This window comes from Octopus bimaculoides, chromosome 2 (genome assembly GCF_046866305.1).
Source record: "Octopus bimaculoides isolate indiv1 chromosome 2, ASM4686630v1, whole genome shotgun sequence".
Lineage (NCBI taxonomy): Eukaryota > Metazoa > Mollusca > Cephalopoda > Octopoda > Octopodidae > Octopus > Octopus bimaculoides.
Genome location: NC_142929.1, coordinates 17,508,185 through 17,580,273, shown reverse-complemented (window position 1 = coordinate 17,580,273; position 72,089 = coordinate 17,508,185). Strand labels below are relative to the sequence as shown.

General features: G+C 37.0%; 2 protein-coding genes across 10 annotated transcripts in view; both read right to left on the bottom strand.

The window, feature by feature from the left end:
* LOC106867783 (GPI-anchor transamidase component PIGS) overlaps positions 1-1,950 on the bottom strand; it is a 46,813-nt gene extending 44,863 nt beyond the window's left edge. The window contains exon 1 of the mRNA XM_089341526.1: positions 1,894-1,950. Coding sequence (XP_089197652.1) covers positions 1,894-1,921 — 28 coding nt within the window. The 5' untranslated portion in view covers positions 1,922-1,950. The remainder of the gene's footprint in view (positions 1-1,893) is intronic.
* Positions 1,951-11,518: 9,568 nt separating this feature from the next.
* Positions 11,519-68,003, bottom strand: LOC106867784 (FHF complex subunit HOOK interacting protein 2A). Of its 9 annotated transcripts, XM_052975820.2 has the most exons (20): positions 67,688-67,826; positions 53,659-53,763; positions 47,425-47,503; positions 45,598-45,717; positions 40,329-40,498; positions 38,032-38,136; positions 36,951-37,073; positions 35,505-35,633; positions 33,908-34,101; positions 32,964-33,155; positions 30,977-31,056; positions 29,858-29,967; positions 29,063-29,255; positions 27,522-27,948; positions 26,358-26,448; positions 23,631-23,768; positions 21,775-21,915; positions 20,780-20,883; positions 16,755-16,787; positions 11,519-11,865 (listed from the first exon to the last, which is right to left on the bottom strand). In XM_052975820.2, exons 2-20 carry the CDS (start codon positions 53,716-53,718, stop codon positions 11,745-11,747), a joined length of 2,610 nt encoding a protein of 869 aa, XP_052831780.1. In that variant the 5' UTR covers positions 53,719-53,763; positions 67,688-67,826; the 3' UTR covers positions 11,519-11,744. The 9 variants fall into 9 exon arrangements, with proteins under 9 accessions (XP_052831780.1, XP_052831783.1, XP_052831788.1 ...); XM_052975823.2 differs by lacking the exon at positions 53,659-53,763 and having other exon boundaries at positions 67,688-68,003; XM_052975828.2 differs by lacking the exon at positions 16,755-16,787.
* Between the last annotated feature and the right edge of the window lie 4,086 nt (positions 68,004-72,089).

Sequence of the window (72,089 nt, the reverse complement as noted above, 5' to 3'; positions counted from 1 at the left end):
CTCCATGATAATAGTAACATCGATCATCAAAGCAGTTTATCATGGACCAATAACCAGATTACTACCTCCCACTTTTGAAGGGTATATGTTTGCAATCCAGGAACAGGAAATATCAACCAAGTACCTGATGCACAAAAGGGATAGAGATGCAGGAAAAGCAGTAAAATGTGACAACCGATGCAGACTTTGTGGAGTTCACACTGAAGACATCACCCACATCATAAGCAGTTGTCCGAAAATGTCATCACAGTATTATTTACCAATGAGACATGATGTTGTAGCTAGGACACTCTATAATGAAATCTGTCAGAAGAATAATCTTGAGGACAAAGAAATAAGAACCCACAATACGGTAGAAGCCATAGCCACTCATAATAAAAAGGGATATTGGGGGAATGTCCCAGTGAAGGCCTCAATAAAATGTAAGCACAACAGACCTGATATGATTTGGGATAGAGAAGAGAAACTGTGCACAGAATTGGAAATTACCTGTCCAACAGATGTTAACATAAAGCTGAAGATAAACGAAAAAGAGAACACCTATGCTGAACTATAGAGAAATCTGTAGTTACTCTATTCAGACTACAAGTTCAGGGTTATACCTGTAATTATTGGAGCCCTGGGATATGTAACACACTGCCTAAATACCAATCTTGAGAAATTAGGATTCTCAAAATCAGACAGAAGGCTAATTCAAAGACTACAGATCCAATCCATCACTAGAACTGTAAAAATTTGTAAAACTTTCCAGAAGTTTATCATTTAAACATATATATAAGAACGTCTAGATATGCAACTATATGCATAAGAATACATTTATAAAATATACAAATCTGCACATACATACATACATACATAGCCTGTTGTTGATGTTGAAATTCCAACGAAGGAACCTTGGATCTAGGTTAGAAACCGGTTCTTTCTCTATTGGCAAGAAAATCTTGAAATAAAACTGAACAATGACATACATATATACATGAGTACACGTCTTTGATAAGGTCCAACGAGGCCAAAATACATTTGGCGTTCTCGCTAGCCGCGGCGGACGATTTTCCATTTCCCCCTGATATATATTGTGTATTTAAATACAGTACATCCATAACAGATGAACAGATGTCATCTCTGACGAATTCCGCAGTAATTTTCCTAAACGCAACCATTCTGAAAACTATCTCTTAAAGTTACTGTTGTTTAGTCCCCTACTCAGCCCTGATCGAACAGGCAAACGAAGATCAAAGGTCCACCAGCTATAAATTATAGCCATATCCTATTTCAAGTTACACCCGTCCAAATATGTGATATTTGTTGATGTATTATATATATATCTAAAAGCTATTTCGCAACATTTACATATCTTCGAGAAGAGCAAAAGATGCGACAGGCTTTCATTTATATGACGATATCGGGTGTTTTATCTTTGCTATCAGATAACCCGTTAGACTGAGAGGTTTATTTTTATATATTTCCTTTACTCTCTTTTGCAGACGATATATTTGTGTGTGAATGTGTGTGTGTGTGTGAGAGAGAGAGAGAGAGAGAGCAAGAAAGAAAGAGAGAGAAAATTAGGCTCTAAAAAATGTCAAACAAGCATAAACTGCTGAATAATGCGACAGGACAGTTATGGTATCCAGGGTAAATAATAGATTTACAATAAAACGATTTGTATAGCTTTCATAGGAGCGGTAACAATCATTTACTTTAATATGCAGGTTTAACATTTGAAATTACATTATTTTACTTCGCATGATGAAAATATCCGCAAAATATCTCTATTCAAATTTATTTTAACATACTTTATAATTTTCAAAAATATAACGAAGTACAGAAAAATAGAAATAGCACCTTTTTAGAAATTATATGACTTGTAAATAAAAGAAATTAGATTGTTTTTACCTTTCTCGAGACGCTTATTTTTATTCATCGCTGCTTGTCGATACCGGTGAACGAATCAGGCGGTGTAGCATGTAAATAATTACCCACGATTTAAAACTCCAGAATTTATGAAATCATAGGACAGCTTTTCAATTGGTCTTCTGTTCCCGAGTCTTCGCCGAACCGGTCCAAAAATATACTGCTTTCTAGACTGTTGTTGTTGTTGGACTCTTGCGTTTTGACGAATGAAAGTTCGGCAAGACACAGCTACAAAATGTTCTTAGTTCAATGTTTTGTCTTGTCGTCTCATGTGAAAACTCGTCCGAGATTTGTAGATCCGGTTGCAGTCGTTGCGATGGTAGCTTCCGTCATCTGAGCGTCTTTGTACAGTGACTGGTATGGATCTCCAATGCAAATAACAACAATACTGTGGATTTAACGAATATATCGTTGACTTGCGGCGTTGAGTCAAATTCTTCTGGTGGGAAAAGTTATATACGATAGACTAGTGTTCTATCCTGGAGAAGATTTATGAATCCATGAAAAAAAGTCACAGGAAAAAAAAAAAAGACACTCTTTCTGCGTCTTTCTTTAATAGAAATGTTAACTCTCGAATTCTCACTTTTTTAAGGTTAATATGTCAATCAGTCTCTGTAAAGGAATATGCAGAATTGATGGTAAATTAATGAGTTACGAACTCTGCGCAACCTACGGCCTACTCTGCCTGTATCACGTTTGCTAAAAGATCCTAGTAAACTTCCTACTCACTACACTATGACAGTTGGTCTTAATCCCGAAGAGTTTTTACTCTGTGATAACGGACCGAATGCAAACAACCGCATTCTAGTGTTTGGTACTATGATGGCCTCAGACTCCCTGCTGGTGCTGATACTCTATATATGCAGCACTGAATTAACCGTTAAGCAAAATAAGCACGTGCTTAGGGCATCAAAGGAAGGAAGGGGCACCACAGGTATAGTAAATGGTTTACGGCATTAAAAAAATCACTTTAAACTTGTTAAAACAATATTCAGGATGCCTTTATCTCTACTAAGTATAGGTGCAGATGTGTTACCTAAGATTAATTCTGAGGATCTGATTAAAGACTTCGCAATTCAAAAAATGTAGGAGGAAACTTTTCAAATAGAAATAAAGTGGAAGTATACAAAAATAAACATTATTTTCCCTCTTACTGTTTTGTTCTGTTTTGAAAAATAAAAAATTATTTTATGGTTTGTTATTGTTTATATTTTGAATTACATAATCTTGGGGGGGGGGGGGCACCAAAATCATTTATGTGCTTAGGGCCTCGATGGGTCTTAATCCGACCCTGTATATATATGAATGGCAACTTTGCTATGGCTCCAAATATTTTCAAACAGATCTGTTTCATCCGTGTCCCTTTCGGTGATACTGCTGGTACTTCAGTATACAGCTCTTCTTCCAAACTAGACTCGTATCACCAACGAAGATCTCTTTCAGGCTATAGTTGATAAGTGTGCAGACCTAGGCTATTCTATTAATGTACAAACCGAGGTGACTGACTTCGAAGATGGTGTACTGAGAGCTGTTCTTGCAGTGTTTGGCCGCGACGTAGAGAGCAAAGGTTGTTTCTATTATCTTACGCAGTCCACTTGGCGTAAGATCCAGGAACTGGGTTTGGGAATACAGTATAATACCAGTACTGAGTTTCGTTTGTTTTGTGGCATGATTGATGCTCTAGCTCTTTTGCCCCTAGAAAACGTTAATGAAGGTATGAGATACCTCAAAACTGTGAGTTCACAAGATCCACCTGAAGCCGATGATTTGCTCATATACTTCGATTGTACTTATATTATTGACTCCTTTCGAGTGATTCAGAAGCCAGTTGCCATGTCCAGTGATGCCCTGATGCCTCTGAGAATGCGTTACATTCCACCTATGTTTTGCCTCTCACCTTTGGAATATGCATGACGCCACTATGAACAACAACGCCCGTACCAACAACATCTGCGAAGGGTGGAATAATAAATACTTCGACCTCGTTGGTCACTACCATCCTTCACTCTGGCGTGTCATTGAATGGTTTCAACGTGAAGAAACGACAGTAAGCACCATTATTGAGCAGGATGCTGTTGGCAACTCCTCTCAAAGAGTTCGTCGACGCTATGTGCAGCTACAGGGACGCCTTCGCAACTTGTGTGTCGCTCGACGTGAGGACCACAAGACTGTAACAGAGTTTCTTTGTGGCGTCGGATGGAATATTGTTCTTAAGCATCAGCATAAAAAAACATTGAATATACATGTAATGCCACGATATTATGTAAGCTGTTTCCAGTCTGTCTGCCTTAAATATTTTTGTTTGATTACCTTACTGTGCTTAAGAAATGAACAAAACCTGATTTTTATTCACATACATGTAATGCCATCATATATAAATATGATGGCATTATGACTTTTTTCCTGTGACTTTCTTACCGGCCACCACATTTATATATCATCAATTTAATGTTATGTAACTAGAGAGAACTACATGATGCACGAAGGCTTGGGATTTTTAAAGAAATTAATTTAGATATTTATATTGTCATTTCACCCTTTATGAATTAGGATTTTTGCGCATCGTTCCTGTCATTATTTCTAATTTTCCTCGTGTAGTGTCTGTCGACATCAGATTTCAACCTAATTGCAGTTTCCATCAAAAAGGCCGGCCAAAAATTATCTTTAAATGTTCCAAAATATTATAACAAGATTACGATAATAATATCAATATTGCATATGAAGATTATTGAAGATATAATGTAAAGAGCAAAGTCAATATTATACTACCAATCTTCTATAATTTCATTTGAAAAGCAGTAGCATCCTTGGATTTCATGGTTTAGAGGATCTATGAGGCTGAAAAATGTTTTGAGAAAGGCGTAGGTATTATAACATCCCATCCTCTCACTCTTAAAATTCTCAAATTCTATTCCTTGGTAAGAAATAATAATTGATAAATCAACTTTTTCATGTCTTAATTTTAGTAGGAAAGCCATGAACATCACAGAATCTTTTTTCTTCAAAAAATGTAAGATTTTCTATATATCTAAGACAAATATACTCTACACCAGTATTTTTAAAAGATATCTCTGATGAATACCTGCAGAAGATAAGAAGCCTTCTCAATTGTCGAGAAGAATGAGAGACTTAATGATTGATAAACCCACATGAAGCGTGCTCTTCTCGCACCTCCCTTCCAATCTGCAAGCCATTTTAACACCAATAAGAGAGCAGAGCCTGACTACCCAAGTCGGCAGATAGTATTACGGATATTGCCTCTTCAAATACTGGTAATGTAAAAGCTTATTCTCTTGCCTTCGTCTTTTCTATTTCCTCTGAGTTGGCAATATTTCGTACAACAGAAGATAGAATTCAGACTTTAACAGATAAGCTCGAACAGTTGAAATTCTCCAGGTATTCTACACGCTTGAATTCTCGTGGCCGGAGGACTTCTAGAAAACGTTCTTTCGGTCCTCGTTGGCGACCTTACGTTGTTTTGTTGGTATCATAATAGTTTTGGTGTTAATGCACACAAGTATATTCAACCATGTTCTTCCTATTCATCTACTCAACCACGGGAAAACGGCGTAACCAGGAATTAAGTGAGACTAGATCACATGGCGAAATTTCGATACATCACGTTATTTTTTTGTTTTTCTTTTTTGTCTGTGACACGATTTTAAAGTATCGATTCCTTGTAGATACAGGAAAAACTTGCTGCATTTGACCAGTGAAATTCTTATGCGATTCAGGAAAACCATCAACTATCACATTACAAGCTGCTAACCATTCTCTCATTTCCACTTACGGTGAGAAATCTATGACGTTGAATCTTAATCTGAGGCGTCAGTTTAAGCGGATCTTTATATATGCGAATCTTCCATATTCTATTCTTGAAGTCGGCTTTCTGCATCATTTTTGTCTGCTTGTAGACTTGAAACACAGACAACTGATAGAGCTGGAAGCGGATTTGTCTTAGCAGGGTCCGTGCAGTAAACGTGATACTGCCAGTCCTCTTTTCTTTGTACCTTCTACATCTATTTGTTATCATATGATCCTTAAGATATTTCCAGACATCACTCGCCCTTTTTTTTAATAATGAGAGTCCGGTACACTCTGTTACACATCATATCATCACTAAAGGATCTGTTTCATTGCGACATAGGTGTCTCACCGTTGACAAACTAAAAATTGCTAGGGGCGAATTTAGTCACATGTTGGATCTTGGAACAATTCGACCTTCCTATAATAATTGGTCTTCTCCACTTCATATGGTTTCAAACAATCTGAGAGAGCTTAGTGTCTTTGTGGATACTACAGATATTTGAATGCTTTAACTGTTCTGAGAAGTACTCAATTCCACATATTCCTATTTTCTCAGCTTCCTTACACGGTTGTAATGTTGTTGCTTTTAAAATTGATTTAGTACGCACTTATCATCAGATTTTTATAGAATCTGCTGATGTTCCTAAAATAGCATAACTACTCCTTTTGGATTTTTAGAATTTCTTAAAATGCCTTTTGGTCATTTGAACTCGTGGTTTAGACTTAGTTATTGCCTATAGCAACGATTTGTGGATTGCTAACCCTACGGTGGAGCAGCACAAACAGCATTTGAATAACCATTTTACAAGCTTGTCAAAGTTCGGAGTTATAATTAACCCCAGTAAATGTCTTTTTGGTGCTTCTTCTATTACATTTTGGGATATATTATTGATAAAGATGGAATCTGTTCTTTAAATGAAAAAATATATGCCATTAAAAATATTCTTGTTCTTGCATTGCTGAAGAGGTTGCGAGAATTTCTTGGTCTTATTTCTTCAGAAGATTTATTCCGCACTGTACGGAAACTATATTTCCGCTAAGAGTGTTGTTACGTAATCGTAAAAGAAGAAAAAACGAAACCATCTCTCTAAATCCAGCAGAATTGCAATCTTTTAACGATATCAAAGAAGAGTTAACCAAAGTTACACTATTAGCCCATCCGGTACCAGACGTTCCTCTTCCCCCTCTGTGTTCGGCCCTGCGTAGTTTAATAAAGAAATTTATCGTTGATAATAGATGCATCTGACGTATGAATCGGTGCGGTACTGCAACAGTTTGTTCATGATGCTAAGCAACCTCTTTCAAGCGTTTCAAACCAGCAGAAACGAGATACAGTACTTTCGAAAGCGAATTATGACTACGTAATTATCTGTGAAACATTTTTGTCATTTCTTAGAAGGGCGAACCTTCATTCACTATATACTGATCATAAGCCCTTGACGTATGCAGTCTAAGTCTGATAAATACTCTCTTGGGGACATCGAGCACTTTGATTATGTCTCACAGTTTAGTGAGGATATTCGTTATAAGAAGGGTGCTGATAATTCTGCAGCAGACACCTTCTCCTGTGTTTTTGTCAATGCTTTGCATTCTGCCAATACTTTTAACTTGGAAATGATTACTATGAATCAAAAGAACAATGACGAGTTATTACAACTCCCGACATCAGTCATCGTCTATTATAACTGCATTCTAGTGTTTCCCTTATATGGTCTGATGCATCTACTGGATTTCCTAGACCGTGCCTCCAAGAGAATCATAGACGAATCGACTTCTCTGATTTCTATCAGGGTATTTTGGCAACGGCGAAATTAATTTCAAATGGTTTTGTTTGGCTTAAAATGCAGAAGAACATTCGTAATTGGGCGCGCCATTGTATATCCTTCCAAAACACCAGGACTAAGCACCACATCAAAATACCGTTAAGGACTATCGCTACTCCAGACGCTCATTTCAAGCACATCCACGTATATATCGCAGGTCCTCTTCCACAACTTTAGGATAAAATGTATCTTTTGACCTATATAGGCTGTTTTTCCAAATACAAATTAAAAAACATTTCATCTCTTACAGTTGCCTCGGGGATTCTCTAGTCTTGTGAGTTACAAGACAACCCACACGGTGCTGGTGCCATGTAAAACAAACCCACTTTGGACACTCTGTAAAATGGATGGCAACCTACACACTCAACTAATATAGGGATAGAGTACGAAATGAATACTCGACTACAACACAAGTACTCAGAGTACAATTACATGAGGAGTAACCCTAAAGATCGAATGGACTTCACGCTTTGGAGCACCTATGACAAAACGACCTGACGTGGAGTCGTCAGTTCCAGTCCAGTTTTTCTCGCCGACCTGTCTAACCTGCGAGGTACGCGTCGAATTCGTACAACAGCTGACAACCCCATGTCTAACAGAATGATAGAACGTTTACATCGACAACTTTACGCAGCTTTCCGAGCACATTTCGATTTGGATAGATGGTTCGAAGCCCTGCCTATTGCACTGCTAGGTTTACGTACCGCTGTTAACGAAAACCTAGGTTACTCCTCGGCAGAATAACTTTATGGTTCGACACTTACACTGCCTGGTAAAACGATATTGGCTACAGCTACCCAGCATGATCCTTCCAGCTATATTCACCGGCTGTGAAATTACATGGCGGAATTACCTCCATTAATAACGAGACCACAGTCGATTAACACGTTGGTTCCACACGATAGCAATTCCTGGACTCATGTTACGCAAAGATGCAGTTAAGCTTCCTTTCCAGGTAGTTTATTCCGGTCCGCACCGTGTGTTAAAAGCTAAACCAAAGTATACGGTTTTGGACATTTGGAAACTGAAAGAAGCCCGTCATATGTGTGTGTGTCTTTATGTCTGTGTTTGTACTCCCCACTGTTTGACAACCGGTATTGGTGTGTTTACGTCCCTGTAACTTAGAGGTTCAGCAAAAGAAAACCGATAAAATAAATACTAAAAATCAGGCTTTAAAAATAAGTCCTGAGGTTGATTTGTTCAATTAAAACTCTTTAAGGTGGTGCCCCAACATGGCCGCAGTCAAATGACTGAAACAAGTAAAAGACAATCAAAAGAAAATACAAACTGCAATAAATAAATAAAAATAAATAAATGCTCTTTGACTACTGATTGCAGATTTCTTTGTTTGAGCTGCCCAAGTTCATCATCTTTAGTCTCACACCATTCACAATGTCACTCATCTTGCTGTTTCCTGTTTAGTTGAGCAAATCTTTCTCCATTTGTTGTTAAATTTTCATAAACCATATAAACAAACAACCTCATTTAAAACTACTCTACATAGTTTATATTGTACTTAATATGCCATCCAGTGTGGTGCAACTACACAAAAAAGATTTACACTTTTATGTAAACGTGAGTTTAGAACTTTCCTATGTCGTTCTGAAGTCTTTCAATGACTATTTTATAAAGCTGCATAAAAATCTGATTTTTAACAACAGAATTCTATGTTGTTTAGAATTCTTGATATTAAATTTTAACATTAGCATAATTCTTTACTCTCTTTTACTTGTTTCAGTCATTTGACTGAGGCTATGTTGGAGCACCGCCTTTAGTCGAGCAAATCGACCCCCAGGACTTATTCTTTGTAAGCCTAGTACTTAATCTATCGGTCTCTTTTGCCGAACTGCTAAGTTACGGGGATGTAAACACACCAGCATTGGTTGTCAAGCGATGTTGGGGGGTCAAACACAGACACACAAACATACATACATATATACATATATATATATATATACTATGGGCTTCTTTCAGTTTCCGTCCACCAAATCCACTTACAAGGCTTTGGTCGGCCCGAGGCTATAGTAGAAGACATTTGCCCAAGGTGCCACGCAGTGGGACTGAACCCAGAACCATGTGGTTCATAAGCAAGTTACTTACCACACAGCCACTCCATTCAGAGGAAAAGTATAATTAAATTGACCTTGTTACTTCATCATCATTATCATCGTTACTTAACACCCATTTTCCATGCTGGCACAGGTTGGACAGTTTGACAGCACTGACAAGGCCAGAAGCCGCATCAGGTTCCATAGTCTGTTTGACATGGTTTCTACAGCTGCATTTTTATTTTTTTATGCGCCCTTTTAAAGCCTAACCAGGCTCATGGGCCCGGTTTCAAGGGTTTCTATGGTGTTATGTGTTCCCCCCCAGCTGGACGAGACGCCAGTCCATCGCAGCGTTACTCAAGAAACAGGAAGAAAGGATAATCCTAGATTAAAATAATATTATCCTCTTACAGTACAAACAATCTTTGAAAAAATAAAAAAATTTAACTATACCTTAATTCTGTTACTGGAATACACTGAGACAAAAAGTGAATCTTTTTGTTTTTTTAATATTTATTTTATCAACTCTTCACAGGAATATAAGATAAAATTGACTTTAAATCTCAGTAGAATTTGAAGTCACAACAACAAGATAAATTTTTTGATACTATCTCAAACATCTCCACTGCAATGTTGATAGGAAGATATGATTCATAAGATTTTTTTTTAATGCAAAGCAATTGGGAAGATCTTGTATTAATGACATAAGTGAAGAGTTCCATGCTGGATTGAGAACCTAGTTGTTCACTTGCTTCTCGAAGCAATTACCATCACGACAGTCATAAAATAAAAAAAAAAGAATCAAATAATAATAATTATTATAATTATTATTATTATTATTATTATTGCACATAATAAATGTTAAAATAAACAACAGCATAGCACACTGCTAATAACTGATTTTGAAGAATTGATAACAAGGTTATTTCACATGTGTGCACGTGTGTGTGTGTGTGTGTGTTTACTTGATGATGGTGATTCAGTTTGGCATTATTTAGAATTTCCCATCATGAGTAACCTTTCAGGTGTGAAAAAAAAAAAAAAAAAAAAAGGGAAAAGGACATCATCTGAAGAGTCAAACATGAAGAGAGACTCAAGCAATGGACTGAACCATCAGCTTCAAACAAATGAATAGCCCTTACTATATGCATTGAGTTCTTGTTTGTATATATACACAGATGTGTATGTGTATATATATATATATATATATATATATATATATATATATATATATATATACATATACATATATATATATATATATATATATATATATATATATATATATATACACACACTGAATATATCTCTATATGTTTGCTGATGTGAATTTATGACTACAATAGAAAATAAAAATGAAGTATATCATAAATGATAAAAGAGAAACATAAATGAGAATAACTGTCACTGGAAGAAACTGTAATGTTTTATAGAAAGAAATGTAGTCATAGATAGAGACAGGAGTAACGACTTCCTTTCAATAAATGTAGAACACATGTTACATTACAAAGCATATATACATACACACCCATATAACTTATATATATATATATATATATAATATATATATGCGTATGTGTGTGTCTGTGTGGGTATATGTATATATATGTATATATATATATATATATATATATATATATATATTATACATACATGCACACATATTATATGTAAGGCATTGCACAGATAGGGCCTATGTAAAGAAGTGACAAGAAAGGACGGGGAGAAAACTTTGTAATTATAAATAAAATAAAATTACTCTTGAAGGCTTTTAAAAATGTGTGCGTGTTTAAGTGTGTGTGAGTGTGTGTGTGTATGTTTAGCGCAAGGCCAATTTTGATTGGACGACCCGATGACAAAAAGCCTTCCAATCATGACCACTGCTTCTTTATTCCAAGCATAGTGCACCCTGAATCACATTATCCAACATTTTTTTCTTTCTATTTTTTTTTACTAAGATGGTAGGGTGTGATCAAGGGATATTTCACTGCTATTTCTCACACATCAAGCAATCATGGACAGATGTAAATTTGTTCTTGGGTGGTCATGTGTTTCACACAGTTCCATTTTTACTTTAGTTGGATTATTTATTTATTGACTTGTATTTCTTTTACCATTTTCTCTCCATTAATATCACATATAGCTCCAAGGGATTTCACAAAGATAGTCGAGTAATTACAGCATACTGTTTCACAAAGGCAATAGCTGAAAGTTCCTTGCAAAATTCTTCCAGTACAATCACAGCAGACATTTCATTGAAAGTTTCTGTGTCCATGCTGCACAATAAAAGAAAAGAGCAAAATTTAATAAAACATAAATCTATAACAAAGGTATCTAAAGATCTTAACAAACGAGATAAACATGCACGTGTGTGTGTGCTTGAGTTTGGTAAAAGTTCTGTATTCAGGAATCATCATCATCATCATTGTTTAACGTCTGCTTTCCATGCTAGCATGGGTTGGATGATTTGACTGAGGACTGGTGAACCAAATGGCTACACAGGCTCCAATCTGATCTGGCAGAGTTTCTACAGCTGGATGCCCTTCCTAACGCCAACCACTCTGAGAGTGTAGTGGGTGCTTTTACGTGCCACCTGCACTGGCAACGAACTTGCTCGAATGTCTTTTCATGCGCCCTACAAGCAAAAATATATCTGAACGGTGCAAGACCTAATTTTACATCTTTAACTTGTGATAACAAAGTAAGGTAGTGATTTGGCAGAACCATTCAGTGCCTGTGCTGATGCCACCTAAAAACCACTGGTGCTGGCGTTACATAAAAGGCCCCTGTGCCAGCACCACGTAATAAGTACCCAGCCAGTACCACACAAAGAACACTTGTGCTGGTACCACATGAAAAGCACCCAATACACTGTAAAGTGGTTGGCATTAGGAAAGGCATACAGCTGTAGAAACCATGCCAAAACAGACGACTGGAGCCAGGTGCAGCCCTCTAAAACCACCCCAACCCATACCATCATAGAAAACAGACATTAAATGATGATTTAAAGCATTAGATAGAATGCCTTGCTTTAACTGTCTGACCTTCAAGTTAAGATTTCAACTTGCCTTTTATCAATTTGTAGTCAATGGAAAGTAAAAAGTTCAAGGCAATGGTTTAGTGGAATTATTAGAACATCTGAGAAAATGACTTGCAGTATTTGCTATGTCTCTTTATGTTCTAAGTTCAAATTCCACCTTCTATCATCAAGCTTCCTTGCACTGGAGAATAGGACATTCAGGACGTGGCTATCAATGTTGGGCCTCCAATGTCAGCTGGAGTGGTATATCAATTAGAACAATGTTTTTGTCGCATCAGTACAAAAAACAGGGCGGCTCTAAGCCATGCAGGATAAATGGCAGAGTAGAAAAACAATTCAGACAGTTAGGAAGAAAATTTGGCAAAGAGATGCCTATAATAGAGTTTACTCTGTTGTAAACATTCAACCAAATTTTCTGGTTCCATTTTTATTCACATTTTGTTTTTTCAGACACTGACCAAGAGGTCAGTGGTTCTCAACCATTTTTTGTCAATGGACTCCTTTGATTTGTATTTTAATCCAGTGGCCTCTTAAAGCCATTCAATATTTCAAAAATCCTATTATATTTTTATAATTAAATATTATTAGAAATTGTTGCCTCTTAAAATAAAATCATGATGGAAGGTTTTTAATGTAAATGTGAACATTTTAAGGTGGGAGGTTTCCTATCACAGAAGCAGAGATAGTTTGGAAAGAACAGTTATCTAATGGAGTAAAACTGCACCCCCACCCAACACACTGGACATTTGCATAATGCTGTTGTGAATGATTAATTGACAATCTTAGGAAAATATTATCGAATACTGATAATTTCCTTTGACACCTTTGTTACCATATTTCTGTTGAGATGCTCTGTGTTTCTTTCAATTAATTTTAAATATAACAAAGAATTTAGTAAAATAACTTAGTTATCATTATGCTAGTGTTAGGAACATAAATTGTGACTAAGGTTTGATGGAAGATTTTAATTCAAAACTTATGAAAACAAGACATTGGTACTACAGAGCCAGAGGTGGTTTCAGGCAGGTTGGTATCAAAAGGGTTAAGGAAGCTGATATGTCCCACATTATGACAACATAACTTTGTCGTCTGTGTGACTGGCCCGTATGGCGTACCTCGCAGACTGACACCGCTTGCTGTGTGTGTCCACTATATATCAGTAGTGGAAATGCCCACTACTCACTTGGGAGTGTCTGCCACAACAGCTCCCCGCTTTGAGATTTTTCTTTAGTTCAGTTCTGTGTTAGTCTTATCTGCCACTGCTTGTAGTTAAACTCCTTGTCGCCACTGACATGTCCTTGCCGACTGACACCACTTGCTGTGTCTGTCCACTATTTATCAGTAGTGCAACAATTTACTTCTTACTTGGGGAAGTCCGCCACAACAGAAGCATAGCAAATGTTTAACCAAATAAATTATAATTATGATGAAAGAGTCTATGCTTTTCTTTCTATATTTCTATTAGCATTTACATATTGACATACAGTACAAACATATTATAAACAGCATGTACGTGTGTATATATATAAGATGTGGGACAAAGATTTTGTATGTATGCATGAACATATGTGTGTGCCTGCATGTGGATGAGGCTTAAAATGTTTTTGACTCATTACAACGTCTAACACACACACACACACACACAAATAAAACAGGATGTCACCAATTGACTTAATCCCATTATGTTACTGTAATACATTAGTAAAAAAAACATAGTCCATCTTTATAACATGAATATCATTATGTCTGAGATATGTTGACAACCAACATATTTTTAATTATGCATACAAAACCCAGAACAATCTGGGAAGCTAGGATTAGAAGTCCATGTTATCATTAGAGATAAGAACAGAATATGTTTAGTATCAAGTGCAAAGAGAATTTTTCTAATCCACAAAAATTCAAGGTTTTATAAGGGATTAAAAAAAGGTAAGAGAAAATTAAGAGAAAAAAAACAAAACAAAGATTTTTAAGTGGCCAGTAAAATATGTATCTGATGGATAAAAAAAAGGAAAAAAAACTAGGTTTCTAGACTAGTGAATAAATAGACATCTTACGGTAATGAAGAAATAATGCACAGTTGGACAATTTTTCGGCATAATGCTAAATGAAAGCCAAAGGTCTAACATGAAATGTTTATAAATAATGGTTGTGGTAATGTTGACAGTGATTCATTTTTATTAACACCCACCCCCATACAGAATGACAGGAAAACTAACCCTGATTAAATTTGAACACAGAAACATCTTTCCTCTATCATAACGGCAGAAACTGTTTCTAGCATTTTTGCAATTAAACAGTTCAACAAGATGTTGCCACATGGCCACCATTCCACATTTCTGTCAGTGGTTCAGTGGTCCAGTGGCAGTTGGAAGTATTTGTCTCAAGGGAAGATAGTGGTATGTACAGTATTAATTGACTTCAACACTAGGCTACAACACTCCTGGCATGTGACTTCACGTATCAAGATTCAACGAACAATTAGCTTTAACGAGGTTGACATTCTATTGCACATTATTGAGAGTTATTGATGATCTAATTAGAAGACAATAAACGTGTGCGCATGAATGACATTTGTGTAGTCCTGGCAACAGCAGAAATGATCAGGATAGAAATCAAAACATGATTCAACATGACTGAACACCCTGGCAATTGTTGACTCTAGCATCAAATCATGTTTCTAGATATCCTGGATATTCTATAGCATGTACAGAGACAATTTCACATCTGATGCCCACAGACCAAACCTTATAAAAACACCTGCTCACCGCTATGTCTTCTGGCTCTACACGAGTCCTGAAATAGAGTAGCGTTGCATCATGACTGTTTCAAATGCCACCTTATTGCACAAGATGAAATTAAGAGCAAATTCCAATCACAGCTGGTAGCAAACACCTATACCTAAACTAGCAGAATTATTCAACAGTTTCAGGATACTGGAAATATTCCATGGCTGAAGCCATACTCTAAAGGTTACTTTAAAAAGGTAAAAAAGAAAAAGAGAGAGAGAGAGGTGTCATGATGCACCAGACACTACAGACAAATGCCCCCCCCCCCCCCCACATAGATACCAATGCCAATCAATCATCTGACAACAGATTATTCTTAGATCATTGTATCTCATTGATCTCTGATTGGGCAATTTGTAATTCCCTTTATATCTTTATATATGTATTAAGATATTGATATATGTATTAAGAACATTCACTTATTGTTAAAATAAGCAACAATTTTTACAGAAGGAGCATTTACTGTGTACATAATCTGATAAATGTCCAAACTTCAACATTTTCTAATGCAGGGTAAACAAACTGAGGCAGACATAGTCAAATATGAAGGGTGTAATAACCACCAGATATCTCTAACAGTTGATTACACCTATGGTGTTCACTGATTGTCAAAAACTTTCCAACTAGTGAAATAAAACTGCTTCCAAACCATCAAACATATGCTGAATATCTGGGGGATAGAGTGACATAATTAGATAACTTAAAAGAATCATGTCTTAGAAATCAAAATAAGTTAAACAATATGTGGTTGTTTAAACTGCTCTACATCAATTCTCTTTGGTACTCATACAACTGCACTACAAATCTTCTTGCAGACCGCGAACTTGAACTTAACGCTAACCATTTTGTAATCACTAACACAATTAAGCACCCCACAATACCCTGAGACTGCACAAATCTGGTAAGTCAGCTTTCAGAGTTAATACAAAGTCAACCATGTGACCTTGCTTTGAGCTTTGATCTTGATAACTTTATGCTTCAACTTAATTACTTGCTTTAGACTTTAATATAGACTGAATAATTTTTGCAAATGTTTATTAAAAAAAAAAAAAAAAATGCCTTTTCTATCTAAATTTCATCTGGACAAGTAGAAGCAAGCAAAGTAATGCCCTTTATCTAATATCACAATACAATGGCAATAGAGAAGGTTTGGACCCCCTTTGGGAGTAGCAATAAAGAAAAAGACAAACAAAGAAACAAACAGTGAACAAGCAGGAAGATATTTCAAGAGCAACAACAACACTAGCAAGCAGACATGCAGATTAGTATTTGTTGAAGAAGCAGTAAGAATGGCTAAATCCTGAATACATAGTGTAGAAGAGAAAGAAATACTTACCAGAAAATTGGTGGGACACTTTCATGCCGCATGCTGCAGACAAGTCATTTGAAGACAACACACACATGCACAGAAGTAAATATATAATTAGTTAAAACAAAATAGAATTAAATTTTTTTCAAAACAAAAAAGAAGAAATAACGATAAAGTGGTTGTTCATCACATCTTGGATTTCATCAATAGTAAAAGCATGCAGGGGCAAGTTTAAGACAAGACAACCAAAATTTAGAATAAATAACAAGACAACAGGAAAGCAAAGAGAAAAACAATACAGTCTAGTATCACTTTGCTTCACCTACTATTGGCCCTGTTTATTGAATGCAAACCTGACACTTGTCCCATATTATAGATATAACTAACCAAAGTAAACACTTAGAACTTTTTTTTTTTTTTTAGTTACAATAACCCTTTCACTAAAGGTAACTTTGCCCTGAAATTTAGAAATTAAAAGAGACATCCATAATTTATTGAGGAAGCTACATTGAGTGACCACATAATTCATCATATTCATCATTTTATGTCCATTTCCCATGCTGGCATGGGCTCGATGGTTTGGTAGGACCCAACAGGTTGAAGAACCATGTGCTTTGCTCCAATGTCTCATTTTTTTTGCATATTTTCTTATTTCTTTATTGCCCACAAGGGGCTAAACATAGAGGGGACAAACAAGGACAGACAAAGGGATTAAGTTGATTACATTGACCCCAGTGCGTAACTGGTACTTAATTCATCGACCCTGAAAGGATGAAAGGCTAAGTCGACTTTGGCGAAATTTGAACTCAGAACGTAATGGCAGACAAAATACTGCTCAGCATTTCGTCCGGCGTGCTAACGTTTCTGCCAGCTCGTCACCTTCATCACTTTTGCATTGTTTCTATGACTGGGCGCCCTTCCAAGCATTAACCACTTTGCAGAGTGTATTGGGTGCATTTCATCAAGGTACCAGCACAACTTAGGGGTCTTCTTAAGACCTTGTCTTGTTTTTGCCTGATTTGGTTTATCAATCACGTACAGAGTGTACTGGGTACTTTTGACGGACCAGCACTGGTGGGGGTCACCTTGTAGCTAACAAGGCAAAACAAAGCCCATCAACCATCATGGATGGATTAGGTTTATTGTTATGAGAGGATGGTAGTGGGGGGAATAACAGAGGACGTGGTGTTGGATGGGTGGAGGGTAATGGAGGAGGCAGGAAAGAGGAAGAGTAATGTAATTCTAATCTGTTAATTATAAATGGAACCTATTTAGGTTCTAGAAGCTTAATCCCAGGGAGATAATATGGTGAGGCAAGCAGTCCATTGGATTAAAAAAAACATTAATGTAAGTGGCACATAAAAAGCACCATCCGGACGTGGTCGATGCCAGCCCCACTGACTGGCTCCTGTGCCAGTGGCACGTAAAAAGCACCATCGAAACGTAGCCGATGCCAGTGCCCCCTGACTAGCTCCTGCACTGGTGGCACGTAAAAAGGACCCATTACATTCTAGGAGTGGCTGGCGTTAAGAAGGGCATCCAGCTGTAGAAATGTTACCAGATCAGATTGGAGCCTGGTGTGGCCTCCTGGCTTGCCAGTCTCTGGTCAAACCGTTCAACCCATGCCAGCATGGAAAACGGACGTTAAACGATGATGATGATGATGATAATGTCACTGGCATTCAAAGAAACAAAAATATTGATTTTTATGCACCTAAATGAAATAAATAAATAAATTTTTAAACCTTAGTAATTTTTACCTGGATCAAAAGAAGTTAAGATGACATAATTATGAATAATATAAAGACTACGAAGTGACAGAAGCTCATAAAACCCCCTTATAATCCTTATCAGAGGGGGAGGGGAAAACCTGCTTGAACAGATTCTTTTTTACTTTAGGCACAAGGCCTGAATTTTTTTTTTTTTTGTGGGGGGGAACAGTCGATTAGATTGACCTCTGTATGTAACTGGTACTTAATTCATTGACCCTGAAAGGATGAAAGGCAAAGTCGACCTCTGCAGAATTTGAACTCAGAATGTAAAGACAGACAAAATACCACTAAGCATTTTGCCCGGCATGCTAACATTTCTGTCAGATCACCGCCTTCCTTGAATTTAATATTCTTTTCTACTCTAGGCACAAGGTCCAAAATGTATGGGGAGGGTCCAGTCAGTTTGACTGACCTCAGTATGCAACTGGTACTTAAGTTATCAACCTCGAAAGGATGAAAGGCAAAGTCAACCTTGACGGAATTTGAACTCAGAACATAAAGACAGATGAAATACCGCTAAGCATTTTGCCAGGCATGCTAGGGTTTCTGGTCAGCTCTGTTGAACAGATTGAAAGTAAAAAAAAAAGAAAATTTATTCACATATCAACATGACAAAGAAAAAGAAAAAAAAAACTATTTAAACATGCAGAACCAAAAAAGATATGATATGGGCATGCTATTATAACATAGTAAAAAAAAAAATCAACTGAGTCATCATTGGTATTTAGGAAACTAAATGCCAAAATAACTGCTATATTCTTGAGCATTTTTTAATTCTCTTAAGATTTACAAACTTTATTGCTATCAAACTTATAAAATAAAAAAACAAAATGACAAATTTCTCAACTTTAGAATTCCAATGTTTTTCTAGACTAAAACCCAAGAGAGGAAAAACATTTAACTCTAAGATTTTCTTTTAAATATGAAATTGAAATTCAAACTTAAACTAATACAGTACCGGACCTCTTATTTACCTTCAAGAAATCCAGAATTTCCAGAAATCCGGGAATACTGTGTAATCATCATCATCATCATCATTTAACATCCATTGTCTATGTTGGCATGGGTTGGATGGTTTGACCAGGGCTGGTAAGCTGGAAGGCTGCACCAGACTCCAGTCTGATTTGGCATGGTTTTCTAGGGTCGGATGCCTTTGCTAACGCCAACCACTCCAAGAGTGTAATGGGTGCTTTTACATGCCACCAGCACAGGTGCCATTTGCACAACACCTGGGTGCTTTTACATGCCAATGGTATGTGTGCCAATTTGTGTGACACCGGTATCTGCCACAACTGTGATTTTGCTCAGTTTGATGGGTCTTCTTCTTAAGCATGACATAATGCCAAAAGTTTCAGTCATTGCCTCCATGTGGCCCAACACTCAAAAGGAACTCAGCCACTTTGCCTCCACGAGGTCCAACGCTCGAAAGGATCCCCTCCCTTCCCAAGGGATCTTTGTCTTGCAAGTTACTTGGTGACCCTACCAATGCTGGTGCCACTTAAAAAGCATCCGGCCCACACTGTAAAGTGGTTGGTGTTCGGAAGGTCATCCAGTTGTAAAAACCATGCCAAACTGACCTCACCTGCGCTTGTGCCACGTAAAAAGCACTCAGTCCACTCTGCTGGGTGGTTGGTGTTAGGAAGGGTATCCAGCCATAAAAAACCTGCCAAAACAAACACAGAAGTCTGGTGCAGGCTCCTGCCTAGCCTGCCCCTGTCAAATCGTCCAACCCATGCCAGCATGGAAGGTGAACAGTAAACTATGATGATGATAAAGATTGCAAGATAACTGGTCCAGTAGTGTATTCAATAAACAAGACATAAAGGTGGATAGTACGAAAAAGAACCCCACTGTATTGTTGAATTTCAATTCAAGTTCAAGCTTCAATTTCATATTGCCTAAATACTGATTTTTGTTAATGGAGCCCTTAGTTTTATCAATTTGAAACCTCACAACCAAAACATACAGAACATATCTAATAACTATTTAATATATGTTATTAAAATTTCTCACTCTTTGAGTATAAGTATTTCATTTTCCATAAATGTTTTCTTTTCATTCAGAATACTTCAAAAATAAAAGTTTATCAAAACACTAAATAAATTTGGTTTACATTCATCTTTCTTCCCTGACACTTCTAAATCACATTCAGTACCATGTTGCTGACATCAGTTGAATGATGCATGCCAAAAAGTAATTAGTAGCAATAAAGAGAGACATTCTTGTAAGCATGTCAAAGGAACTAACATGCTCAGAAAGGCGACGAAGGTAGTTGCTTACCTGTCTATGGTTTTATGCTCATTAATCAATAGCTTGCGAGTAGTTTGAAGCATCTGAGAGAAGTTTGCCTTTGATTTTTTCCTGGATTTTATATCACTAACAACCTACAAAGAAAACAGAATTAAATAAAGATACCAATTAGAAATGATTAATTAATCTACATTGTATTTACTGTGTATATACATATGTGTATATGTAAACACATACACATATCACCACCACTATTCTACCACTGTTTCAACATTTACTTTTCCATGTTTGCTTAGGGCAGAAGAGGGTATAGTGGGGCATTGTTTCTTATAGCCAGATGATCTGTCACCAAGATCCAACATGTTTGCAGGTGAGATAATCAAATGTCTATCAAACAACAGCCCGAACATGCCTTTGTGGTAGACTGCAAGTGAACAACGTATTAACAAAGCCATTGCTTATAATCAGTGAGTGAACCTCAAATTTTAGATGAAGGATTTAAAACACTGGATGATGATATATATATAAATATATATATATATAGGCACAGGAGTGGCTGTGTGGTAAGTAGCTTGCTTACCAACCACATGGTTCTGGGTTCAGTCCCACTGCGTGGCACGTTGTGCAAGTGTCTTCTACTATAGCCTCAGGCCGACCAAAACCTTGAGTGGATTTGTTAGACGGAAACTGAAAGAAGTCCGTCGTATATATATATATATATATATATATATATATATATATATATGTGTATGTGTGTGTGTGTATATGTTTGTGTATCTGTGTTTGTCACCCCAACATCGCTTGACAACCGATGGTGGTGTGTTTACATCCCCAAACTTAGCGGTTTGGCCAAAGAGACTGATAGAATAAGTACTAGGCTTACAAAGCATGGCCGCAGTCAAATGACTGAAACAAGTAAAAGACTGGAAAGCGGACGTTAAACGATGATGATGATGATGATAACAATGACAATATCAGTGATAAAGTTGATGACAACAGACGAAATTAAGTGTTGAGATACTGACCTTTTGCAAGACTGAATATAATAATTTAATATCTTTTGTTACTGGCAGAGCAGGATCCAAGAAAAAGTCATGCAAAACTGGCTGAGGAAACAGACATAGACGAGAGATCACAGATGTAACTTGAAGGTTCACAGCATAACTCTGTAAAAAGAATAGGAGTGTTTTAGATTGGTAACTGGTCATAATTCTACAAGGAAGAGGTCAACATGTTTAACTGAATTCACTAATTTTATCAAAGAAAGGATAAGTTATCTCCAACAGCATTTAAATGTAAAATGTAAAGAAGCAGCAGAAACTACAAAGAGGCACTACTTTCTAGTTTGCGTGTCACATTTTAGTGCCACATAATTGTCAGAGGCCATAATACTTTATCTCCAATGCTTTATATTTGTAGATTAAAATTCAACAATGATTGCTCATTTTGATATGCTTATTCACAAAAGTCCAAATATATTCTGTCTAATAGTCATACTAAGATCAATTTTCAAAAAGGCAAAGGCTTGGCCTTGTGGCTAAGAAGCTCACTTTTCAATCATGTGGTTTCTGGTTCAGCCCCACTGCATGGCACCTTGAGCAAGGGTCTTCTGCTACAGCCCTGGGCCAACCAATGCCATATGAATGAATTTGGTAGACAGAAACTCTGTGGAAGCCCATCATGTGTGTGTGTGTGTAACTTTGTGTCTGTGTCCACCCTGCACAGCCTGACAACTAGCATTGATTTATTTACATTCCAGTAACTTAGTGCTTCAGCAAAAGAGACCAATAAAATAGGTGCCAGTCTTTATAAAGAAAATTCTCTTCCTGAGTAAACATTAAAGGTTAGTTCATTTTAAAATCTTTTTGGAATTGATATACTTCAACATTTATATTTTAAGCTTTCAAGGCATATGAAACTAATGTATTTTGATTTATGTTTATCAATGTATATATATATATATATATATATATATATATATATATATATATATAATGCTATTGCTACTTGGGAGTAATCCTTATTTTTAATATTCTACCTTATTCCTTACAAACTGTGAATTTCCCTGTCTAAAACTTTCAAACATACTCACCTTGTCTCTGATGAGGGAATACCCAGTGCATGGACATGCTAGCCTATCACTTGGGATATCTCAGAAACAGCTGTAAGACTTCAAATTCACTTTACCCTAATTATTCTAAATGACTCGAGATACTTGTCTTGCCTTGGTTTTTGTTGTCCTTTATCCACTAATATAATATATACATACACACATACATACATATACACATGGTTGCGACGTTAAGTTGCTAAGCAACTAACCATCTGGTGGTAAGTTCAAACCTACTTACTACGCTCGCTGTCTTGTATTGCTGAGCAAGGCACATAACTCTGCTTGAATTAATCTATCTAACAAATAATAAATACTGTAGTCAGATGAAACACTACCTGCATCATCTTTATTTTCTATAAATGCTAATTGGCTGATATTATCAGAGCTATGTCCTTTGCTCATTGACATTAAGAATAATCTTAATTGAAAGAATTTTTTCCAACTCACTAAATTACATAAGTTAGATACTATCAAATAAACATTTAGTATGCAGCACATTCCCCTGAGATATTTTCCCTCAGCCCTATAATTAGCATCACTGGCATGGGCATGTGGTTGACTAGTTTGCTTCCCAACCAAGCAGTTTCAAGTTCAGTTCCACTATGTCAGTGGTCCTCAACTGGGGTCCGCATAAGATTTTGCTGTTAAAATTTATGCAAAATAAATTGGTTATGCTTCTACAATACGCAATCTGCTCGGATGGTGCTAAAAATTTTAATAAGATGTTAAAAAAATTAAGTCAATTAAAAAGAAAAAGAATCAACAAACCTGATGCAGCATCTGAGAGACTTTTGAAAATAACATCTGAAGAAAAGCACCTTCGTAAAAGCCATGGTCTGATTCTGTACTGCAATCCATTTGATTAGGCCATTTCCAGTCTTGGCACATGTTTTCATAAGACTTAAACTGTCCAATTTAGAATAAAAGAAAACAAATAAATTTCAAAAGTTATACAATAGGCATAGGAGTGGCTGTGTGGTAAGTAGCTTGCTTACTAACCATATAGTTCTGGGTTCAGTCCCACTGCGTGGCACTTTGGGCAAGTGTCTTCTACTATAGCCTAGGGCTGACCAAAGCCTTGTGAGTGGATTTGGTAGACGGAAACTGAAAGAAGCCCGTCGTATATATGTATATGTGTGTTTGTGTGTCTGTTTGTCTCCCCAACATCGCTTGACAACCGATGGTGGTGTGTTTACGTACCCGTAACTTAGCGGTTTGGCAAAACAGACCGATAGAATAAGTACTAGGCTTACAAAGAATAAGTACTGAGGTCGATTTGCTCGACTAAAAGGCGGTGCTCCAGCATGGCCACAGTCAAAATGACTGAAACAAGTAAAAGAGAGTAAAAGAGAGAATAAAAATATTTAATAGACAAAGCACAAACATAAACATATCTAATGTAGAAACCACTGAGCAGTTGCTTAACTTGCTGGAAATAGCAGTGAAATTTCCCTATGGTTTTAAGAGAGACTTAACCCTTTAGCATTCATATTGTTTTGTCAAATGTGATACTTATTTATTCACATTGATTTAAATCAGTCATGCATTATCTTGTAGCTTTGAGATTTTAATGATGCAATTGTTTATTTTCAGAATAATATTGTAGGGTAAGTGTGAGAGGCTGGACCAGGCCAATTTGAAGATAATACAAGGTGATCATTTTTGCTGGATAAGGCCAGTTTAAATACACTATCTTTGGGATAAAAAAAGAGAACAAAAACAACGGAATAACTTCAGTTATAATACTTTTTGAACAGTGCTGACTCATGGCTAAAAAATAACAACCAGTTGAGCACAGAGGTGCATTGACATTATAAAATCTTTTTTAAAAAAACAAAGCATATACAAGTATCTTTCCTGCACTGCAGAAGTATTGCTTTCCTGAAAAACCTTCATTTGACCCTTTAATATTTAGATCAGCCATATCCAACCCAAATATTCAACCTGTTTCATGTTCAAACCAGCCAGATCCAACCTCTCACACCTACCCTACAATGTCATTCTAAAAATAAACAATCACATCATCAAAATGTTGAAGCTAAAAGAAAATGCATGATTAATTCCAAACAATGTGAACAAATAAGCATTACATTTCACAGAGCTGAATGCTAAAGGAATAAGATGGAATTCTAAAATGTGAAACCTATTTTGTTCTATTGATTTTCATGTTATATAACATGGATGTCAATGAGAAAATAGGCTTCACAATACAGAATTCTGTGTTACAGCAAGTTTTTCTGGTACCCAACGCCTCTACATTGTGAAGTATGTCTCTTATCTTAATCATAGTGGTATTTTGCAATTAAAACTCTCAGAAGTTTCCTTTTCTTTTATACAAGGTTTCAAGCCTGTCTAACACCATCATCATCATTTAACGTCCGCTTTCCATGCTAGCATGGGTTGGACGATTTGACTGGTGACTGGCGAACCAGATGGCTACACCAGACTCCTATCTGATCTGGCAGAGTTTCTACAGCTGGATGCCCTTCCTAATGCCAACCACTCCGAGAGTGTAGTGGGTGCCTTTTACGTGCTGCCAGCACGAGGGCCAGTCCGGCGGTACTGGTGTGGTAATATTGTAAAGTTGACAATCTTGCTGTATCTCAAAGCACAGGTGGTAAAAGTATCTAGTCAAAGGCTCAATGGTTGATATCACAGATTCAATGTTGCATTGTGTCCATGACAAAGACAGTGAATTCTCAACAGCCAAATTCTGTCCAAAAGCAAATAGGAACACCATCATCATTATCATTTAATATCCGTTTTCTATGCTGACAAGCAGGAGGGCTGCATTAGCTTCCAGTCATGTGCTTTGGCTTGGTTTCTACAGTTGGATGCCCTTCCTAATGCCAACCACTTCACAGAGTGTACTGGGTGCTTTTTATGTGGTGCTGGCACAGGTACCTTTTACATGGCACAGACACAGGTGGTTTTTACGTGGCTCCAGCACCAACAGGGTTACTGAGCAACTTGCAAGATAAGAACCCCTTCAGCCAAGAGGGGAACATTAACCAAGGTGGTTTAGGATATCAAGAGGCAAAATATAATTCAAGGGGTGCACAGTAAGAGTGGAGAGTGTTTTGATGACTTATGGTATTGAACACAAGTCTTCTCATGAGCTGACTGAGAAAAGTATGGATATCACCAACTCTGAAGTCAATATAAGTAATTAGTAGAATTCAAAAGTTGCTGATAGGTTTAATTGCTGGGACAAATTGAAAGTATAACACTTCAGGTTATTAATTGTCTCTCAACGGAATGTAGAAAGAGGGGGGTAAGTGAACTGATGGGTAAAGTAAAGGTGAGGGGGAGAATGGAAGACAGAAAGTGTGAATAGATGGATGAGGCAGAGAGAAAGAGAGAGAGAATATGGGTAAGTGAATGAGAGTGACTGAAAGACAGAGAATGAGCAGGTCAGTAAATCAGAGAGAGAGAGAAGTTTGTCTTTTTGGTATTTATTTTTGCGATGCTGAAACAGTTTAAAAAGAACCTCACCTGTTTATGAGCATCCCGTAAGTACATATCATAACCGCTATCTGCTTCAGGTAAAGCTGATTTAATATCTTCAGGTAAAAGGCACAAGAAACTACAAAGAAAAAGACCAGAAACTTATAGAAGTATAACAAGAAGTGACATGCTCTCATCTGACAGCTTGAAAAGTAAGAACTTAGAATATATATTACCAAGTAAACAACCTTTTAGCATCCAGATTACTCTATCAAATGTAACGCTAATGTTTATTTATTCATGTCATTTTGAATGAATCCTGCATTATCACATAGCTTTGAGATTTCGATGATGTGACTGTTTATTTTTAGAATGAAATTGTAGGGTATGTATGACAGGCCTGATTGAACCTAAACACAGGTGAAATATTTGGGCCAGATTTGGCTGGTTTAAATGCTCAAGCGATAAACTCAGTGATTTATAGTTTTTTAAGTTTGCTTAGTTTTCATGATTACTTCATGATTGTCTCATCACTACTTCAATATGTACAGTGTGAAATTTATACTTCATTGAGGAGGTCTAATAAGAGTTTGAATAGTATGGGAGTTGTCTCCTACATTTGCCGAAATGATTAAAATAGTAATAGTAACTGAGCTACTTTATTGTTTTGTATTTTTTTTTAAAATCTTTTAGTCGGGTAGAAAAGCAGCGTTTCCATACGTGTCTGCATCTCTAAACACAAGTCACTTCATACATGATCATCACCATCATCATTTAACGTCCATTTTCCATGCTGGCATGGGTTGGACAGTTTGACAGGAGATGGCAAGCCAGAGGGCTACATCAGGCCCCAGTTGTCTGTTTTGTCATGGTTTCTATGGCTGGATGCTCTTCCTAATGGTAACCACTTTAAAGAATGTACTGAATCCTTTTTAAGTGATGCTAGCACGAGACAAACAAAAAACACTCCTTGCCCCAGAATAGCTACAGTTCATTTGAAGGGCTTCCACAGCACAATTCCCATCTACCAAATTTCACTAACAAGGCTTAGGTCAAACCAAAGCATTGTAGCAGAAGACACTTACCTAAAGTGCTAAACAGTGGGACTGAACCCAGAGTCACATGACTGCAAAGTAAACTTCTTAATAATAAGGTTGTGTCTGCACCTATGAACTATAAAACAACATCTAAATCAAAGAAAGGGGTCCTTACCTGTTAATAACTTTATGAACTTCTGAGCGATAATATTTAATAGTCATCTCAGGAGCTTTGTTATCTTGAGAGAGGAATAGATTATCAGAATCATTTATTTCTGAAACAGCTTGTTGTTGTGGTTGTTGTTGCTGCTGCTGTTGTTGAGGTTTTGATGTTTCAGCCACGGAAACATTGTCTGTTGCTGAATCAATGTGGTTTTTTTCAGTGTCTGAATTACTTTGAAGCGAAACTGTTTGGTCATCGGGTTGTGGGGAGTTCTGATCTCCGTCTTTAGAAACAGAATGTAAAGGTGATACATGGGAAGAATCATCACTAGAAAGAGTTTGTACGTCAATGGCTTCTGCTAATCGTTCCATTTCAACACTGCTGGGAGGTGTCTGAGTCAAATCCTTACTCTTTGAGTCATCTGATTCGCTCATAGTCTCTGATTTTTCATATTATGAAAACAAAAAAAGAAAAAAATTAAATAAATAAAATATTGTCTTATACTCTCTTTTACTCTTTTACTTGTTTCAGTCATTTAACTGCGGCCATGTTGGAGAACCGCCTTTAGTCAAACAAATCGGCCCCAGGACTTATTCTTTGTAAGCCTAGTACTTATTCTATCGGTCTCTTTTGACGTAAACACACCAGCATCGGTTGTCAAGCGATGTTGGGGGGACAAACACAGACACACAAACATACATATATATCTATACATATATATGACAGGCTTCTTTCAGTTTCCGTCTACCAAATCCACTCACAAAGCTTTGGTTGGCCCGAGACTATAGTAGAAGACACTTGCCTAAGGTGCCATGCAGTGGGACTGAACCCATGACCATGTGGTTGGTAAGCAAGCTACTCACCACACAGCCACTCCTGCGACTATATGTACAAATCTTCAAATTCGATGGGGAAGTGGAGAATAAAATCAATTATATCCAATTTAGCAACTGTGTGGTACTTTATTTTATCAACTACAGAGGATGATAGGCGAAGTCAACCTCAGCTGGATTTGAACTCAGAATGTAAAGGGATGACACTAAATACAGCAAAGCATTTTATCCAATGTGCTATCATTATTCCCAGCAAACCACCCACAATTAGACATGGCCTATGCAGTCTGGCTTCTGCAAAGCTCTTGTAACTTCTTGCTCTTCTTCCTTAAGCTAGCCATCATATTTTCACTCAAATCACCTGCGGTACTACTGTATATGAACGACAACATCTACTATCAATCACAATTCGCCAGAATTAGAAGATACATCTCCCTCAAATCACATACTACCATCTTAAAAAAATGAAAGGACACACTGAATAATGCAGTCATGTATATAGGAAAGAAAAAATATATGTAACAGTCCAGGTGAAATACCTTTGATCGTAAGTTCTGTTTGAACAGAGCTAACCTGAGGTTAAACATCAACAATAAGCAACATACAACACCTGAATAACAAGTCTGACATTACAGAGTTTGCTAATGGCTCGTAGGAAAACAACCAATTCTCAAGAATACTTATGGAATATCAGAGTATCGTAGGAATACTCCTACCTACCTATAGTTATGGAATCGCTAAAAACAGTGTCAGCCAAAGATGCAGGACATTTAGATTGTAAACTGTAGTGACAGGAAACTCCTGACTGAATGTGTTTCCCTCCTTCTAAATTACGCAGCACCAAGTTGTATACAATGAAGCTACAATTCTTTTGTAACAAAGTATCAAAAAGCTTCAGTGATATCAAAGAAATCTGCAAAAAAAAACAAGAAAATAAATTAAATGTAGGATAAAGTAAAGTAATTTATTAAATGATTATTAACAACACTATTAGTAGCTGGCACTCCGTCGCTTACGACGTCGAGGGTTCTAGTTGATCCAATCAACGGAACAGCCTGCTCGTGAAATTAACATGCAAGTGGCTGAGCACTCCACAGACACGTGTACACAGTGTGACAAGGCTGACCCTTTGAATTACAGGCACAACAGAAACAGGAAGTAAGAGTGAGAGAAAGTTGTGGTGGAAGAGTACAGCAGGGTTCGCCACCATCCCCTGCCGGAGCCTCGTGGAGCTTTAGGTGTTTTCGCTCAATAAACACTCACAACGCCCAGTCTGGGAATCGAAACCGTGATCCTATGACTACGAGTTCGCTGCCCTAACCACTGGGCCATTGCGCCTCCACAATAACACTATTACTGGACTGAGAAAATAACAGTTTTTAAAATCAAAATGAATATAACAGCACCACAGTTTATCTATTTCTCTTGTGTACAAAAAGATAAGCTCTGTGTTCACTAATATTCATGTAAAAGGAAAATTGATCAAAGTGTCATAGCCAAAATATCTTGCAGTACCTCTTCAGACAAGTGATTACATCTTTCTATGAGGCGCATCTTCATCTTACAAGAACTCTCCTGGGACTTTTCAGGTTTCTTCTCATCTCCCAAAATGAAACGCACAAATTCTACAGGAATAAGAAACACATTTTCAAAAACAATAAATTTTAGTTTAATTAAAGACAAAATACTTTTATAAAATCAACATTGTTAAAAAAAAGAAAAAAAAAAAGACAAAACAAATTCAACACAAAAAAACCACAGTTTTTGAGGTATGTTGATTTTTAGTCTCAAGTCACCCCTAATCAAAGGCTTTCCAACCATGATTGTCAAGCCTTTTTTTTTTTGATATAATCTATCCAGAATTACATTTTCAACATATTCAGTTTGCCCATGAATGATTTATACTAAAAACACTCTTACCACTACACTCATTTCATATATAAAAACAATAATAATAATTTTTAATTTTAGACACAAGACCAGCAATTTTGAGAAGTGACAACGATTTCAATGACTTTGATCTCCATACCTGACAGTTATTTTAACATCCCTATAAGGATGAAAGCAAAACCAACTTCAGGATCTGAACTCAGAAAGTAAAGCACCAGAATAAATACTGCAAAGCATTCTTGCTGATGCTTTAATGATTCTGTGAATCCACTTAATAACAAACATACCAGTGCCACGTTAGGAGCACCTGTGCCAGTACCATGTAAAGAGCACTCGTACCAGTGCTACATAAAACAGCACTCATGTTGGCACCATGTAGAAAGCACTCAGTACACTTTGTAAAGTGGTTGATGTTAAGAAGGGCAACAAACCATAGAAACCATGTCAAAACAGACAACCGGGGCCTTGGTGCAGCCCTCCAGCCTTGCCAGCTCCTGTCAAACCATCCAATCCATGTCAGCATAGAAAATGGATGTCAAAAGATGATGATGGTGATGATGAATAATGGAACAAGGTCAGAGATTTGAGGGAGGGGGGTGAGTCAGTTAAATCAACCCCAGTACTTGATTGGCACTTTATTTTATTGGCCTGAACAAAGATGCAAGTTAAAGCTGATCCAAATGGAATATGAACTCAGAATTTAAAGAGCAAAAATTGATAAAAAAATAATAAAAGGATATTTACCAGACAGCAAAATACTTGACACAACAGTCTTTAAGCACCGCCTAAGGTAAGCTGTAGCTGCCACCACACCAGACTCACTCCTGCAGGGCAAAATACATGAGGTTACTTAAGAGATAAAATCAAACTCATAGAATGGTCACATTTTGAAGCAGATCACAACTCTTCACCAAGACCATTTCAGTGTCCATTTTTCCATGCTCGGCTGGGTCAGACAGAATCTGCTGACAGAGATTCTCTAGTCATATGCCTGTCTGGTCACCAACCCTTACCTGTTTCCAAGCAAGGTAATTTTTTTTTCCCCCATGGACAGACGTTATTCATGGAAGACTGGAAGCAAAGAGCATTGCTTGTATGATGGTGATGCTCATTTACAACCATGATGACAAGAAATACTTCCAGATACTATGTCCAATACACTAAGGAATCTGCCAATTCACCATCCTGATGAAACTAATTGACCCTTTCTACTATGAGCAGAAGACCTGAAATTTATGGCTGGTCAACTGCATTGACTTCAGTGCTCAACTGGTACTTATTTTATTGACACCCCCTCCACCACCACAAAAGGATAAAAGGCAATATGGACCTTGGAAGCACTTGAATTCAGAAAGGTTGAGTCAGTAGAAAATGCCACTAAGCATTTTGTCTGACATGTTAATGATTCTAACAGCTCACAGCCTAATGAAACTAAATAATCCTTTCTACTAAAGGCACAAGTCCTGAAATTTGGGGGAAAGGGACTAGTCGATTACATCAACCCCAGTGTTTCACTGGTACTTAATTCATCGACCCCAAAAAGCAAAGTCGACCACGGTGGAATTTGAACTCAGAACATAGCAGCAGACGAAATACCGCTAAGCATTTCGTCCAACGGGGCTAACGATTCTGCCAGCTCACCACCTTCTTATGAAACTAAATAATGGAAAGTGCTTAGCTCAGTTATTTGACATTTCTAAAGCAGCAACTGCAACCTCAACTGTTTGAAAATATAGCATAACCCTAAAAATGCTATCTTTCCAAACATTTTTACAAGGGAAGAGGAAGGGAGCTTAAGTTTTCTCTACTACTACTACTACTACTACTACTACTACAACAGTGTGTGGTAAATCATGCATCACTGCAGTATCTTATAACCGGAGCCTCAGCCACCGAAAGGATGAGTGTATGAACAACAAATAAGTCATGTGAAAGCCATAGAAACCATCCCAAAGTCGGCAATAGAGCACAATGCAGTCCTTGGACCCATTGGATCCTATTAAAATATCCAACCTACACCAGCATGGAACATTATCATCATCATGACTTAACATCCAATTTCCATGCTGGTACTAGCTGGATGGTTTGATGGGAGTTGGCAAGTCAGAGGGCTGCATCAGGTCCCAGTCTGTTTTGGCATGGCTTCTACAGCTGGATGCCTTTCCTAATGCCATCCACTTTACAGAGTGCACTGCGTACTTTTTACGTGAAACCAGCATGGATGCTTTTTTGGTGTGGCACTGGTACAGGTGCTTTTCTACGTGCCACCAACATGGGGGTTTTTTATGTGGTACCAGCATGGGCATTAAATGATGGTGATGATGAAGAGATTAGCATACTTTATCTGCAAGGTTGATTTTAAAATATTAACTTAAGGCAGCGAGTTGGCAGAAACGTTAGCACGCCGGGCGAAATGCTTATTGGTATTTCGTCTGCTGCTACGTTCTGAGTTCAAATTCCGCCGAGGTCGACTTTGCCTTTCATCCTTTCAGGGTCGATAAATTAAGTACCAGTTATCACTGGGGTCGATGTAATCGACTTAATCCCTTTGTCTGTCCTTGTTTGTCCCCTCTATGTTTAGCCCCTTGTGGGCAATAAAGAAACAAGCTACCTACCACACAGCCACTCTTTTGATGTGATAAAAAATTAAATTAAAATAAAATGTCCAAATTTTGATTAAAAGAAGAAACTGGCACAGAATAATTGAATCAGAACAAGAAAATACAATTACGTTTGCATGATGGCTGGTTCAATGAATGCTACGAGAAAGTTGCTGTAGATAAATCTAGCAAAAGCTCGAGCGACTGTGGGATTGGCAATAGTGATTAGTTGATCACAGTAATCAAGCCAAGAGAGGAAAGACACAACATTGCGTTTACCAGGAAAAGTTTGTTGGTTTTCAGTTTCAGATATTCCATCCAACCTGGAAAATATAATAATTGGAAATTAGAAACAAATGGAAAGTTAGTAAAAAAAAAAAAAAAAAAAAAAAGACTTTTATCCTTTACAACCTAGATACAACTGAAGTAGTTGACGGCCATAATCCTCGTTGGTGACAATGGCTGGAGACTTTCATAATTAGTTGAGGACCCATGGTGGATGAATGGCCAGGGACATCTATGGAATTTAGACTCAGAATGCAACTACTCAGATTTGATGTTCTAACAAATCTGCTAAACTCTTACAATCGACTGGTACTTTATTCACCAACTCCATTTACTTTTTAAGGTGCAACATGAAGGACCTTTAGTTGTTATTTTTAGCAGGTCAAGAGACTGCACAAAGGATATATTTTTAACTTTTAATCTTTTACTTGCTCCTGTCATTAGATTGTGGCCATGCTGGGGTACCGCCTTGAAGAATTTTTAGTCAAGTAATCAACACACCCCAGTACTTTTTTGTCTTTAATGCCTGGTACTTATTCAATTGGTCTCTTTGGCCAAGACCAACTGGTTTTACAGCTGGATGGTCTTCTTACCTGCAACCACTACACCATAAAGTAAGAGTGGAACTTGTTATCCATTCTTTGACATTCACACAAAGAGGAACAAGCAGGGTTATATGCTTTGCTCAGAGGCACAATATAAAATGGCTTTAGTAACAAAGTTTGACCATCTGATCCTAAGTTCAAAACACACTTCAGTTGTAGTCATGGAAAATACAAACTTTATTTACCCCCATTTTGCATAAACTGCATCTAGGTCATCTGGATTGACTGTAGAAGGTAAACGTTGGTAGAGCTTAATGAGACGGTTGGTCAGATTGGCACAGAAGTCAGTATTTTCTATGAGACAGGTAACAGCAGATTTCTCTGGAAGACTTGAACACAACATTAGACCTTCACAAGCTTTCACAGCAACTCTTCCATCCTGTTTGGAGAAATAAAATTACCATTAAAATAAAGAACTTTTGAATAAAATATAGCTTATTTTTTGACACTATTTTTTAAAGACACACAACCATACATGTAAGTATATATATATTCATGACAGCATGGAAAGCAAATGTAGAACAATGATGATGCCTTATATAGACTAGTTTAAATAATTCCACACAAGACATTAGACAACCAAAGGCTATAGGAGATACTTAAGGTGCCACACATTGGGATTTGAACCTATAACCATGAGTACTTTATCATATCATTCATGTACATTTACATTGAACATCCACCAAAGTATGCTGGTTTCATTTTTTCCCAATTTTCTCAAGTCCATAGCAGCATTACAGTTCTACAGCAAGCACAATACAATCTGCCCTTCAGTTTGAAGAAACATACCGTTATTGCCAGCACTAGTAATAGCTCCTGAACATTTTCACAACCCTTTCTTACCTTCGCTACCATGCTTTCAGAGCAACCATTTCCTCTGCTAATTACATCTCATAGGTTACAAACGTTTTCCATACATGCATGGATCAGACAGAATTTCTACAACTATATGCTCTTCCTGTTACCAACCCTCACCTGTTTCCGAGCATGGTAATACTCCAATAAAGCTGGATATGTTTTCATCTTAGATTGGAAACAAAGGGAAGGCATCACTTGCCTTTGCCTGACAGTGATGTTCGTTTAAACTAATGCACAACATCAAAACAAAGAGACACAACAAACACACCTTTCCATACATAACACACATCTTCATTCAAATATATATATATATATATATATATATATATATATATATATACTATGCTGAATTGTGGTACAGAATGGGCAGATTTCTGAATACCAACGAATATTTATGCAGATATAACAGTTTAAAGGATAAGCCTATTATAATGGATAATACTAAGTGGACTTTCCCTTCTCTCTCTCTTTTTCTTTGTGATGTAATCTTGGGACTGAAAATGTTTGCGGCTGAAGATAGCTTTAAACCATCCTTTATATACTGATGTAATGACAGTTTGTGTATAAAGCTTGAAACATGTGTGCCATGATATTCTTTGTGTTCTGTTTTCAATTTACATTTAATATATATAAATATATATAAAACAGGATTCTTTCAGTTTCTTATCTTCAAATCTGCTCACTAGGCTTTGGTTGACATGAGGTTATAGTGAAAGACACTTGCCCAAATTGTTGCACAGTGAAACTGAACTAGAGATCATGTGACTGGAAAGTGAACTTTTAATCACATCTTATCATCTTATGCCTGCGCAAATGTGTATGTACATATCACCATCAACATCATTTAATATCTGTCTTCCATGCTGGCAGATATATATATATACACATGAAAGTAGAATAAAGATAATTTATAGTGAAACTTACCTCACTGGAGCACATTGCCAACAATGAATTCACAATGGAATACTCTAAGGAACGCTTTGATGACTTTGGCCCCATTTGTGACAAAGGTGAAAGCTGTGCATATTTTGGTCCATCTGAATTCTTGGGGACCTAAACAGAAAAAAAAAAGGTGAAATAAAAAATTAACCTTGAAATAATTTAAAGCAATTCTTTTGTTCAAATTATCATGAATTTTAGTTATATACTCAGCATTCAAAACTGGCATGGAAACAACAACATTCATCTCCACATGTTGCTCCTGCACAATCACAGTATCAACCAGGACATCAGATGCTGTTATACACTGCTGGTCACAATGCACTTCCAACTGTCTTGATTGTGCCATTCTTTTTCGTCTTGACCCAAATTGCTTGACTAAATTGTTTACCATCATCGTGGAGGCCTTCTAAGTGGCCTTTTCCAATGCACATAATAAATTTCTGAAATTGTGCTAGATGTTTATATTAGGATGCTCTTCCTGTTGCCAACCTGTATACAACAGTCATATATTTATTTTTATTGTGGGGAAAAGCACTGAATACATGTCTTTCCCCTCCACCATAAGTTTCATAGCAGCTACCATAGTTATCTGGCATCTTTTACAGTCAGATCTAACAACTACATGTAAAGAGTTTTTCAGCCTATATTTATCTTTCATGAATCCTCCAGCCAAATTGTGGCACATTTCAAACAAAATATACAATATCCATTTATTCACATTTTATGTATATATCTAGTCATGGATTGGCAGTCGATTGACAGAATCAGTAGAATGAATTCAATCTGAGTACGATTTAAATTTAGAATATAAAGAGAATCACATACGTCAAGTTATTCTGTATGTCACTCTACTGATTCAGTGAATCCAAAGCCAATCCATGACCATATATAGGCATAGAATGTGAATGAATGCATACTCTTTACTCTCTTTTTACTTGTTTCAGTCATTTGACTGTGGCCATGCTGGAGTACTGCCTTTAGTCGAGCAAATCGATCCCAGGACTTATTCTTTTATAAGCCTAGTACTTAATCTATCGGTCCCTTTTGCCGAACCGCTAAGTTACGGGGACGTAAACACACCAGCATCAGTTGTCAAGCGATGTTGGGAGGACAAACACACACACAAACATATACATATATACGACGGGCTTCTTTCAGTTTCCGTCTACCAAATCCACTCACAAGGCTTTGGTCGGCTCGAGGCAATAGTAGAAGACACTTGCCCAAGGTGCCACGCAGTGGAACTGAACCCAGAACCATGTGGTTGGTAAGCAAGCTACTTACCACACAGCCACTCCTGCGCCTATACTGTATATTTTGTTGAAAATATGCTACTATTTGGCTATGCATACATCCATGCATGTATGTATGTATGTATGTATGTATGTATGTATGTACATGCCTATGTGAATAAAAATTTATACTAACCTCCAAAAAGAAGTTTACTAAGTATGGATCAGATTTGATTTTGGCACATAATGTACACAAAAACTGAATTTCTTCATTTTCAGATGGTCCAGACTTAATTTCACCACATATTTTAATCAATCGCTATACAAAATTTGAAAAAAAAAGAAAAAAAGATAGATTTCAATTTCATCAAATGACAAAATAACTTTTTATTACAAACTAGTCTACATCCATTTTCACATGTTGCAAGCATCGTAAGGAAAGCTTTTATTGCAAATGTCTGCCACAATTCAACCATAAATAATGAATGAAACCGATTGTAATTGTGACAATCTAAAGTAAACCTTGGTTTACCCAAGTTTTGTATCCATAACATATGGTGAGCAAATTGGCCACTTAGACCTGAATAGATTTGAGGAGTTTTTACAACTGGATAATATTTCACAATAACAGTGAAATTTTTTTACAGTTGTGCAGACTGCATTATGCGGGTATATCCTGCGAACTTATCACAATTTTTAATCTATCTTTATATGAGGCAGGGTAGCCATGTATCTTTCCTACAGCAAGACAACTGTTCCTGTCCTGCTATCATACTCCAGCCTCGTGGAGCTTTAGGTGTTTTCGCTCAATAAACACTCACAACGCCTGGTCTGGGAATCAAAACCGCGACCCTATGACCGCGAGTCTGCTGCCCTAACCACTGGGCCATTGCGCCTCCACACTAGAAGTCATAGTGGAGTGTATAAAGCTAATTTTGCTGAAGAGTCACTTCCTAAATCAAAGACTAGGGAAAATACACCAATGAAGGAGCCTCCACATAGATTATTAACCATGCTAGAAATAACAGCCAAATCTCTCTCAAATCACACTCTAAGTCAGTTTTTAAAATAGGAAAGACATACCAGATGATGTAGGATGAGATAATCTATGTTTAAAAAAGTTAGGATGTCATGGCTTGAATGTTGATGATCATAGTTCTATTCACTTAGGACTGACTTGAGGTTAAATTATAACAACAACAAGTGAAAAATGTTAAATTATAAGAGAGTGCTTTCCTTTCATTTTGAGTAAAGAACCAACATCACAAAAACTTTACCTGTACAGCTCTGTGAACATTGATATGTGGTAAGAGAGGCTGCTTGATCCGGGTCAAAAGTCGTGTGAAAAATGACAGAACAACTTGCTTCATCCCAGGTGGACTCTAGAGGTAAGAAGAAAAAAAAATGAACAAAAACACAAGAAATAAGTAAAACCAGACAGGTACAGCAAAACAGCTGAAAGTTTGATAATCCACAATAAATGGCATCTTGGACAAATGTTGTCGATTGTATATAGCTCTGAACTAACGAAAGCCTTGTAAGTAAATTTGGTAAATAGAAATTAAAAGAAGCCTATCATATGTGTGTGTGTGTGTGTGTGTGTGTGTGTGTGTGTGTGTGTGTGTGTGTGTGTGTGTGTGTGTGTGTGTGTGTGTGTGTGTACACATGTGGGATATGGAAGGTTAATTGGAAAAGTAATGCTTGTCGTTACCACCATTAGAGGAAACAAGTAAAAGAATGACTGGGTATTCTTGAAGAAACATGCATTTTTTAATGCGGTACTGGTAACAGCTACGCTCAAATGGTGTTTTTTATGTGGCACCTGCACAGGAGTTAGTCCAATGTTTTGTTCACATGCCACCGGCACAAGTGCCATAAGGCAAAGCTGGAAATGATCGCGCTCAAATGGTGCTTTTTACGTGCCACTGGCACATATATATATATATATATATATATATATATGAATTAGTTATAAGAATTCAATAGTACCAAGGCATATCAACATGTAGGATGCCAGAAATGGCTAGGTACAATAACATAGATTTCCCAGTGAGGTAAACAACAATGAAGGTATCAAGTTTTGGTAGGATACAGTAGATATGTAAATACCAAATGAAATTTAAACTGTACATTTGACTCTGGGATTGGTTCCAGGTGTGGTCTTGGTGTTTAATATTCATGACAGCTGTTTCGGTAGAAGTTTATTGATGTATTTATAGATTACATAATAACATATAATCCACATTCTTCAAGTAAAAGTTTAAATAGGTAAGATGTCAAACAGGTGAGATTACATGAATCTGGTTCAATGACACCGGATTCATCTGGTTTGATGTAGTCTCCCCCATTTGACATTTCACTGGTTTAAAAGTTTATCTGAAGATGGTGGATTATATGTTATGATGTAATCTATGAACACATCACTAAAATTCTTCTGAAACAACTGTTGTAAATTTTAAATGTTGTTTGTGTTCTCTTTTTACACATACGCATGCACACACACACACACGAAAGGCGGCGAGCTGGCAGAAACGTTAGCACCCCGGGCGAAATGCTTAGCGGTATTTCGTCTACCGCTACGTTCTGAGTTCAAATTCCGCTGAGGTCGACTCTGCCTTTCATCCTTTCGGAGGTCGATTAAATAAGTACCAGTTACGCACTGGGGGTCGATTAAATAAGTACCAGTTACGCACTGGAGGTCGGTATAATCGACTTAATCCGTTTGTCTGTCCTTGTTTGTCCCCTCTGTGTGTAGCCCCTTGTGGGGAGTAAAGAAATAACACATGGAGGGAAATGAGTGTAAAGAGAGTGTGTATGTGGTGACACTTGTTATTTCTCCTTCCAAGAAATCATCCACTGGCTGTGCACCAATGAAGGCATGTAAAAGAAGAGATCCCTTATAAGGAAATGGTTAGTGACAGGAAGGGCAATCTGGCTGTGAAACAATGCCTCAATAATACATTCATCAAACATATACTCTTTTACTTGTTTCAGTCATCTGACTGTGGCCATGCTGGAGCACCGCCTTTAGTCGAGCAAATCGACCCCAGGACTTATTCTTTGGAAGCCTAGTACTTATTCTATCGGTCTCTTTTGCCGAACCACTAAGTTACGTGGGGTGTAAACACACCAGCATAGGTTGTCAAGCAATGTTGGGAGGACAAACACAGACACACAAACATATACACATATATATATATATATATATATATATATATACATATATACGATGGGCTTCTTTCAGTTTCTGTCTACCAAATCCACTCACAAGGCTTTGGTCGGCCCGAGGCTAAAGTAGAAGACACTTGCCCAAGGTGCCAGGCAGTGGGACTGAACCCGGGACCATGTGATTCGTAAGCAAGCTACTTACCACACAGCCACTCCTACACCTATATGCTAGCATGAAAAAAAAAAAAATGAATGTAAAAATGAACAAATGAAAAAATATTAACAAGAGAAGAAAAAGAAAGGGTAAAAAGCAGATCACAAAGAAAAGGAGAAGGAGATCAAACAGGTTGGTAGGGCTGAAAACATTAGGTCTTCCTACATGTTACTAAGTTGCAAGAGTACTTACATCATTCTTGCCCAGTGTGTAAAGAGTCTCCAACAGCTTGTGGTGAAGCATGTACTCCATGCATGGCCCAGTGCTACCCGATTCACATGTCTGCTCTTCTTGCTGGAGTATAGACAACATCTGTTCCAAATGGCTTGGGAGGTTTGTTTGGTCTGCAGGCAGTCTCTCATCTGAAATAGTTTAAACAAGACAGTTACAAGCAATGAAAGGGATAGTAATAAAAACAAAAAAAAATATTTCAACCCTTTCTTCCATATATAATATGAAATACAATGTACAGAAATGAAATTTGGCTACTGGTTACATATTCCCGATTTCAAACAGTGCTTCAACTCCGTATGGAGTTGGAGTAGACCAATGGTGAAAAGGTAGATCAATGGTTCTAAACCTTCTTTTTTTTTTTATTGTAGTACCCTTCCCACCTTTTAAGTACCGTAAATCCTCGAGTATAATCTGCACTTTTTCCCCAAAATTTAAAGGTCAAAATTTCTAGTGCGTAGTATATACGAGGTTAAAAATGAAAAATATTTTCTAAGCAAAATTTTCTAAGTGATAAATATGTAAAGGCAATTTACTTAATATTTATTTTTCACCGACATTATTACTGTTATTTCTTTATTTTCTGTTAACAAAGTGCACAGAAAAGCTACACGTTTGCATTATGTTATATATACACTAATAATAAAGGACGTTACCGTATATACGTTTACAAACCAAGGATGTTATATAGACCTCCTTGACTCAAGTTAGAGAAGGGGTGCGTATTATACACAAGGTTTAGGTTTTTCAGAGGTACAGCCCCCTAAAAATCCCCTGTGTATTATACTCAAGGGCGGACTCGAGGATTTACGGTAGTTGTTATGCATTGTGTCCACCTAAGTGGTGAGTGAGATATCATGACTAAACTAATTTAAAATGGATGACAATTTATAAATTTTACTCTAAAAATGGATTGTATCAACTTTTAAAAGTGAAATGATACAAAATTAATAAAGACAGATGTTGTAAATTTAATTTACACATTACAAGTTAATGACTTTCTCGTGCTTGATGAGATTTTATTTTATTTTAATAATCATTATTAGTTTTATCATGTACAACATAATTAGTACTATAGGTAAAATTAAGTATGTTAATTATGTTACCTAACCACTCCCTAAAGCTTAATGCCCTCTTCAAAATGCCTAGTGCTCCCTTGGGGGGAGTACCACCCAGAATGAGAACCTCAAGCAGCTGTTATGCTTCATGCTCACCTAACTAGTGAGCATGGTGTCATGACTAAACTAAACATTTATGATAATTTTTCATTTTACACTCAAAATGGATTGTATAAGCTTTTAGCAATGAATTTATAATTATTGACTTCGTAATTATTTTAAATTTTTGACCTCCTGCCAACTTTCCCAAATCAGCTAAGCTGCCAAAGGGCTTAATCTGATTTTTTATCCAATTTCTGAAAAAAACTTTTTGTAGTCTTTACTTATTATAATCGATAAAAAATATTTAATGTAAATTTAATTATTAAATTTATTTATTTATTTATTTATCTATTTACTTAAATGATAAAAAATTAATAAAGACAAAAACTATAAATTTAATTTACACATTGCAAGTTCATGACTTTTCTGTACCTGACGAGATCTCATTTTATTTTAATAACAATTATTAGTTTTATCATGTATAATATAATTAATACTATAGGTAAAATTTAGAATGTCATGTTACCTTAACACTCCCTAAAGCCTAACACCTTCTTCAACATGCCCAGTGCCCTCTTGGGGGAGCACTACCATCCATGTTGAGAACCTCTGAGGTAGATAATCGGAAAAATTATATATGGAGTGTATTCTGACATTGCTGTCACATCTTTATAATGAGTCAAGCTTTCCAAAGATATATTGCTTTAAATACACAGGTGGCACGTAAAATACACCATTTCGAGCGTGGCCGTCGCCAGTACCGCCTGACTGGCCCTCGTGCCGGTGGCACGTAAAACACTCACTATACTCTCGGAGTGGTTGGCGTTAGGAAGGGCATCCAGCTGTAGAAACTCTGCCAAATCAGATTGGAGCTTGGTGTTGCCTCCTGGTCCACCAGTCCTCAGTCAAATCGTCCAACCCATGCAAGCATGGAAAGCGGATGTTAAACGACAATGATGATGATGATACAGTTTCTCATTCTAAAGACAGTAAGGAGTTTGTTTGTGTAAGAAGACTTAACTGCTGAGCAGGTTAAACAACAGAACTGAATAACTCTTTGATTCAGCGCCAACAGTCTTGAGCATTGAGCCAAGGCACACTGAATCCACTTACTTCAGGCTGCTTTGTAGACCTTAGATCTCAGCTCAACTTCATAACCAAGTAATTAGCACCCATTAAAAAAACAAAAAACGATCCTCCAAACATATAAGAATAACCAAATTTACAGGTACCATGCCATTCTTGCAAGAATAAAAAAAAACCCAAAATGAATGTTAAACAGGGTAAACCATGTCAGTATGTTAAGTGATGATGATGATGATGATAATGATGATGATATACAAGTTAAATAAACAGAGGTGGATTTTTAAAAAGTTAATCCATCATCTACATTTTGCATAAGATAATAATAATTCTTACATTTATGCATGATATTTGTTTTGCAAGATTTCTTATTTCTTCATTGCCCACAAGGGGCTAAACATAGAGGGGACAAACAAGGACAGACAAAGGGATTAAGTTGATTACATCGACACCAGTGTGTAACTGGTACTTAATTTATCGACCCCGAGAAGATGAAAGGCAAAGTCGACCTCGGCGGAATTTGAACTCAGAACGTAACGGCAGACGAAAAAACGCTAAGCATTTCTCCCGGCATGCTAACGTTTCTACCAGCTCACTGCCTTTGCAAGATTTCTGATGTGAAATCATCATCATCATCATCATCATCGTTTAACGTCCGCTTTCCATGCTAGCATGGGTTGGACGACTTGACTGAGGACTGGTGAAACCGGATGGCAACACCAGGCTCCAATCTAAATTTGGCAGAGTTTCGTGTGTTGAAATTAATATTTGATGATGGTCCATATTATTTTTCATTATTTTGCCAATTATCCACATGCGTGCATGCACAGTATGTACTTAGTCTTCATTTCATCTTTATTATTATTGTTATTTTAGTGTCCTTACTCTGGAATCTTTCGTCACACTTCCTGTGACCTCTTCGGCAACTCTCCAACCCATGTGTCCCCTCTTGTTTTGTTTAGTCAGTCTGAGATATAGACGCAAACACATGCACAGTTAAGAACAAGACAGCACAGAAAGACAGAATGAGCCAAACAAGACAGGAAGAGAGAGGTGGGATGAAGAGGTCACTGAGGAGGTCACAGGATGTGTGACAAAAAGATTTCACACAAACGACACTAAAATATGATGAATAATAAAGCTGAAATGAAGAACGCGCACATAATACATGTGGTTAATTGGCAAAAACTATTACCATCCCCAAAAAAACAATATTAAGTATAATTGCTTCCAACATAGAACAAGGCCAGAAGTACACAGAAGAAGGGTTTCATCATCATCATCATCATCATCCAGTGTTTTAAGTCTGGATTTTGTACCCGTTAATGGGGGTGGCTGGATCTACTTCAATGCCAACCTTTGGGCTTGCTGGTGCCCATTCTCCTTTGCTATCATGAGGCTTTTTTGGGGCTGGATTTTCTACGGAGGAACATGCTCTTGTTTACCCCCAACCTCAGTTTCTAGACATGAGTGGTCCTGAAACCAAGGCCTCTACCGTTATTTTTAAGAAATGTGGTGGAAAACTAGCTCAGGAAGCCAGGGATGCTACTCCCTGAGACCCCTTTCGGAGACCCCCTACTTTAACTGATTAAACTGACTCTAGTACTTGAATAATACCTTATTTTTACCAACCCTGGATGGATGAAAGGTAAAACTGATTTTAACAGGATTTGAAATCAGAACAGGAATAAATACCACAAGGTAATTTGTCTGGTGATCTAACAATTCTGCTAACCTACAGCCAAAACTGTTTCTAATAGATACAAGGCCTGAAATTTGGATCCCACTACTTGAATGATACTTTATTCAATCAGTCCTGAAAGGATGCAAAGCAAAGCTGACCTAGGTGAAATTTGAATTGAGAATGTGACCAAATAAGATAGGTGCAGGTGTGGTTGGATAGACACAGGCATGGCTGGATAGGTACAAGTGTAGCTGGGTGGTAAGCAGTTTGCTTCCTGACTACATGATTCTGGGTTCAGTCCCACTGTGTGGCACTTTGGGCAAGTATTTTCTACTATAGCCTTGGGCCAACAAAAGCGTTGTGAGTGGATTTGGTAGATAGAAAATTAAAGAAGCCCATCGCGCGTGTGCATTTGTGTGGTTCTCTCCCCATCACTGCTTGAAAACCAGTGTTGGTGTGTTTACATCCCTGTAACTTAGCAGTTCAGCAAAAGAAACCAATAAAATAAGTACCAGGCTTTACAAAAAATAATAAGTACTGGGGTTGATTCGTCCAACTAAAATTCTTTAAGGTGGTGCCCCAGCATGGCCACAGTCTAATGACTGAAACAAGTTAAAAATAGAAGACAAAATAAAGCAAGGTATTTTGCCAAACGCTCACAAGATTCTGCCAATTTATTGTTCTAATTAATAATCTCTAATTAAGCAACAAGGCCAGCAATTTAGGAGGTTTTAGTCAATCACATGAACTACAGCAAAAATATGACCATTCCTATACTGCAGCTCCTGTTAAACCATCCCACCCTTGCCAGCATGGAAAAAGGAATTATGATGATGATGATGATGATGATTAGATAGTGCAGGCCTAGATATTATTTCTGAGAAAACAGGATGATCATGGCTGGAATGCTTTTGATCAAAGATCTGCTCAACTGAGAACTCCCTATAAAATTATCAAAAAAAAAAAAAAAAAACTTGTGTGACAGGAATATTTGGCAGATTGACAGAGAAGAGCTTTCAGATGCATTAAATATGTGAGAATAGCAAGCAGTAAGAAAACTCACGAAGAAGAGCCTCACTACATGTTTTAAGCTTTTGTTATTTAGCCCTAAGCCAGCTTATATAGAACAAGGCTTTGATTTAATATGTTCTAGCCATGACAATCCCATGTTTTTTTCCAGTTACAGTGTAACCAAGATGATGTGGTTACTCAATGATGGAGGTGATTTTAATGATGTGAAGGTTATTAGGAAAATATAACAGTTAGAGTAAAAAAATGAGGTAAAAGTTCAGGGAGATGTTACCTCTGTTAGCAACAAAGGCTCTTTCGCTATGTGCAACAGGTGGACTCTGAGAATTCATGCGAAAGGGATGTGCTACAGCATGGTAATGAGACAAAATCATTGAACGCAGATCTGGAGATGCTGGAGAGGAAATGAGGAGGATTAGACGTACAATAGGAACATGCATGTTGTGACAGGGACAAAGCTGATATATGCAATCAAGAGGCAGAAACAATGGTATGAACATATAATGGGAATGGGCGAGACATGCTGGGTAAAAACATGTTGATTGCAAGATACTCTTGACTGAGATTAAGAGTAACATGAAAAGTTATGCTGGGGTCAGATCTCAGGACTTGGAAACTCACCAGAAGAGGTGATAGAGGACTAAGAAAAATGCTAATTTGCAATGGTGTAGAACTAGCCAACCTATGCCATCATGAATAAAACAGACATGTCTGGTGATCCTGTTGGTACTGGTTCCACATAAATAGCATTGATGATGGTGCAACATAAAAGCACTGGTGATGGTGCAACATTAAAAGCACTGGTGATGGTATCAGGTAAAAAGCACTGGTGATGGTATCAGGTAAAAAGCACTGGTGCTGGTGCCACATAAAAAGCACCTAGTACACTCTGTAAAGTGGTTGGCATTAGGAAGGGCATCCAGCTGAAGAAACCATGCCAAAACTAACTATGTAACTTGGAGCATCTCCTAGCTTTGCCAGCTCCTGTCAAAGCATCCAACCCATGCCAGCATGAAAAATAGATGTTTAATGATGATGATGAAGGCTATATCTGCTAAAACAGAGTTAATGTGGGACTACACAGAAACAACAAAAGGGATAAAGATGATGAAAACGTAAATGTACCACACAATGTCAAACATGTTCATTATGCATTATGCACACAATATAAACACATTTTTTACTGAATACATGTACCAACAACATTATGCACATAATATCCATGCATCTTTTTTTTTTTTATTGAATACATACACCAACAACTAGGAAATTTCTAGTTATGTGCAAAGGAGGCATCAGACTTCCTTGTCAGTTATGGAGATACAACGAAGGTCTGGCACTCTAACAGCAGTTTCAACTGCCATAGAGGAATACATGAGGGAATACGTTTACATTATCTTGGAAATGATCAGAACAGAAAACACAAAAGTTCACAAATACAAACGCAAATTTCACAAATGAATTATTTAACCCTTTAGCATTTAAACTGGTCATATCAGGCCAAAATATGTTAACCTGTTTTTATGTTCAAACTAGCCAGATCTGGCCTCACACCTATTCTACAAAGTCATTCAAAAAATATACAACCCAGTGTCGCCTTTCTGGCACATGTAAAGACATTCGAGCGAGATCGTTGCCAGTGCCGCTGGACTGGCTCCTGTGCAGGTGGCACGTAAAGTACACCATTTTGAGCGTGGCCGTTGCCAGTACCGGCTGACTGGCCTTCGTGCCGGTGACACGTAAAAGTACCCACTACACTCTCGGAGTGGTTGGCGTTAGGAAGGGCATCCAGCTGTAGAAACTCTGCCAGATCAGATTGGTGCCTGGTGCAGCCATTTAGTTCACCAGTCCTCAGTCAAATCGTCCAACCCATGCTAGCATGGAAAGCGGACTTTAAACGATGATGATGATGATGAAATCATCAAAATTTCAAAGCTATGAGATAATGTATGATTAATTCAAAATAATATTAATAAATAAGCATTACATTTGATGGAGTAATTTGAATGTTAAAGGGTTAAACCAGCTCTAATATAATAAAGAGGCTGTTTTCAAGGAAGAATTAACAAAAAAAAGCAATGTTTTTTTTTTGTTTCATTACCTTTGTTTTCTATGAAATAATTAGTTATGGCTTTCCAATGATGAATAAATTCTTCTTGCAATGTAAGATTAGGTGCAATCTGAAGAAAGAAAGGAAAATTAATGTAAATCGTAAGAACACGGGGGATGTGGGGGGAGGGATAAAAAACACAGGCAATTCAGAGTAAAGTTAACCAAAACGAAATGAGAAGCTAATAATATTAACCAAATCTCAATTCACATTTGACTGGTTTATTAACAGAAAAAAACAACAATTTAACAATGACCAGCAAGTTACTAGGAAAAATAAAAGATGAAAATATTTGGGGCTATTTATAACAGATGGCAAAATGATTGAGTGGTGATAAGGTGGTGGACTATTAACACTTTGGTTGATTAAAAACTGTTGTTGTAGTTGTCTAGCCCTAGTTCAGGTCAGCCCTGATGATGCAGACCTATAACCAAAAGGCTCTATTTGAAACCACCCCATTTTTTTTAGGCTTAATAATGTAAACAATACTTTCACTGGTTGGTTTTTAAAGACCAGATCAACAATTGTCTGAATTTTCTAAATTGTCTAAAAATTTCAATTAATTCATCTTATTTATAATAATTCCTTTTATTGTTATTACTACTTTTTTTTTTTTTTTTTGCATTTTTGCACAGAGGGAATTTTATCGATTAATTTTGCACAGATAATCTCAACTAATCTAAGTCTTTTTCAGTTCACTGTATTACACATGTTAGACCCTAGTTAATATGTGAATAAATGCTGCAATGGAATAAATACTGCGTGGAGGCGCAATGGCCCAGTGGTTAGGGCAGCAGACTTGCTGTCATAGGATCGTGGTTTCGATTCCCAGACCGGGCGTTGTGAGTGTTTATTGAGTGAAAACACCTAAAGCTCCATGAGGCTCCGGCAAGGAATGGTGGTGAACCCAGCTCCACTCTTCCACCGCAACTTTCTCTCACTCTTACTTCCTGTTTCTGCTGTGCCTGTAACTCAAAGGGTCAGCTTTGTCACACTGTGTCATGCTGAATATCCCCAAGAACTACGTTAAGGGTACACATGTCTGTGGATTGCTCAGCCACTTGCACGTTAATTTCACGAGCAGGCTGTTCCGTTGATCAGATCAACTGGAACCCTCGACGTCGTAAGCGACGGAGTGCCAACAACAACAACAAAAATGCTGCAACACCAAGGTATTCAGTCAGAGTACTATTTCTACCCTAAGATCATCATTATCATCATCATTTACTGACCCTGAAAGGATGAAAGGCAAAGTGGCTCTGGGCAAAATTTGAACTCAGAATGCGCAAATGAGTGACATACCACTAAGCATTTAGTCTAGCATGCTAACGATTCTACCAGCTCATTACTTTCCTCATAATAATAATAATCATAACTATCATTTCTATCTCATTCCAGGGTGAAAAACTAGAGGTAGTCGATAGCTTCCGCTATCTGGGCGACCAAGTTAGTAGTGGGGGTGGGTGCGCTGAAAGTGTAGCTGCTAGAATAAGAATAGCCTGGGCAAAGTTTAGAGAGCTCTTACCCCTGCTGGCGACAAAGGGACTCTCACTCAGAGTAAAAGGCAGACTGTATGACGCATGCGTACGAACAACCATGCTACATGGCAGTGAAACATGGGCTGTAACTGCTGAGGACATACGTAAGCTTGCAAGGAATGAAGCCAGTATGCTCCGTTGGATGTGTAATGTCAATGTGAATACCCGTCAGAGTGTAAGTATCTTGAGAGAAAAGCTGAACATTAGAAGCATCAGTTGTGGCGTGCAAGAGAGACGATTGCGCTGGTATGGACATGTGGTGAGAATGGAGGAGGATAGCTGCGTGAAAAAGTGCCACACCCTAACAGTTGAGGGAACCCGTGGAAGAGGTAGGCCCAGGAAGACCTGGGCTGAGGTGGTGAGGCAAGACCTTCGTACATTGGGCCTCACCGAGGCGATGACTACGGACCGAGACCTTTGGAAATGGGCTGTGCGTGAGAAGACCCGGCAAGCCAAGTAAGATCGTTGCCAGTGCCCCTGGACTGGTTCTTGTGCGGGTGGCACATGAGATGCACCATTTTGAGCGTGGCCGTTGCCAGTACCGCCTGACTGGCTCCTGTAGGATTTTCGAGCGAGATCGTTGCCAGTGCCCCTGGACTGGCTTGTGCGGGTGGCACATAAAAGACACCATTTCGAGCGTGGCCGTTTTCGTGCGGGTGACACGTAAAAGCACCCACTACACTCTCTGAGTGGTTGGCGTTAGGAAGGGCATCCAGCTGTAGAAACTCTGCCAAATCAGACTGGAGCCTGGTGTTGCCATCCGGTTTCACCAGTCCTCAGTCAAATCGTCCAACCCATGCTAGCATGGAAAGCGGACGTTAAACGATGATGATGATGATCAAATTTTGGTCAGACAAATTTTCAGAAAAAGGAGTATTATTGTTGCTATTTTGTCCCACATCAGTCCTGGGGAAGCTGACCTATAACCAAAGATATTCCATCCATGATCACATCATATTTTTTCTTTTTCTTTTTTTTTTTTTGTTATTTATAGGCATAATGTCCTCCATTATCTAGAGGGAGATTTGACTGTTGTTTTTAAGAGTTTTAGTGACCACACATAGACTTCCTCATTGGCAAGAGAAAAGGGAGAAAGGGCATAGTAAACTGAATTAGTCACAATTAGTTATGAGTGCTAATGAGCTCTGGAGAGATACAAGATAAAGTTTGACCTTGGTAACATTTCTATTCACAATGATCTTGGGATGTAATTAAATGCCTTGTAGTATTAGGACACTAACGATTCCACCACATATGGTGGCTGTATGGTTAGAAGCCTGCTTCTCAAACACATAGTTCCGGGTTTAGTCCCATTGCATGACACCTTGGGCAAGTGTCCTCTACTCTAGCCTCAGGCTGACCACAGCTTTGTGAGTGGATTTGAAACCTGCCGTGTATATGTATATACATATATATATACATACATACATATATATACATATATATATATATATATATATATATATATATATATATATATATATATATATATATATATATATATATATATATATATATATATATATATATATATATATATGTGTGTGTGTGTGTATATATATATATATATATATGTGTGTGTGTGTATATATATTTATATACTGAGGGTGATAAATTGAATATTAATTCAATCAACATCAATTTAAAACCAGTGGCCTATGTAAATAATATGTGACACTTATTCGGTAGCCATGATAAAACTCTGAGTTTCGGATGCCGGGGTGGAAACCCACGCCACCATCTCTTCAGTTATTGTTTTCGATCATGTTTGTTTGTTTGTCTATGGACAAGTTATCTCAAGAACCACTGGATGGATTTGGATGAAACATTCAGGGATGTTTGACCTTCTGACTGGCACAAACTGATTAGATTTTGAGATTGACCAAGTACTGTACAAGGATTCTGGATCATTTTTCCTGTTTTTAACTTAATTTTTGAGAGTGGTTGGGCTCATTTTTAATATTCTTGTTTGTGAGAGTAGTCGAGTTTATTTCAGATATTCTCATTTTAAAAATCATCTGTGGCTAATCACTGTGAGGACGTTAGTGTTGCCTTGGTGGAGGTTTGCGCTCTCTGAGTGCTCTTGTTTTATAACAAAATATTAAAAGCATTTCATTTCTAATTAGAAAACACCTGGGAAAGTATAACATTAGTTAAGAAAAAAATAAATAAATAAATAAATAGATAAATTACTTTAAATTAAGCAAACATTTATCATATTAAATAGCACTGATAATGAATGATTCACCAAAGCTTAATAGATAAGATAATTAATTCTGTTCTGATTCTTCAGAATAATAAAAAAATTAAAAAAATTGCCACTTCTACATTGTGTTTGTTTGCTTGCTTATTTTTTCTTTTTTTTTTTTCTTTTATCAACATCTTGTATAATAGTTGTCTTGAATTTCATAACTTTGCAGCTGGTTTAAGCAAACAGAGAGCTTTGTTTATAAATATCATTAGTCTATGATGTGTCATGCTACAGGCACTTAAACTCCTGAATGGTAGATCCTGCCTACCTTTAAACAACCACCAAGGTGAGATACAGCTCAAAGCTGTACAACTGGTGTGGATTTCTTTTAACTTGTAGTGCTGAATTTAAGTCCTTCCACGTATACAGCTTCAGGACATATGGGCTGCATTAGAAAAAAATGAGCCAAGGGAAAGGGCCTCTATGTGGTTGCTTGATAACATTTTGGATCTGAAGAAGAAAGCTAATGACTAGGTCCTTGTATTTTAGAAGTGATGGAAATTAGAAGTTATAATGTTCATAGCTTTCTTGAAGATGTTAGTAGGATAATTAAAATGAAATGGTTTTAAATGGAAATCAGAACCAGCTCTAAGGTGCTCACTAATGATTAGAAACACAGCAAAGAGGATGTTTAACATTTTAGATTAAAATTTCGTCTTCACAAGAAATATAATACAACATGATTTAAATGCAATTTTTTATGTAATATAGCAGCTATTTCTGAATAGTCCCAAGTCAGCCCTGACTGAGAAAACCAATGACTATCTCTTCTGTTTAGAGGTGACCAGGAGTACATTGGCTAACGAGTCCTTCCCTTTTTCAAAATAGTACAAAGTGATTTAAAAGATAATTTGTTGCTATTTCTAGAAGGTAGAACAAAGGGACCCCATTGTTTGTTGAAAGTATTGCCACTTTTCACTTGTAGTGCTGACTTCCGTGTTGTTGATAGCAAAAGAATGCCATTTATATCCAACAATTCCTGACTGCAGTTGCAAAAATCTGGGAGGGAACTGACAGGTGTCAATGTTAGGAATGCGACACATACAAATCCAAATTCCCAATTTCATATGACATAATAATGCTGTTTAAGAAAGTTAACTGAAAAATAATAATAATAATATTAGCTATAATAAATGTGGACAGAATAATTTTTTGATAATTCAGAATTAAACTTTAAACTTTCCAGAAGGCTCTAGCACTCTTGTACAGACAACAGACATTTCAACTAGAAGTTATTAACACTGTAATGTTTTATCTTCACAGTGTAACTAAATTTAGTACCAACAATGGAGTTAAGATAATGAACTTTCCCATTTGAAAATATTGTCCAAATGCATACTCAAAAGTTATGTATGTTTGCATATTCATTACCATCATCGTTTTTAACATCCATTTTTTCGTACCTGCATGGGGCAGACAGAATTTATTTGTTAAGGAAGATTTTGTACACAGGTAAGCCCTTCCTGTCACCAATCCTCACCTGTTTCCAAACAAGGTGGGCTTGGTACAGTGTTTGATTTGCAGAAGGCCACCAAATAGATCATACCTGTAATTCAAAGGTACTATCCTGTCTCACACTGGGTTATGCAGATTCTATCTGAGGGTTGCATTAACATTATGTGTGTTTGTAGAATGCTTAGTCACTTACATGCTAATTCAGTTGGTCAAGCAACTGAAATTAATGGAAATGCTTTTACTTAACTTATACCAGGGGTTCTCAACCATTTTTTTATCTATGGATCCCTTTGAGTAATATTTTACTATGGTGGACCCCACATAACCATTTGATGTTTAGAAACTAGTTTTATGGAAACTCCTTTCAAAATTCTTATTTTGTTCTTGACACATTCACTAAAATGTTAGAGAACAAAACCTCACTATTTCTAGCAATAAACACCAATACACACATCTAAAGCAAAATTTTTGTAGAGGACCTTAAATACTATTGTGGATCCTAAGTAAACTTTGTTGTGTGGACCCCCAAGAATCTTATATGGACCCTTAGGGGCCATATGGACCCAGGTTGAGAACCACTGATTTATACCTTAAATATTTTAACATCTCTGATTAAAGGTCTGTGCAATCATTTGACCTGAGGCTAAATGACAAATGGTATCAACAACAACAAAAACAACGATTCATTAGAAAATACAATGAGTAAAAAGTTCATAATTTTAACACATTAAAAAAAGGGAAAAAATAGAGATTTGCATTTTGGTAGTGAATGGAGAATTGTGTCGGGATACGGGAGACAAACAACAATGAGATTCAAAGTTCTTGATGTCCAGCTATTAAATTTCAGAGTGCTTCAAGGGATCATGTATTGGTCTTTGACAACCTGGTGAAAGGGATGTGCAAACAAATGCAGTGTGTGCTGCTAGCTTGGTTCTTTCCAACAAACAGTAAAAGGCAGCTATGGTGCCAATACAGGATTACCTCAATTTGTTTGGAACGCTGCCACAACCGTCTTTGCAGCCTGTGCATAACCCAAGACATGATGTTGTTAGATGGAGTTGTCAGAAATAAGCTTCAGGAACAGAACTGTGTGTAACAATGGTTATTATTAAATTTGAAAACAGAAGGAACAAATTTCAATTTTAAAAACAAATAGAAAGTTGTAGAAAAGTAAACATCTTATTGAAAAATGTATGAACGTTATTTTGTTAACATTATTTTTTTAAAATTCATGAGAAAAAAATTTTGCTTTAAAAATGGATGAATTCAAGTTTAATAAGATACATATGAAATGTGTGTGTGTTTGTGTGTGCAGGCCCGCTGAGAAGAATTCTATTAAGATTTCAAAGTTTCTTTTGGGGTCCTTTCTTCCTGAAATGTGAATGCTAGTCTTCCAAAATGTACAAATATTTTCTGTAAACCCAGAGAGTTCTTAGGCCCAGATACAATGTACCCCACTACCCCACTCTCATTATCCTGGTATATAAGACATTACTCCAAATATAGCAAAAACTTGAGTGGGGACAGGGTTGTGAAGGTAGTAAACACTGCTCCTTCCTCCTAACTAAACTATGAAATAGAAGAAAAATGGCAGGATCGTCAAAGATGAAATATAGGTGTGAATGATGACAAGAGATGAGAATGTAATTTTAAAAAAAAAAATTATTTTAGTTTTTAATCTTTCTGCAAATTGCATAAAACAGCATATTAAAATCCAAGGTAGTTGAGAAAACAAACCTGTTCCTGGTAAATATTCATAAGAAAAAACAAACAGACACCAATTCTCTATGGTAGGAGTGACACATGAGTTGTGACAGATCAAACCTAACCCTTTTGTTACCGTATTTCTGTTGAAATGCACTGCTTTCATTTCAACTAATTTTGAAAATAACAAAGAATTTAGTAAAATAACTTTGTCATAAATTAGCATGAAATTTTGATGGAAGGTTTAGATAATTGTAAAACAGGGAGCTTGTTTCATAGAACCAGGAGCAGATTCAAGGGGGTTGGTATCAAAAGGGATTCTAACAGGAGCAATGAAATACCCACATCAGCTTTGAACTCAAAGACCTATGAATCAGTAGCCTAGTTCCTTATTCACTTGGGCATAACACTTCCAAAAATGCAAGTCACTGAGGAAGCCTCTTCATAGTTGTTCAACCTGCTATAAATAGTAATCAAAGCTCTTTCAAATCACATCCTTACCATTTTAAAAGAAGCAAGGGAGGGGCATACTCAATAATGAAGAATTTGATACACTGTGTCTGATTTCCAAAAAAAAAAAAACGATATAAAGGTCACAACTGAAAAAAACTTTGATCATATCGAGCCTGTTACATCAGGGCTAACCCGGGACTCAACAACAACCTCGAGAAGTCAGCCAGTATTTTACAAAAATAGTTTTCTATCTTACAAGAATGCATGACATGATTTTCAGATACAATGTGAAATTATGTTATTACACACAACACATACACACACTAGTTCAGTGGTCCTCAAAAGAACAAGCACCAGCCCCACAAAAACAAAAGAAAAATTCTCCACTCTTTCCCTATTATTACTGAGAAGACAAAGCTTGCATCCATATAGTTTTGCTATTTTCCCCCATGGTACTGGACAAGTTGAATACTCACAACCCCTACACACATCCACACACTCTCATGAAAAATATTGCACTAGCTCACCAGTTAGTCAGTTAGTAATTACTCACTGAAATCATCGTCATTGTTGTTTTAATTTCCACTTTCCCATGCTTGCATGAGCTGGATGGAATTTATTGAGGCAGATTTTCTACAGTCAGATGCCTTTCCTATTTCCAAGTAAGTTAATATTTCTCCATGGCCCAGACATGTTTTTATGGAAGATTGGAAATGGATGACACTGCTTGTAAGACAATGACACTCACTTACAACCATCACGTGATGTCAAGACATGGAGACAATGACACACATATATTGTTGTTGTTGGCACTCTGTCGCTTACGGCGTCGAGGGTTCCAGTTGATCCAATCAACGGAACAGCCTGCTCGTGAGATTAACGTGCAAGTGGCTGAGCACTCCACAGACACGTGTACCCTTAACGTAGTTCTTGGGGATATTCAGCGTGACACAGTGTGACAAGGCTGACCCTTTGAATTACAATCAACTGTGAGATTGTAATTTGACTAAACACTGTATGTATAGTTGTATATACATAATTCCAGCAGTTAAAATACAGAATAATTTCATATTTAATCCAAGAATTAATTTTAATCATTCAGTGATCATCATCATTTAACATCTGTTTTCCATGCTCCATCTCATAGAAATCGAAGCCGAATTAAATTCGATGACTGGCACCCATGCCAACTTCGTCTCCTTCATTGGACACGAAACTCAGCTTGCGAAGACTTATTAGGGCAAGCGAAAGCGAAATCGTGTTGGCACTTGTGCCCAGCGTTGCCTTTCTGGCACTTGTGCCCGTGGCATGTGTAAGGACTTTCGAGCGAGATCGTTGCCAGTACCCCTGGACTGGCTCTTGTGCGGGTGGCACATAAAATACACCATTTTGAGCGTGGCCGTTGCTAGTACCACCTGTCTGGCCTTCGTGTCGGTGGCACATAAAAGCACCCGCTACACTCTCGGAGTGGTTGGCATTAGGAAGGGCATCCAGCTGTAGAAACTCTGTCAAATCAGATTGGAGCCTGGTGCAGCCATCTGGTTCACCATTCCTCAGTCAAATCGTCCAACCCATGCTGGCATGGAAAGCGGACGTTAAACGGTGATGATGATGATCTAGTCCAAGTTCCACTATACAAAATGACTTCTCTTTATAACTATTTTTCTACTTGTAAGTACATTACTCATCAAAACAGATTTGCAATGTAACAAGATGCATATATCATATTTATCATTCACCTGTTAATAAAGATCAAATTTTTCTATTAGGTATGAAAATTCAATTTTCTGTTAAATTATTTCTGAATTTCATGAAATTCTCTTCTTTCTTTTTCTCTGAGATTTTACTAATAGAAGCCAGGGTTTTGTCTTTTTTCTCCAAGAGCCAGTTTGCAATCTAGTGAGGTGTGTGTGTGTGTGGCATGCAATACATCAGCATCTAACTGAATTATGTAAATTTGATCACACTCAAATGGTGCTATTTACGTGCCACTGGCATGGAACCCAGACAGCTGCTCTGGTAATGATCACGCTCGGATGGTGCTCTTAGCGCTCCACTGGCACAGGTGCCAGTCATCGAATTTGGTTCAATCACGATTTCGATTTCACTTGCTTCAACAGGTCTTTGCAAGCCAAGTTTAGTGTCCAATGAAGGAGAGGTTGGCATGGGTGCCAGTCGTCGAATTTAGTTTGATTTCACTTGCCTCAACAGGTCTTCGCAAGCAGAGTTTAGTGTCCAATGAAGGAAAGGTACGCATAAGTGAGCTGGTTACACCCCTGGCAGAGGCCTCATATATACACACATACATACACATATATATATATATATATATACACAATAACTCAAGTGGGACAATGCCATGAATTTAGATAATTTAGTTAGGTACTGATGTACTGATGTTACACATACACACACACACTTCAATGGATTGCAAGCTGATTTTTGGAGAAAGACAAATCCTAGCTTCTCTTGTTAGTAAAATACACACACTTTAGGATGAAAAATTCATGTTTACACTTAATGTAATGCAATTTGAGCAGTTTATAATGCTAAATCAAATATTCAATACTGAAAGAAAACAAACTTAACAAAACAAATTCGAAAAGTTAACCAGCTGCCACCAATGTTGAATATATTTAAAAGAATACATTCTGATTTAATGGTAATAACAACTGAATACAGTTCAAACACTACTACCATAAACAGTGACCTAGAGCAGGGGTTTTCAAACTGTGGTCCTTGAACCACAGGGGGTCCGCAAGGACAAGACAGGGGGTCCGCAAGGACAAGACAGGGGGTCCGTGGACAGCAAATACTTTTTATGGGCAATTTGATTTTATATATGTTTTTTAATCGAAATCTTTTAATTGACAATTAACCTATTTGTTAAATACTGTTAAATAAATGTAAAGATATATGTTATTTTAAGCAAATATTTATGTATAAATTTCATAAGCGTTTATAAGGGGGTCCCTAAAGTAAAGCCTGAAATATAAAGGGGTCCGCAAGTCAAAAAGTTTGAAAACCCCTGACCTAGAGGACATAAATCAGTAAGACTTGCTAGAAATAGCAGCCAAATCTCCCTAATTTAAACCGTGCCATCTTAAATAAAGAACACCCACTTATCATCATCGCCGTCATCGTTTGAACATTCACTTTTCTATGCTTGCATGGGTCAGCTAGTGTATATTGATGCTGATTTTCTATGGCCAGGTGCTCTTCCTGTCACCGATCCTCTCCAATTTCCAAGTAAGGTAATATTTCCCTTTAGTCAGACATTTTCTCACAGAATATTCTTTTCTACTCTAGGCACAAAGTCCGAAATTTTGGGGAAGGGGGCATGTCATTTACATTGATCCCAGTATGCAACTGGTACTTAATTTATCAACCCTGATGACAGGCAAAGTCGACCTCGGCGAAATTTGACTGTGGCCATGCTGGAGCACCGCCTTTAGTCGAGCAAATCGACCCCCTCGACTTATTCTTTGTAAGCCTAGTACTTATTCTATCGGTGTCTTTTGCCGAATGGCTAAGTTACGGGGATGTAAACACACCAGTATTGGTTGTCAAGCGATGTTGTGGGGGGACAAACACACACAAACATACATACATACATATATATATATATATATATATATATATATATATATTTATATATATATATATATATACATGATGGGCTTCTTTCAGTTTCTGTCTACCAAATCCACTCACAAAGCTTTGGTCGGCCCGAGTCTATAGTAGAAGACACTTGCCCAAAGTGCCACGCAGGGGAACTGAACCCAGAACCATGTGGTTGGTAAGCAAGCTACTTACCACACAGCCACTCTAAAGTACAGCTTATACATCTAGAGTTGTTGCCCTACTTTAGACATAAATACTTACTAGTACTTTATAAAGGACATATATGCACTAAACCAAGGTTTTGTACAAACTTAGCTCTGGAGGTGCCCTGGAAAAAATTCTGAAGTTTCACAAAATTTTGAAGTTCTACAAAATGGTAATCACTATTTTCAAAATTATAAATTATTATATGAATAAATTCTCTCTTTAAAATAATTTTAATTTCATTTAATGTCTTATTTAAAATTGCTTTAATTTTAAAGTGGTTGTTTATAAGTACTAAAAAAAAAAATCTGGGGTTGAAATAATCCATTAAAAATCCTTGAAGGTGATGTCCAAGCAAAACCACAGCCCAATGAGTGAAGCCAATAACAGAATTCAAGAAATAGCATGTACTATTATGAAAGAACTGGTCATTGACGGCTGGGCAGAGTTATTAGAGCAGTAGACAAAATGTTTTGTGGTATTTAGTTACAACCTTCTACATAATGAGTTCAAATCCCACTTAGCTTCCTTCCTTGTAAAGCTATAAAAAGTGCCAGATCAAGATTTTATTGAGCATACCCACTCCTAAAATGTGTGGTGGCCTTTTGCTTAATGCTAGAAAGCAATAGAGCAATTCAGAATATCTTCACATTTTAAAAGTTTTATAAAAGAAGTTGTTGTTGGCACTCCATCGCTTATGACGACAAGGGTTCCAGTTGATCCGATAAACGGAACAGCCTGCTTGTGAAATTAACGTGCAAGTGGCTGAGCACTCCACAGACACGTGTACCCTTAACGTAGTTTTCGGGGATATTCAGCGTGACACAGTGTGACAAGGCTGACCCTTTGAATTACAGGTACAACAGAAACAGGAAGTAAGAGTGAGAGAAAGTTGTGGTGAAAGAGTACAGCAGGGTTTGCCACCATCCTCTGCTGGAGCCTCGTGGAGCTTTAGGTGTTTTCGCTCAATAAACACTCACAACGCCTGGTCTGGGAATTGAAACCGCAATCCTACGACCGCGAGTCCACTGCCCTAACCACTGGGCCATTGCGCCTCCAAATAAACGAAGTAAAACTAAGAAAAATAAAATAAAAAACAAAACAAAAAAAACAAGAATTCATGACCTAAAAATGAAAGCTGTTCAGCTGTGTGCTTTATATGAAGAATAATTTGTTGTTGCTGTACCACCAGCAATAGCTTTCATTACATAATTATTTCAAATTAACTTAAAGCTTATGATGATTTTTGTTTACATATAGTACTGATAGTAACAAACTAAATTACATCCACTACAGCTGAAAATAGCAGAAGATCTCTTTCAGAACACACCCTTTACTATCTTAAAAACATCATTCTCATCGTTTAACATCCGCTTTCCATGCTAGCATGGGTTGGACGATTTGACTGAGGACTGGTGAACCAGATGGCTACACCAGGCTTCAATCTGATTTGGCAGAGTTTCTATAGCTGGATGCCCTAATGCCAACCACACCGAGAGTGTAGTGGGTGCTTTTACGTGCCATGTTAAACAAATTATGAAAGTCTGGGTCAGTTCTTATTTCTAGACATGTAACGGTAACAAAAAAGTTTAAAAGCATATTTACCAAGCAAAGGTTGTATTTAGGCATAATTGAACTACAAGCTTTTTAAATTAACAAACAATATCTTTCACAGGAAAAGTTCTTAGTCCATCTCCAGTTTGATATCAGAGAAGAAATGATGATCTGCAATAGGTTACATATATATCACCAGCAAATATAATAAAATTGTGATTATTAAAGGTGAATAGGGTAATATTAGCTCTTGCCGATCAAATAAACAAGGTACACACAACTAGTTCCTCCAGCTTCGGATTACATTACAGACTCTATTATTAAAGATTGTGATTTGACAACCGATACAGAAATAAACATAACACATTGTGATAGACACAGTTCTTAAATATTGACAGGTATTAATCCAATTTGTTTCCTGAAGAGATGGACTATCATTGTTATGCTAATATTACCATGTTTGGTTTGTGCGCTGTATGTGGCTGGAGTTATTTAAGGTAGACACAAGTTCAATGTAACAGCTAGACTGTTGAAAAAAAAGCTTCTGAATGTCTAGGATTGCATGCAACAGATGTACTTAGGTCAATATTGCATGGTACAATAATCAAACATGACACAATTATCACACACACACAGAGATATATATATATAGGTGCAGGCATGGCTGTTAATAAGTTTGCTTCCCAACCACATTGTTCTAGGTGCAGTGCACAACATGATAACTTGAGCAAGTGTTTTTTGACGACAGCCCCAATCTGATCAAAGTAGACAAAAACCCAAAAGAAGCATATCAGATGTATGTGTATGAGTGTGAGTCCTTGCATGTTTGCGTATCCTTGTCTTGACACTGTGTGATAGGTGTAAATGATTGTCACTGTCATACGGTCAGTGTCATTCTCTTCCAATCTTCTGCAAAAACATATCTGGCTCTAAGGAAATAATACCTTGTTTGGGAACAGGTGTGAGTTCGCAACAGGAAAGGCATCTGGCCATAGAAAATCTGCCTCAATAAACACCGTCCAACCCATGCAAGTATGGAAGTGTAGATATTAAAATGATTATATATATATATATATATATATATATATATATATGGAAAAAAGTCAAAGTAGAAAATGCTAAAATAATTTTATGAAAAACATTTCAGTACCGGTTTCAGTCATTGAGACTTCTTCAACTGTAAGTATGGAAAACAATAAAATTTTGGAAAAATAATTTTAGCATTTTCTACCTTGACTTTTTTTCCATATATATATATATCAACTCATGCGTTCCTTTTTAACCTTCTACATATATAGTTTTAACCTTCTAAACACACACACACACATATATATATATATATACACACACACTAAATTCACAAGCTCTTTAACAAAAAAGAAAAAAAAAGAATGCAGTTTCGATAACAGACAGGGTCAACGATTATTGGAAAGAATGCAAGACCCAACAAAAATTTTGGTAAAAATGAATAAGTAAATGAGTGGAAATCAGACTGGTGAGTGTGTTAAATTAATAAGGCACTGAAAGAGAATGACTCTCCCCAGACACAATAAAATTTAACAAATGAGTTAAACACATATTAACTAACATACTACTTTTCCACTTTCAGTTCTTCTGTTGAACCTCACAGCTGACCAAGTTGCCATGGAATTGGTTTACTGGCCAAATGTTTACATATCATCACCAACATGGCAAAAAAAAAAAAAAAAAATTATGGAACTCTATGACCGATTCTGCCAAGCAAGAACACTGTGAGAGTCATGCCAACAAACAAGCCCCTTCTTTTTACTCTGTGCCACATAACTCATAGGCATCAACTCCAATATAAGAGCAAATTTCTCTCCAGGCTGTGTGAGATGGCACTGTGTATGCCAACTCTGAGGCAGTACATAGTCCTGTGTCCCACATAAGTTCACAGGCATATGTCATGAGGTCCTGAAAGTGCAGTGACAGGCTGATCTGTTAGATGAAAGCTTTGATGCTGTTGCTTGACTCGTAATAAACAGCAGGTAAATCTCACTAAAAAATCTTAGAAGAGGACACGTTGCATAATGTAAGTCTGGATACTTATCTCTTGAAGAAAAATGTGGGACAGTCAAGGTAGATATACCTTTGATTATAGGTCTCTGCTCAATCAGAATTGACCTACAGCTTAATGACACCTCACACAAGTCAATGAGGAAGTTTCTGCATGGTTGCTCAACCAGCTCTAGAAATAGCAGCTAAATCTCCATCTCATATGGCACGTAAAAGCACCCACTACACTCTCGGAGTGGTTGGCATTAGGAAGGGCATCCAGCTGTAGAAACTCTGCCAAATCACATTGGAGCCTGGTGTAGCCATCTGGTTTCACCAGTCCCCAGTCAAATCGTACAACCCATGCTAGCATGGAAAGCGGACGTTAAACGACGATGACGATGATGATGATGATGAGATGGAGCATGGAAAACAGATGTTAAATGATGATGATATTAACATAATGATCACTGAATGATTAAAATTAATTCTTGGATTAAATATGAAATTATTCTGTATTTTAACTGCTGGAATTATGTATATACAACTACACATACAGTGTTTAGTCAAATTACAATCTCACAGTTGCTTGTGATTCATTTATAGTCAGAATTTCTATTCAACAAAATGGCCAAGCTGTTATATTGAAGCAGTAGCCATCTTAAATAGACACAGTCATGTGTAAGCATACAACACACATTTAATAATATTAGCAAAACAATGCTATCAAATTTCCTGGAAACAAATTGGTTCAATTCTTTTCAATGTTTGAGAGCTGTATCAAACAGAATTTGTTACTTATATTCTTTTATCACTTGTTAAATGATATTCTTTTTAATGGAGTCTCTGATATCATTTAAAGCCTAAAGGACTGATTCTGTATTTGTACTACTTTTTATTTGATATGCATGAACTGATATGCCCTGTTCACCCTTAATAATTACAGCTGTATTGTTTCCTGTTTGAAATATAGATCTAGCTTGTTGCAGTTGATCTTTTTTTCTGAATCAATGTCTAACTGAAGCTAGTTTCACAAGGTGTTATTATTAGTGGTCGTATTTGTCTGCCCACCAAAAGCAGACAAAGAACCTTTCCTGAGTAAGGTATGTGACCCAAATATACAGGTGCATGCATGACAGTGTGGTTGTTGAGGAGTTTGCTTCCCAACTCTATGATTCTGGGTTCAATTGCACAGTACAGCACCTTGGACAAGCGTCTTCTACTGTAGCATAGACCAACCAAAGCCTTGTGAGTGGATTTTTATGAACAGAAAATGAAAGAAGTCTGTCCTATGTATGTGTTTGTGTGCCCCAACACTGAACGGCAGTTGTGTATAACTGTCATACAAGCAGTAGCCTTCGTTTCCAATCTCCAGTTATGGCTACATATTACCTTGCTTTGAAACAGGTAAAGGTTGGTGACAGTAAAGGCATCTGGCCTTAGAAAATCTACCTCAACAAATTCCGTCTGACTCGTGCAAATAAAGAACGTTGGACGTTAAAACGATGATGGTGATTTGAAGATAAACTCGGATGAGAGCATGCTTCTACGACTCTCCTTTGAATGCTATTCTCTGCGCTGTATTTCGTTTCCAATCTCACCAAATTCGAAAAAAAAAAAAACAAGATGAATGATGTAATCTGAGAATAACCTCGAATAGACTCAATCAGGTTTTTTCATGTTACGACAAGAATTTGACCCTTTCACTAACTATCAATCTTATTTTGGAGATAAACCGACAACAATATCACAGATCTTATTTATATACTGCAAAAATTCGTTGTTTCAAGATCTAGGAGATTCACTTTAGATAAGAACATGATTTCAATTTATTTTTCCCCTTAATCATTAGTGTCCGGGGAAACAAACAAGAAAAGAAAAACATTGGAGCCAAGCCTGTCATATCTGGGTCATAGAATGGAAGTTTGTTAGTAACCGGCGACGCCATTGTCACGCTACATTTATCCAAGTGAAACCGCAATTGCACGTGATCCATAACGTTCAGCTGTTTAATTCGAATGGCGGGCAGACGTGTAACATACAACAAGCAGACACCTTAAATAAATCCAATCATGAACAAGCCAAAAAAAAAAAAAAAAAAAAAAGCATACAACAATGTCAGCCTAAAAAGTAATGCCATCAGATTTCTGAGCGTGTTTAGTTTTATTTAATTGCTATATATAAATATATATATATATATATACTTCCATTCTTCAACTGATTTCAATCTTGGGACACTGATGTTAAAGCCCAAGAGTTGTCATAATTAAGCAAGCCTATGACGGAAGACGTTTTACCTATGACAATTCTATAATCATGCATTCATTTTTGTACAGGATCTTCTCTTTTATAGGTGATTTTAAAGCAATCTGGCTGTTGTTTCTCGCACGTCAGGTACCACGTAGTGTTTCTTTCGCCATATATATATATATATATATATATATATATATATATATATATATATACACACACACACACACAGTGAAAAATGGTATGAGGTTTCTGTATAGGTTGTGTTATATAGACAAAAAAAAAATGGGTGACAATGCGCAATAACATCAAGAATTATTACAATATTTTGAGACAAATTAAAGAGGCAACAACAAATGTCATTTCATTTAAATATATTTTATCTTTTGCACTTACACACACACAAGTGTATATATATATATATATATATATATATATATATATATATATATATATATATATATACTGGCTATAGTTAAATGCTGTGTATATCGTATTGTCGAGACGGTTTTCTAGTCACGCAGCTAAAATTCAAGACGACCAAAGATGTATATATATATATATATATATATATATATATATATATATATATAGAGAGAGAGAGAGAGAGAGAGAGAGAGGAGGGGGAGAATTTACAAAAAAAAAGACGAAGACAGGTGGTGTAGACAACAAACAGATGTATTAGTTTAACGCTCGGGAAGTGAAAAAGTCTTTAACGTTTCGAGCCTACGCTCTTCCACAGAAAGAAACAAGGAGAGAAAAAAAAGAATGTGTAGTGGCTAGCGATCTATCATGGAGAAAAAATATATAGTGGGGACAGACTTATAAATGCCTATTTGTTCCTGCTTTGGAACAAAGAAACAGGCAACAAAACAGCTGTTTTAAATGCTCCATTATAAAACGTTATAATGCGATGCTAAAAATAATGCCGGAAATTTGCTGAACGTAGAGTTTGTTTTCATAATATTTTTTATCAGTTATGATATAAACTTCCTAAAACAAAGCTTTGGTTGCTTGACTTGGTAAAATTAAAACCTAACTGCATCAAAATAACACTTTACTGTCTTGAATAAATTTAGAGAGAGCACATCAAGTAACGTAGTCGTTGATGCATTATAACGAAAGCTAAATGAAAAGGCGGGATAGTTATGGTTGGAAAGCTTTTTCTCGGTCTGTTTAACCAGAGCTGACACTACAAAAAACACGAAGCACCTAAATATGTCCGACAAATCATATGTATTCATTAGAATATGTGATAATTATGATAAGAGGCATCAGAAAGCAAAGGAGAGGAGAGTAAGGAGACAACCACCAAATTCCTTGCACTATTATTTTCCTCTGTGGGGCAGTGACAGCTATTCCGAAAGTGCGCTATAAGACGAGCAAATAATAATGGTAAAAATATACAGAAATGAAATGCTGTGACACGTGTTTCTTCTAGATATTATTGAAGTGATGAAGCTTTATTATAAGCGTAACTGAAACTGAGGGATTCAGAGTTTATCTCTACTTCAGTAACTAACCTTGCTTTCATAATTTATGACTCCAGTATTCTATGCAAGTAAGTAAACATGCGTGCATGCGCGCTTCCATGCATGCATCCATACCTACATGCATACATGTGCACACCCATAAAGCTATAAACAAAAGCATGTAAATATTGGATTGAAAAACACTTGGACAGGAAAAGTTGAAGGCTGCCAGTGACGTCAACAACAACACACACACACACAGACATATATATATATATATGTACATATATATATATCACCGTAGATTTTTCTGAACTTTTTTCACAAATATAAGTGAAATACAATATAAGGCAAACCATATATTTGCTGATCAATCCTTGTTTATCCACCACAACCCCTCCTCTCTCTTTCTCTCTGCATATACACACATATGTGTATTCAGTCGCGCGCACGCAATAGAAAGCGAGTGAATGTTTACAATTAGAAAAACCATTGATAATGATCATTTCTCTAAACAAAAAACCTAAGTCTGTTGCCGTTTATTAAATAATGGGGATAGTAAGCAATAGCAGACTCAAGATATAACTGGTACTTCATGTTCATGATTGAAGAATAACGTCGGGATTTGAATTCGTGAACACATTGAATTTCTGAATAAGATAGTCCCAATTACTTCATCCTAATTTTGTGGGAAACAGATTCATAAAATAACTATCAGTAACGTCTGTTTCTGCCAAATGCTATGATAATATATATATATATATATATATATATATATATATATATATATATATATATATATATATATTTGAGTGTGTGTGTGTATATAGTTTTAGGGAAAAGAACCAAGGTTCATGAACTCATCGATGAAAATCAAATCACATTTAATTGAGTTTTTATCTGTAAATTTGGATTTTTATCCCTAATATTATTATTATTATTATATAAATATATATATATATATATATATATATATATATATATATATACACACATATAAAGATGGTGAAACATCAGTTTAAATAAATATGTGAATAAACTGCTATTTCAGACTCAAATTTTCGTATAATTTGTTCACTCGAGATATTCAAAATATCATGTTTGTTAATTGTAAACAACGATACTTAAGATTTAATTAAAACACTCCTCATTTTTCTATTGTTTGTAAAGAATTAAAGAATAATTAAACAAAGAAGTGGTGGCACAATGATGACGACAGCGATCTTGATATACGATGCGTGAAGTTGATGTTTTTTTCAGTCCGACGTCCAGATATGACCATCCCGCATTTTTAGACGCATGTGGGGACTACACCATCGAAAGTAGATTTCCTCCCCAGACCCTTTTTTTTGTTGCAAGATATTCAAATTATGATTTAAAATCAAATTTGGCTGTTGCCTTTAGCAGGTCAAGCAACCACGTTGAGTCGTTTGATGACATTGAATACAATGAGCAAAAGGGATGTTGACCATGACGAGGCGAATGCTGGAGCTAATTAATGTTTGTTAATTCAATTAACCGTTTCCTTTGTAACGGACACTTTTACTAAAAACAACAATATTTTTCTTCTTTACCGTATTTTTCTTTTTCAAAAAATTACAATAGAAAACACGTAAGGTGATTTAATTTTACAAATTAACGGGCAATAAGTATAATTAACAAAAGAAATGAAAGAAAGCATGTAATAGTTAGTAGTAAATATTAGAAAGAAAAGAAAAATAAACTTCACGTACTGCGTCGACTGCCTGCTGGATGATATTGGTAAACTTGGAGAACATATTCTTCTTCATCAGTTAATTTTGCTAGAAGATAGAGTAGAAGGAAACAAAATACGTAATCCGTTTGGTCAGGTTTCTTTGAAGGGGGAGAGGCCAGTTCCCCTACATCACATCACAAAGTGGTGGACTGGTAGTGGGAAAAGAATTTGGCAATGACACAACTTGGGAGACAAATCTGATATTTTCAAAGCATGAGTGTGTATCCATAGATAATATGCCATACGAGATCACCACTAAGTGAGGATTTGGCGAAGATCAAAACCACCAAACAAGTGCATTATATATATATATACATATATATATATATATATATATATATATATATAATTTAATCAACACACATACAAAAGTTTTGGAGATAAGTTGAGGGTTTTTTTACATGATTTTTTTTAAATATTGAAGTCCCTTTATCATTGATGTTTCAGTAAATGGTACACACAAAGGAAGAAGGTATTTATGTATATTTGAGTCGTTAATCCAATTTTGGGAAATAAATTCTGGTTGGATATTTTATAAGGATGCCACTGGCATAAGTAGGAGGACACACAAACACAATCGTCGGAAATACGTTTGAAATGATTGAAACATGCGTAGTGAGTGATACGACATCACTTCCTGCATGTGTGACTGCTTAATTGCAGACGCCAGTTTCAGACACAACACTCTGGTTGGATGCTGGAAGAATTATAAGAATTAATTACAATAATTCGTGGTGGTTATGTCGCTGAGTTTCGACTTTGCCTTTCATCCTTCGTACCAGTTGTGCACTGAGGTCGACGTAATCGACTAGTCTCCCCTCCCACAATTTTTTAGGCCTAAAGTTGTTGGCACCGCGTCGCTTACGACGACGAGGGTTCCAGTTGATCCGATCAATGGAACAGCCTGCTCGTGAAAAATTAACGTGCGAGTGGCTGAGCACTCCACAGACACGTGTACCCTTAACGTAGTTCTCTGGGACATTCAGCGTGACAAGGCTGGCCCTTTGAATTACAGGCACAACAGAAACAGGAAGTAAGAGTGAGAGAAAGTTGCAGTGGAAGAGTACAGCAGGGTTCGCCACCACCCCCTGCCGGAGCCTCGTGGAGCTTTAGGTGTTTTCGCTCAATAAACACTCACAACGCCCGGTCTGCGAATCGAAACCGCGATCTTATGACCGCGAGTCCGCTGCCCTAACCACTGGGCCATTGCGCCGCCACAGGCCTAAAGTAGAAAGGATTCTTATTGGCAGTGGTTTGGAATTGCTGTCCTTCGAAGTTGAAATATTTCACGGGAGAAGAAGAAAGTATGGAAGGGATAGCGGGTTAAAATGTAAAGATTAAAATTTTGAGAAAAAAAAAATTATTAAGTGCGCAAAACTGTAATTTCTTCGGATGTTTTAAGCATTTTGGATAATGAGTATAAAACTCTACCACCTTTTCTGTTATTTTTTCAAGTTTTCACTTTTTTTCTTCTGAATTTGTGTAAAGCATAATTTTGAAGAAACGTATTATTTGATGCTTAAAGTGTAAATCTGAAAGACTTTTCTAAAGACAGTCAAAACTAAGAAAAAAGAAGAGAAAAAAATTACTGAAAATGTGGGTGGCTTTCCATATCCCATTCTTTTTTTTTTTTTTTTTTTTTTTCCTTTTAGATTAATAATCCGCACAGGTTCGAAGAAATTTCTGTATTGGGCGCGCTAGATAATTTCTGGTGCTATTCTACAGAAATGTCATCGTAAGCGAAAGAGAGAGAGAGAGAGGGGTGGAAGGATGATAAAGAAGATTATTGTTTTACATTTCCATGAGATGGAACTTCGAGGAACAGCTGTTCCAAAACTACGCCGTATTATTTTATGATTGTCATTGAATATAACTCGTTACTTTTATTCATTTTCTTCCATTTTCAATCCTGTACATATATGTTCCTATCCTATTGCGAAAGATCACCTTTGTCCAGTCACTTGAGAGAATGCGTGAAATATGTGCAGTGATACACAAATAGAAGATCCTGGAAGGTCTAATTCCCATCTTTGGCTATACTCACCATCGAACTAGACAGAGCGTTACAACATTAATCAGCTTTATATGGTGATTAAAAGAGAAAGGGATATCATACAAAATTAACTTGAAGCTGACGGTGTAAAATTCGCTTAGCTGATAGGAGAATAATCCTTCAAAAATTTGCACGATTCGGGTTCCTTCTTCTGTGGAAGTTGTATCACAATAGGGGCGGGGGTATAAGATCGGTCGACTGATATTTGAAGACGACATGGTGCTATTTGGCTCATCAGAAGATGATCTCCAGCATGTACTAAATGGGTTTGCTGCTGAGTACTGCAGGTCAGGGATAAGAATTAGTGTTGCAAAGGAAAATATATATCACCTCAAAGTGAAATTAAATGAAACGAATTCTTTATTTGTATATTGGCAATGAATGTATTTTAGCTTTCTAAATTCCATCAGTATAATTGCAACCTACTCATTGCCTGTTACCAAGCCTAGTACCTGCACTCATCCTGCACTTCTTATATTAACTATCTCTGTATCTCTCATTTACCCTTTCTCCCTCTACACGATGTAAAGCATTACTGAAGAAATCGACCAACCAACCAACATCTATATCGGCTATTACATACTGTGGTAAGTAGCTTGCTTACCAACCACATAGTTCCGGGTTCAATCCCACTGCGTGGCACCTGGGGCAAGTGTCTTTTACTATAGCCTCGGGCCAACCAAAGCCTTGTGAGTGGATTTGGTAGACGGAAACTGAAAGAAGCCCGTCGTATATGTGTATATATATGTATATGTATGTGTGTGTGTCTGTGTTTGTCCCCCTCAACATCGCTTGACAACCGATGCTGGTGTGTTTACGTCCCCGTAACTTAGCGGTTCGGCAAAAGAGAACCGATAGAATAAGTACTAGGCTTACAAAGAATAAGTCCTGGGATCGATTAGCTCGACTAAAAGGCGATGCTCCAGCATGGCCGCAGTCAAATGACTGAAACAAGTAAAAGAGTAAAAGAATATATACATACATACACACACACACACACGCACGCACACACACACGCACACACACACACATACATATTTTAATATAATCGGAGTAAAAAAAACATTGTATACGTTTTGCAAAGCTGTTCCACTGGTATCGGCTACCAAATTCTATCATACAATTGAGACTTCTACATATATGCATGTGTGTGCGTGTGTGTGTGACCACCGCTCGACAGCCGGTGTTGGTGTTTACGTCCCCGTAACCTAGCGGTCCAGATGCACGGTGCTAAGAGCACAAACATACAGCGTTAGCAGACAAGAACTGTCCGGCATGGATACTGGAACTGCTAAATCACGTGATCTTTGCATAAGAATTTATGCCTGTGCTCTTAACACAGTGCATCTATATGAAAGGATCTCTCAATGTGAATACCGCAATACTCGGTGTTTTAATTATACATTCACCCACATTAAGTAGGATATACAGATTGTCAGGATCCTGTTCAAAACGGGGGCACCAGTTTTCATTAATGTTTAATGTAGTGTTTTTTGGTACCGAAAGACTTTCAAACTTCGTATACTTATCTATTTTGTGTTATAGAACAGAAAAAATTTTTTGTATTCGGATTTATTTTATGTAAAAAAATTGTCTTATTTCGATAATTTCAACCAATCACTGACACTCCTTTGGCACTTTAAGCGGTGTAAAGCGTATTTAATCTCCATTACTTCTGACATTTTGCAGAGGTAACACACGTGTGTTCATTTTCCCTAACCCTAACCCTAATTGACTTGCTCCTTCCCTCAAAAACCATGCCTTGTGCCTATAATAGAAAGGTTTATTAGCTACTGCCAATATGTTTCAGCCATTTTTTGACAAGGAAATAATAATTTTATCACCGCCGCGAATCGTTTGTTTACGTAGTCAGCACTAAATTATTACGGCTGAATGGACGTCAGTCATTGGTTGAAATTACAGAAATACGACAACTTTAACATGAAATAACTTGCGATGTACGTTTTTTTGTTAAGAAGACTAAGAGAAAAAGATGTTTTATATGACACATTCTACCAGTGCCCCAAGTTTCAAAGTGTTTCGTTAAGAAAATACTGGTGCCCCCGTTTTGAACAAGATCCTATAATTGTAATTTTCACTCTTTTTTCAGGTGACATTCTTCCTTTTTTTTTTTTTTGGATATATCCAGACATGTCAAAAAATTGGAGTCTAATATCATATGTACGATTAGAAGTAAATGTGACTAAAGAGTGTGATCTGTTCAGTTTCGATCACAGATTTTTAATTCTTTTTTTTTTTCAGCAGTAGCTTTCTTCAGCCGAATACACGTCGTTGATTGGTTAAAATTATCCAAATACGACAACTT

Coding starts and splice junctions, on each gene's coding strand:
- LOC106867784 (XM_052975820.2), bottom strand. CDS start 53,718: ATGTCTTGGGTTATGCACAGGCTGCAAAGACGGTTGTGGCAGCGTTCC. Junction 26,449..27,521: donor GTTCATAAAGTTATTAACAG/GTAAGGACCCCT, acceptor TTTTCTTTGTAG/TTTCTTGTGCCTTTTACCTG. Junction 11,866..16,754: donor AGTGTCCCACCAATTTTCTG/GTAAGTATTTCT, acceptor TTTATTGTGCAG/CATGGACACAGAAACTTTCA.